Raw genomic sequence first — 72089 nt, 5'->3', positions numbered from 1 at the left:
TTGCCTGTATTTCTAGAAAATTTAAAAGGGCCTTAATATGAATACTTTTAGTAAAAACTGTCAAACAGATAGAATTACTTTGATCGTGGATGTATTGCAATGTTGATGTTCATTTTGATTCTCCCCTGAATTTTTGTTTCAGAAGAAAGAATGAACATTTCCACGGTTTCTTATTCTTCTTGAGACAGACAAATGCACACCAAAGAGCACCAGTGTGTAGCAAAACACCAGATTTATTAAGGTCATTCATGACTACAACCTTGTGTATGCTCAGTGGGGCTTACTTCTCACTTGTAAAACACAATGACCCTTAATGCCCGCTCACCCAGTCCGGTGGTGGGCAGAATTTGCAACCTGGCACATGGCACCACCTTCCCTCAGAGAGACACGCCGTGCCATTGCATCTGGGGGACCCTCCCCCTGGTGTTGGGGAGCCTGCCAATCTCCCATTCAAACCACCCATTCCACAGCATCTGGGTGGGCATGGCCAGGAGGAGCAGACTCCAGTCTGCTCCGAGGGCTTAAAAGGAGGGCCAAACGCTGAGGGGAGTCAGTGAACTCCCCTCAGCTGCGTGGGAAGAGGGCTAGCTCTGTAAACACGCATTTTTTAGGGCCCCCAAGTTCCGATTAACCCTGCTGTGACTCAGCAGCACACACCCCTGGCATGAGAGGCCTGAGGGGATACCCCCCCTCCCCAGTGCTTAAGCCAAGGTTTCCTACATCTGAAAATGTTAATAAAGTTGTGGCCACTTTAATCCCAAAATACATTGTCAAGTGCAATCATTGTTCCCAGACTGGCTCCGGGGTGGGGGGGGCGGATCTGCGCCTGGGCTCGCAAGTAAGCATCTTTATGCCACTGAAATGGAAATACAATTTTAATTTATTTTAATTAGAAATGCAAACAATATTTCAAAGTAGGGTTACCCTATTTCAACTGCAGTCATCAAGTTGGAGCTCCATCAATGAAAATGAAAAATGTATCCATTCTGCTTGATTATTTTTCTCATTCGCTTACTTCCTGTGCGCTAAGCTATCACAAATATTAGTAAAACTTGAAAGCCTTGTTATCAACTCAGTCATCTGCCACAGCAAAGTTTCATCAATTGCCCTTGCATTTTGCCAGATGAATTTTCCGCTGTGGGGGAAAAAAACACGTTTCATACCTGCACTTCCCTGTGTTCCCCCCCTCCACTACACCATTGATCATTATTCTACACAAGCATCATTTTCTCTCTCTCTCTCTCTCTCTTGCTCTCTCTCTTCACACACATACATACAACAAGACATAAAGCTAAAGGGACCCCTGACCATTAGGTCCAGTTGTGGCCGACTCTTGGGTTGTGGCGCTCATCTCACTTTATTGGCCGAGGGAGCCGGCATACAGCTTCCGGGTCATGTGGCCAGCATAACGAAGCCACTTCTGGCGAACCAGAGCAGCACACGGAAACGCTGTTTACCTTCCCACCAGAGCGGTACCTATTTATCTACTTGCACTTTGACGTGCTTTCGAACTGCTAGGTTGGCAGGAGCAGGGACCGAGCAACGGGAGCTCACCCTGTTGTGGGGATTCGAACCGCCGACCTTCTGATCGGCAAGTCCTAGGCTCTGTGGTTTAACCCACAGCGCCACCCACTCCCCACAACAAGACATACTACACTGCAAAATCACTAACACAAAACATCAAGGCACTCATCACTGAGGTCTCCTCACATAGCACCAGCCTGTAGGACTTCTCAAATGATCAGTGTTGACTGAACCTGGGAAGCTGCCCTGTACCAACTTAGATTGTGTCTGTCTAGCCCAGTATACAGTGGTACCTCGGGTTACAGATGCTTCGGGTTACAGACACTTCAGGTTACAGACACTTCAGGTTACAGACTCCGCTAACCTAGAAATAGTACCTCAGGTTAAGAACTTTGCTTCACGATGAGAACAGAAATCGTGCGGTGGCAGCGGGAGGGCCCATTAGCTAAAGTGGTACCTCAGGTTAAGAACAGTTTCAGGTTAAGAACAGACCTCCAGAACAAAATAAGTTCTTAACCTGAGGTACCACTATAGTTTACTCTGACTGGCAGCAGGTTTCAGGCAGAAGCCTTTCACATCACCTGCTAATCCCTTTAACTGGATATTCCAGGGACTGGACCTGGACTCTTCTGCACACAAAGCTGTGTGCCCTGCCACTAAGCTATAGTCCCCCATCTTCCCTTTCCCTTGAATTTTTACAGTTTCCCTAAACTACCTGCAGGAGTCACAGAGCTAACTAGGTACAATGTTGTTGTTTTGTCCAGATATAGAAGCAATAGCTCCTATCTAGTCACATGTTGCTACCCATTTAAGGCCATTTTACCAGGATTGTACCTCTCACCTTCTCCAATTACTGCAGGGAAACTTAATATGCCCATGAAACCTAAAGAATAACCTTAAGAAATTACTGTAGGGGATAGTCTTTCTCTAAATATGTGAGAGATTCTCTCTCTAAATATGTGAATTCTGCATAAGCTGGCTGGGAAATGTTTATGGAATGTTTATGGAAAATGATTAAATCAAAAATTTAAGTTTAACAGCATTAAATAATTCCCCATATCTTCTTCCCCAGTTTGCTTAATAGGAATATACTACTACACTCGGTCCTGCAATCTTCACTCCTGAGAGATCAACAATGCAGTTAACAGGACTTACTCTAGAGTCAACAGTGCCTCAGCTTTATAATCCATGTGGCCCACTGTATATTTAAAGCTATGGTTTGGATTTAGCTTTACTGATTATTATATTTCTTCCTTAAACTCAGGTAGATAATTGCTTGCCATGCAAGGAAAGCTTCCAATGAGTCGTCATTACCATGGATGAAAAATGTAGGTCATTTTGGCCCTCAGTAATGAAAGAAGTCCTGAAAATGGGTTTTTAGAAGTTGATCTCTGAGTACAGAAGCAACCTGGCTGAAATTGAGACCATTTCTCATGTTCTTGCACTCCAGATCCCATTTTGTGAGAGGGCACGATAAAAAGAGGTGAAATGACTTTGATTTTGGCATTTGATTATGTTCCTGAAGACTGAGGTGTCTACCTCCAGTCCACTTAGCCATAAATAAGTACTTGATCATTTGGACTGTGCATGTTCAATAGAAACAGTGCCGGCCACTTCACCCATCATATGTCTTCTAGGTTCTGGAGCCAGATACTCAATTTGGTAACCTTGAGCTCTCTTAAAACAAACTTTACTCATAAGAAGCTGCCTTATACCAGGTCAGACCATTGGTCCATCTAGCTCAGTATTGTCTACACTGATTGGCAGCAGCTCTGCAGGGTTTCAAGGTCTCTCCCAATCCTACCTGAAGAGGCTGGGGGTGAATGGAGGACCTTCTGCATGCAAAGAAGATCCTCTATCACTGAACATAGCTGGCAATAGAATACACAAACAATACACTCTACTGCAATGCACTCTATGTGGGGCTACCTTTGAAGGTGACCTGGAAACTACAGCTAATACAGAATATGGCAGCTAGACTGGTGATTGGGAGTGGCTGCCAAGACCATATAACACTGGTTCTGAAAGACCTACATTGGCTCCTAGTACGTTTCTGAGCACAATTCAAACTGTTGGTGCAGACCTTTAAAGCCCTAAATGGCCTCGGCCCAATATACCTGAAGGAGCGTCTCCACCCCCATCGTTCAGCCCAGACACTGAGGTCCAGCGCCGAGGGGCTTCTGGTGGTTCCCTCAGTGTGAGAAGTGAGGTTGCAGGGAACCAGGCAGAGGGCCTTCTCAGTGGTGGCACTCGCCCTATGGAACACCCTCTCATCAGATGTCAAGGAAATAAACAACTATCTGACTTTTAGAAGATATCTGAAGGCAGCCTTGTTTAGGGAAGTTTTTAATGTTTGATGTTTTATTCTGTTTTAATATTCTGTTGGGAGCCACCCGGAGTGGCTGGGAAAACCCAGCCAGATGGGTGGGGTATAAATATATTATTATTATTATTATTATTATTATTATTATTATTATTATTATTATATTTATTTATTTATTTATTTATTTATTTATTTATTTATTTATTAATTATACATGGCCATTTTCCTGTAGTATTGTTTAAGACTCAGAATGGGTATCAGAATGTGACTTTGGTGGAGGTTCCATGGCTCACTCTCATCAGGTCACATATTTAGCTTTAAAGTTGAACATATAAGGGGCATTCCTAGCCCTACCTGAAGATGGTGGGGATTGAATCTGTGACTTTCTGTGTGCAAAGGAAATGCTGTATCACTCAGCTAAGGCTCCTTCCTTCTCATTTCGAAAACAAATCACACGTCAGATCTCTTCACAGGCTTGAATTAAACACATTGTTCCACAGTAGCTTTTTTCGGTTAACCCGCAGAGGAAACATAATACCATCTAAACAAATGGGAATACATTTAGTGATAAGAGGACCCTTAATCTCATATTCCTTGCCTCAGCGTCCCCTTGGCATCCTTCTCTGTGTTCAGCAGCATGCTTCTCCTTGGCATCAGTGTCAAAATCTGCATTCACCTTCTGCACAACATTAGGAAAACATTCTGGCTTGCTCGGTAGATTATTTGTCAGGGCACAATGCAAGTCCTTAAAAGAAGCAGTGCAGTTAATCTTTAAAATGTTCAGGAAATCAGTTGTCAATAATGGGACACTGGGGTAGCTATCATGGGCATAGCCAGGGGGGCAGGGAGGGTCAGCTATGCCATTGTCTCCCCTCTTCTGCTCTTAAGAATGAAGGACTCAAAGGGCTGAAAGGAAGGGTTAAATCAACTATGATTAAATGGGCTCAGGACATTGGTCATAATATTTTGTTCGCTGACTGGGAAAAGTTGTGGACCACCGGGATGAAATTCACGGCATGTAATGCCTTAAGAGAAAATATAATGAAAATGATTTATAGGTGGTACATAACCCCAGTCAAGCTTGCAAAGATCTACCACTTGCCTGACAATAAATGTTGGAAATGTAAGGAAAAGGAAGGTACATTTTTTCACCTCTGGTGGACGTGCCCGAAGATTAAGGCATTCTGGGAAATGATTTACAATGAACTGAAAAAGGTATTTAAATATACCTTCCCTAAGAAACCAGAGGCCTTTCTCTTGGGTATTGTCGGCCAAGGGGTGCTAAAGAAGGACATAACTTTTTTTATGTATGCTACAACAGCAGCAAGAATACTTATTGCAAAGTACTGGAAGACACAAGATCTACCCACTCTGGAAGAATGGCAGATGAAGGTGATTGACTACATGAGCCTGGCAGAGATGACGAGCAGAATCCGAAACCAGGGAAGAGAAGCGGCGGAAGAAGAATGGAAAAAGTTCAAGGACTATTTAAAGAAATATTATAAAATTAACGACAGTTAGAATGATGTTGGACTAAAGTAAATGGTTACTATTAGTAATGGTTAAGACAAGGAGAATAAGGATGATTAGCTTAAATTTATAGTAAAATAAGGGAAGATTTGCTGAACAATTGATTAGAATTTGGAATACAGAAACGGGAGGCATGAGGAAGTCGAAGAAGAAAGGTTTAAGAAATTAGGACATGAAATGGTACTTGTTTCTTGTTTTGTTTTTGTCTTCTGTTTGTTTATGTATGTTTTGTTTGTATGAATATAAAAATTGTTTAATAAAAATATTATAAAAAAAAATGAAAGGAAGGGTTGTTGTGTCAAGCTTTATTCTGCTCTAGATGATTCTTCTGCCTTGCAGATGTCATAGGAGTGTTGAAAGCTGCCTTGCACTGAGTCCAGCCATTGGTGCATATAGCCCAGTATTGTTGACACTAACTGAGTGCCTGCCCAGAAATTCATGTAGGAGTCTTTCCCAGCCCTACCTGGAGATGCTCAGGATTGGACCCAGGACTTTCTGCATGCAAAGTTTATGTGCTTTGCCGCTGAGCTGTGGCCCATCCCACTTCAGTATTTTGTTTAAGTAGTAAACATTGTGATGAATTTTTACTTTGGAGCACAATATTAATTTTGCCTTCATTTGCTGAAGAGTTCAAAAAATTATCTCAGAGGAGAATGCAGATAGATGAGTTACCCTGTTTGGAGGTTCAATGTAATCACATGTAAAGGAACATTTGAAGGGAAACAGGATGCTCTTAATCCCAACCCTCTCCCCTGTGTCATTTGATGGCAAAGGTCTTAAGTGATGTGGTACATGGGATGCAAGCACCATCCTGGTGGCCAAATCAATCTGCCTTGGACATATGTGGAGGTGCCTCCTGTACTCATGAGGGTTTCCTAGGCAATTGAATTGACTTGATTCTCCAAGGACAGCACTTGGACAACACGTATGGTCTAACTTTTGGTGGCTTATTTGTGCGTGACAGAGTTGTCCATGTGTTTGGGATGGTTATTTCATATTGTTGTACGATTTTAGTGAATAAACACTGAGTCTTTTTTGTTTCATTTTAATGGATTTCTATTGAATATTGTATTCTGCATGTTAATACCCCCGTAATTCACTTCAGGACTCTTTCTGGCACTGTGAAGTGATACATAAATTGAATAAATTCAAATTGAATTGAAACAGAACCCTGAACAATCAGGGTTATAAATTGTTTGAGGAGCCTCCATTTTAGTAGAAGATGCTTCCTGCTTCAGACCTTTGCTCTAAACTGCATACAGATGATGTGCTAGAGGAGGAGGAGTTTGGCAGCACCCATACCTCAACTTCTTGTCATTACATATGAGGGGACTGTACTCCCAAATAAAGCAAAAAACTCACTGGGCTGTCAGAAGCCCTGAAATAGTTCAATAAGTGTTATATACGCTCTAGAGACTCATTGATGAGGAGCATGAGAAAAGCAGTATGGTTTATCTGAAGAATATTTAACCTTAATTGGGACCCTAAATATAACAAAATGCCACTCACACAGCAGAGACATTCCGTGTGTACAACCAATCAACTGTGGTAATGTTGAATGACACATGGTTTATTTTTGCCTCAGTTTTGTAGGGTTTGGCAGTTATGGGATCAGCTGAACATAAGTAACACAAGCCTATGTAGAGGTAGAACAGAGGCAGGTAAGTAGCACAAGACTGTCAACACTCATGTCCCACTCTATTGATGGATCATCTTTGGGTTAACATATAGTAAGAAGTAAGGGTGGTTTAGATAATATCCCACTTTGTACTTAAGGATCCCAGATGCTTTCCCACTGGTACGGATCAGACCTTCACTTCAAATAAAGAACTCCATGAGGTACCATTACACATAAAATAAATAAGATGTGATAGTCTGGGTGAGGGTCCATAACTGCCTTCATATGGTTGCAGGTTCAATCTTCGCTTTCTCCAGTTTTTAAAAGGATCAGAACAGGAAAGACTTTTGACAATTAAATACCGTATTTTCCTGTCTATAAGATGCCCCCATGTATAAGACGCCCCCTATTTTTGGCATTATATTTTAGGGGGGGAACCTAGTCTTAGACACAGAAAAATATGGTACTTTTCTTCCTGAGGCTCCAGGGAGCTGTTGCTGTTGAGAGGAGACAATACTGAACCCAGACAGATAAATAGTCTGACATGGTATGCGGTATGTTCTTAATGTCAAGACAATATATAGGTTGCATCCACGTGGCATTTTATTAAGCTTCCATGACTTTTCCCTAACTGTTAATTTCCACATTACATTTGAGCTTTCACATAATGAAAATACACTTTTGGAACTACAGTGGAACTGTAGTGGAATGTTGTGCATGTTTAGCATTTCCAAATTGATTTTTTCTGGAAGCTAATAACATGGAAATGAACGTTCAACTTGCCCTATATTCCACCATAGTTCCAGAAGGGACAATATTGTGTGAAAGTTCAAATGCGATGTGGAACTTAACACATATGGGAATGCTATGAAAACTTATTAAACTGTCATGTAAATGCAGCCATTGTATGCTGTGCCTTAATCAATGTAGAGGAATATGCAATTAGTTTACAAGCTATTCACTGCTATGAACTTGGAGATTATCCACTTTACCTCAGTGGTGGACCATTGCTTTGTATGTGATGGATTCTCCCTCCATAGACTTTACAGGGAAGCCTACATAGACAATTGCTCCTTGTCTGCAGTGCAGCATAAATAGGGATCTAAACTTGGCTAGATTCATACTGCAGAGAAGTGTCTCCACTGCATGTACACACATGCACATAAAACCACATACATTCTCTGTTGCAGACAGCAAAATAGAACAATGTTGTTGGTATTAATTTGACCTTTGAACATAATCCAATAAGTCAAATTCTTTTGCAGCCAAGCTCTACTGAAGTCAATAGAATTGTGCCCACAGTAAATGTTTTAAATTGTAAAAGTAAGTGGAGATTTGTTTCAATTTTCCTTGTTGGTTATCAGATCAACAGACTAATATGTTTCAAATGGAGATATAACAGGCACTTGTTCTGGAAGCACAGTTCTCTAATACAGTTTCCTGAGGGCAAGCACGGTATACACAGAAAGATACAGAAAATCGCATTATGTAACCATGGCAAAGACTGCCTACTACATCAGTACAAAACTCCTACATACAGAGTAAACCAGCACATAGGATGGATGTGACACTACCACTCTTTGGACAGACAGATATATATAGATAGATATATAAAATCTAATTTTATTTCCAATTCTCTTGGATATTTTTCCATTTCTTTTTTGCACTCATTTGCATTTTTACTACATATTATTGCTTTTTTTCCCCCTGGGGACCTTAACCACTATATTTCCACCCCCCTGTAGCAGATGAACCCTTCATTGCTTCAGAGGTTTTTACAGAGTACATCTTACAATATGGGAGAGGCAAAAAAAAGACCCTCGAAACTTGCAGCAACTAGTACCTGGGAATTTGTAGAGGGTACATCCACCCTGGTTTTCTGTACTATCATTAGGCTCCGTCTAGTAGCAGTGATGTGATATCACATTACTACAACTACAATGTCCTTGTCCTTCCTTTAGGGATGTGATGCATTGCAATATACTGGGTTTTAATAAAAAGTGTGAAAAAGAGGCTGCGATCCTAGCACCACTTTTCTGGGGAAAAGCTCCATTGAATTCAATAGGACTTATTTCTGAGTAGACATGATTAGGATTGTGCTGTTAAAGTTAATTAAAGGGCAGCACATTGTTGCATAGAGAAGAATGTTGTGGCATTGTTAGTGTTAGGTACAGGTGTGCCACGCACCCACAGTTTCCCCAGTCAAAATTCAGTAGATTTCCTTGGCACTCCTGCAGATACATACTACACCAAGCTCAGTACAGCAATCAGCATTGTTGCTGAGCACTAAGTGGGGAATCAAATGTGTTCCCCTTGGTGACAAAAGATTGCTGTTTCAGTGCTGGAAATATGCAGCGCACCTGCAACAAATGTAATATGAAAGATACCCCCCAACCACTGAGTAACAACTGCACAAGCCTTGCACACTAAGCCTCTCATCTGGAAAGGCCCTAATCCCCGAGGGGAAAGAGACTTTAGTTGAACAATCAGAAAACTGGCTTGCTTTGTGGTGTTTACACTGCTGCTTGCTAATGGATAACCATAAAGGAAGCAAAAGGGCTCTTACACAATTGAGTATGCTATCATGGGAGTCTTCTGAGTGTGCCTTTTTTATTTGCTGCAGTCAGGTTAATGAGCTCACCAGCCCACTTGATGTTGAGGACTTTGTAACAAAGCAATCTCTCATTAAATGCTGCTTGGCACCACTCTCTTGAAGCAGAGGGACATTCGGATTATTGAATGCCTTTGTATTCTTCCTTCCTACCAGGCTATGGAGTCCAGCAGTGGCATCAGGCCCACACACTTCCTGGCAGGCATCCAGTTCTCCGCCTTCAAGCTGCATGGGCATTTGCCAATCTAAGCAGCACTGGTAGGCAAACAAGCATGGCACACGACGGCTTTGGCCGGTGGCCAAGTGTGCAGTTGAACAATCACCCTTGTTTCTACTGTACAGGGAGACACATTCCTCGCCTATTCTCTCCCATTCAGCTGATTTACATGTCAAAGTTTTGTTATGATACAAAAGAATGTGCATTTATCTACATTTTCTTTCTCCTTTTACACCTTTATTAGTCCCTCGGCAGTGCAGGTCATGAATTCATCAGTGGCTTTATTTAAATCTATCCTGGCTGACAGTTTCTTCAATGAAATGACCCCATAGTGTTATCAGTTAACTAGCAGGTGGGTCTGCTTATTCAGAATCTCACTGGCAACAATGCATCATGGGTGATGAGCAATCTATGTATGATCCAGCTCTCCCTGACATTACTCATGAGATTTTTTCCCTTGTTCACTGTGATGATGGAACTTGGGGAAAATATTTTCTATTCAGCATTGCACTCTCAGGCATATTGACCAAAAGTTCCCACAAAAGCCATAAGTGTCTATAAATTCTAAACAGCTCCATTCATTGCAAGAGGACTTCAAGAAAACTGATCCATTTAACCTTATGTTTTTTTAAAAAAACACTTTGAAAAGAAATGATATGCATATTCAAGGCATATCCATACTGCATGCATATGCGTGTGTGTGCAGTATCTGTCAAGGATAAGAATGTTGTCAGAAGCAAAGAAGGAAGCCTCATATTTGCTGAATAGACACAGTCTCTGTTCTTTGTTAATAAGCCTATTGTCCACTTAAAAACTGGATATATGTTATACCCTGTTACCTGGATTCCTACCATTCCTTCATCCTTCTTCATACTGCTATATTGTCTAAGGATATAATTTTTTGAAGAGGATCTGTGGCTTCAACCAAAACTAAAAGATTGCCTGCTGTTTTTCAAGAACAACCTAAAGTATTTGATTTGGAGGGAGGGGCCACAGTTCAGTGACAGAGCACATGCTTTGCACGCATAGAAGTGCAAGTTCAGTCCCTAGAATCTCCCTAGAATCTCCAGCTAATGGTGCCCAAGAATTAGGGATGAAGAACATCTCTACAAGACTGCTGCTGCACTAATGCACATGGACTATTGACTTGGGTTAAGTGTAAGACAGTTTGGTACATTCATATGGTTTATATCAAGGATGTGGATCCTGTGGCCTCCACAGCTGGACTCCAATTCCCACCAGCCCCATCCAGCATGGTCAATGGTGAGGGATCATGGGAATTGGAGTCCTGAAACATCTTGAGGGTCACAGGTTTCCTATGAGAGGAAGGACAGGATATAAATTTAATAAAATGAAACAAAAAGGTAGGCCCTATATTGAAGAACCATATTCTGAAAATTCACATGTCTGATGTCCTCATTACATCCCTGCTGTGATATTCCATGCCAGAGGAGGCCACCCACAATCTGAACTGAGTTCACTGGAATTCACTTGACGAAGTGATGATCAAGATGTCAGTGCGAGACATGATAAAATGATCTGGGATCCTGCAGATTTTAATGTGTTTTTGTGATGTTGAACTTCCTAAATCTTGACATTTCTGAAGAAATGGAGGAACATCCTCTGTCTTCATATCTCTGTTGAGAGACTGTGACATTTCACACACATGGTATCTTGTTTTATTTATACATTTTAATTTGTAGCCAGTCATAGTACTGGACTTGACAAGTATGAAGCAGGTAACAAATTTTTTAAAAAAAGTTTTTAAAAAAATGTTAAGATGAACAACTAAAAGCTAAAAACTACATTTTCTCCATCGTACCTAGTGCATGGAAAACAGAATGCTGGAGAAAATGGACCCAAGGTCTGCAGAAGCAGGACTCTAGCCATTGTTGAAACCAGGAGTCTCTTTAAAAGGGAAGCAGCAGTTCTTACTCAAATATTTGTATGCATTCTAACATTCATGCCAGGCAAGATATTTGAAAGGCATGCTCTTCTTTTCACCCAATTTCCAAATATTGCAGTTTGGGTTACATTTCCCACCAATGTATGTCCCAATCATTTTCATGGGAACTGTTCTTACAATTTGAACTATACATTTAGCATATGATGAACTATTATTGCATCCTAGTTGTAAACATTTTACATATAACCTGCAACACACTTCTTTTACAGGCTACCGGCAACTTCTTACCTTACATCGCTCTGGAATTCTTAAAAAACAAAAACCCATGTAGTTTTGAAATCAGTGGTTAAAATCAGTGCAGTCTTGAACATGCTCCTTGGTATCAGAATCCATTCCACAAATTTGGTTAAAATCAGTGCAATTTCAAAAGGTCCAGTCCACCATCTTGATTCAAAATGGCATCCAACTATAATAAAACATGGATGAAAATCTGGTCCTTGATCTCAGAAACCATCATACAAAATTTGGTTACAATATCTGAAGTCCAAATGCATAGCAAACAACTTTCCAAAATATGTAGTAGCTAAGGTGTTGATGGGACGCAGGTGGCGCTGTGGGTTAAACCACAGAGCCTAAGACTTGCCGATCAGAAGATCAGCAGTTCGAATCCCTGCGACAGGGTGAGCTCCCGTTGCTCGGTCCCAGCTCCTGCCAACCTAGCAGTTCAAAAGCACATCAAAGTGCAAGTAGATAAATAGGTACCGCTCCGGTGGGAAGGTAAATGGCGTTTCCGTGTGCTGCTCTGGTTCGCCAGAAGTGTCTTAGTCATGCTGGCCACATGACCTGGAAGCTGTACGCCGGCTCCCTCGGCCAATAAAGCGAGATGAGCGCCGCAACCCCAGAGTCGGTCACGACTGGACCTAATGGTCAGGGGTCCCTTTACCTTTACAGTGTTGTTATTATCATCTAGTCCAATTTATTATTCACCATCATAGGAACTCTATAATAAAGCCAACATAAGCCCATTCTTATCCCTAAGAAAGGCATATTAAAGGCCACTGTTTTTATAAACTAGCGAGGCTTTATCCTGTTTGTGAATGCTTAAAAGAACATCCCATTGATTTTAATGGGACCTACTCCCAGATAAGTGTGTATAGCATTACATTCAATAGGATAATGAGCATCACCACATCCAGAATAGATCAGGTCCCTACATATGAACTGAGTGAACCAATTACATGGCTAGAGATGATGCAAAATTCAAGTTCACAAGCCTAATGCATCCTCACATGACTCTGGACCACATGATGCCACTATTAAAAGACTAGTGAACATCTTTTCAGTCATCCCCTCCCTTTACATAACAAAGAATCTGTTTGGGTTTTCTTTAAGATGCAATAGGCTAACTAGAAATGAAATTAATAGCTTTTTACTTGTTCAATGTGACCCCCCAAAAAACTAAAAATGGCAGGGTTGTGCTCCAATAATAAGAGCAACAAATACAGTTGGCTTCTTTCATCTATTACAACCTTATTTCACCTGTCTTCTTGTATGAATCATGAGAACAGTAAGCAGTAAGCTAGATATGTGTGTGGCAAAGCCTTGCAGAATGTCTTCAGCCTTCATCAACCTGGTGCCTTCTAGGTTGGTTTGTACAGCTCTCTTCAGTCCCAGCCAGCACAGCCCATGTAAATTTTCAATTCATGGTATAAATTCACTAACAATAGTCATTTTCCTCCCTATACAAGATACCTATTTCCTGTGTATTGATAATACACAGAATGCACTCTTTTTAAGTTCCACAGTATTGTTGCTAAAAATTCCCCCAACAAACCTAATTCGCCGAGTTAAGAATCCAGCAGCCTCCTGAACAAGATGTTGGTTGCTAAGCCTACAGAATACATTTTATTCTGTATGTGAATCTGGTTTGTTTCAGCTACACAGAAAGAAGGGGAGTCTGGGACACTTTCTTTGTCCAATTTCGCACTAACGCATGGCATCATTTGCTCCATTGATAGCCTATTAGTAAAAAATTGTCCTTAAAGTTTAAACTCAAATGACACAAATGCGCTTATTAAACTTGGGGCTATATCTATATAGGGCTGACTCAATGAGCAATGCAGCAAACCATTTATGGCAACCCCCACTCTTTTGAGCTCCTCCCTCTCCTATTGAAATCTTAATGCATTTTCCATTTTAGATGGATGGCAAGCGAAAAGGTGATAATGTAACTATAAATTACGTTATATTTGATATACGCACAATGCTCAGAATTGAAGCACTTGGTTTGTAGGATTAAAGCACACACACAGAGCCTCTCTTAGGTGTTTGTAATCGGAAGATTTTTTTTTTTAAAAAAAAAACACCTATCAGACTATTTATAGAAAAAGGCAAAAGCAGCTGAGCTGTCTGATGTCACATCTGCTGCTGAAATGGACGGCGTTCTCCAAAGCTGCACTACTCTGCTTAAGCCACAGCTTGGAATGCAGCCTTCAGCAACGCAAAGGTGTAAATCGGGGGCATTTTTCAGCTCCACTAATCAATATTGCATTGATGATTCGCACATGACCTTTAACCCGACAAGAATACCAATAGTGCGCCGCTGCATCGCTCAGCCTGCAAGGAGCGCCTCGCATAAGCTACCAATTTTACAATCGATCAGAAGTCATCTTTGTGAATAAAGCTCAAGATCGCAAGAAAGAGCAGGCAATTTTGGAAAGGTCAGGGCTTGGGTGTTTTTTTGCTTGACCTCCGCTTTTGGGCTGGCACCACAGTTCTTTATAACCATTAAAAAATAGTAAGATTTTTTTTAAAAGATTCCCTACCACCACAACCACCACATATTTTTAGTAAGCCTTTGGGCATTTTCACTGTCCCTAAAAGAATATGGTTGCATGGCAACCTCCACGGTTGCCATGGAGACTCCATGTGTAAGCAGCTGCTGCAATCAGAATTAACTCCAGGCTTGCAGGTTTGTCATTCCAATACATGAGAAGGGGGGAGACAAATAGGACAGCACTCTGCCGTAAAGGGGAACTCACCTAGATAATGTCACTCACAAACATATGTTCCACAATTATTCTTTCCACTGTTTTATTGCAGCAATTAGAGCTAAACTAAGATTGCAAAATTATATGGTTTTAATTTGCCTCTATTGACTATGTTTCACTTCCACTCAAAAGAAACCTAACCCCATTTTGGAGCCAAACGTTGAGTGAGGGTGGGGGAAGGGTTTGCAAGCATAGCATTGCCCACTTATATGGTGTAAAACGAATGCGGCCAGCAGGAAATACGATGTGGCCAAAAGAGAAATTAATTTACTGTGGAAAAGTAGCCACAGCTTCTGTTCGCTCACTTCTTTGCTTTTATTGAATTTCACCACAATATCTCCCAATGCTGACTAGCGCTCTGAAAGAGCAAAACACTTCTGTCCAAATATGTTTTTTAAAATTCCATCTCCAGCTCAGCCCCAATCATGCGCCGGGATTGATGCTGTGTTGCAGTATCTGTATGATTGCTGTGTGCTCAAATACGCCTAAAATAAACAGGCACAAATGGAATTGACTTCAGGATGAGGTGACTTGTGTCGCCCAGATTCCACATCCCCTTAAACATTTGTTGGTGCACATTAACACAGGGTATGCAACTTGTTCTGCGCTGTGGGAGTTATATCACAAGCCAAAGGGCCGTAAGTAATTTACATTTTCAACTTGTATATCATTAACATAATTTACATATCATTTCCCTAAACAGTTGGTAGATATGTTGCATATAGTAGTTCCTGTTGTATTTTTTTTAATAATGCCTTGCTCTCAATTTTGAGAATCCCTGATTTATTGTCTTCAAAAGTTCTTGATGGATAGATATTCACACAGTTCAAAGGCAAGGAATTCTCTTTCTCATTCTCTCTCTCTGTCTCCCTGCAATCTCTGTTCTCAAGTTTTTAAATATATCTCTGTAATCACGTGGACTGCAATCTTTGTTTTAAATAAAACTAGACTTTTTCAATAGTTAAAAGGAAGCCTGCAGACTACACAAAAAGAGTTAAAATCCTTATTTGTATATTAGCATCAATTAACTCTATAAGTCTATGATTCTATATTTGTGACATTTGTCCTGATTTTCCCCATTTCTTGAAACAGAATGCAGTATTTCATATACAAGCTGCACATTTTTAATGCCCTCCTGTTGTAATTGTTCCATCAGAAAACCACTCTTAGTAGCTAGACATTTGACTCGAAACTAGGATCAAGCCCCTCCTTTGCCTTAGGCCCATTGTATGGCTCTGAATAAGCTCTTTCTCAAACTTATTTTTCTGCCTCTAAAATGTCAGCACCAATGTTCTGTTTCTCAGGGATCTTTGCGCAAACGCACAAGATATAAATGATAAACCCAGTGATACAATAAAGAGTTCTCTTTAAATTACAAGTAACAGTCACACATTAATGGTGCAATCCTGCATATGTTAACATAGATGCTAGCCTTATTTTGTACTCACAAGTAAGAATGTAGATAGGGTTGCAGGGTAAGGCTAGCTAGTAAACACACACTTATTATGGGGAAAAGCTCAACTGAACACAATGGGTAAACCACTGAGTAAACTTGCATAGAATTGTGCTTCACCTCTGATTGATTTCAGTTGGGTTTTACACATGTGTAAGCAGGTGGAAGACCACAGCCCTTGTTTGTGCAGAGTTTAAAACAGTCAGCCATATCTCAAAGCTGTATTTAAGGGAGAAAATGCTTCACTATTCTGAACAAAGAAAAACAAAAACAGATTGAGTAAACATAAATTCATTCAGTTGGGATGATGCATTGCCTGTGTCCATATTTACATACCTTATAAAACAGTCCATTATTTTTAAATATCCAGAGCTCACTGACTCATATTCAGAGATTACTGACTCATATCAGCTTCTAATATAAAGGCAGTGTATTAATGCAGATTAGCATAATTAGAATGCACACACACAATAACCAATTTTCATAAATTCTGTCTATCCAGGTTCTTATTAAAACGTACATTAAAAATCAGCCCGTTTAGATGTATTTTTAATTAAAAGATACATATGCAGCATGATGGTCTTTAACAAAATGAAAAACTTTATTATCTATGTACAAATATAGCTGGAAATTGTGTTTACATACATCCTTCCTTGTCAAAATGGCTGAACATATTTCTGCTGAAGGATTTTGCAGGAGGAGGGTTGTGGGGGAAGGGATGGCCTTCATGGGAAAAATCTACTGTGTGCCGTTTAGAAAATATCTTATTTCTGTGGACACGTTACAGTCTATAAACCCCTGAAAATAGGGGTTAATAATGAGAGCACAGATAGACCTTTATCTATAGTAATGCTGGCAGGTGCTGCTATAATAAACAAATCCACATAGCATGTCGTGACCTATTTTCTAACCAGGCCAAGGAAAATGACATCAAGGAACTGAATTCTTTGCCTCCCCCTCCCCACCTTCCTGCAGTAGTTTCCTGCCATGAAATCCTGAAATCAGCAAAGATGATCACAGAAAAGCATATGCCTATTGTCTATGTCGTTGGCAAAAATACACACACACAAACACAGCATAACTGATCCTTCAGTACTAAATCGGAAAGTTAAAACTGTAGCTCTTTTCTGCTCCAGCTAAATTGCAGTGGATTAGCGGGAACAAACAAAACAAAAAAAGCAACACCAATCCAACCATGCCATAGAGCAGTGCAAAGAACTGGCGATGGCTATTTAAAATATAACATGTGGTAGCTGCATTGTGCTGTCTTTAGCCTCCTGGTGGCTGGTACTGGGCCTTCCTATATTCCTAACTGCAGGTTTAAGCTGTGCTCAGATAACCCCAGCACTGGGAGACTAAGCTGCAAAAGGGTTGCCAGATAAAACAGGTCTGATTGCTGCCTCCTTTTCCTGTTCACAATTTTTTTAAAAAGTCTTAAGGTGACTTAGCCTGCTCTTGATTTTCTTGCGGTTTTGTTGTTGTTGTTGTTACTGGTTGAAAGCCCAGCTTTTGTTCTCCTGAGAAATACTACTTATTTCGGTGGGATTCAATTGCTCACACCTGCAAAGGTCTTAAGCAATTGGGCTCTGCACTGAATAGATAAAAGAGTCTCTGATACCAGAAGTCAAACTGCTCCCAAATCACCCCTTGTGTTACTAAATAGCAAATGGGCATTGCGGACTCTTACCCCAAACTAGAATTGCCTGGACTGTAGATCATGGTGATAGTAGAGTATCTTAGGTATATGCAAATCCTTTCAGCTTAAGCTAAAAATGATAGCGGGAAGGCACTGTAGCAGTTCTAGTGATATCTAAAACTTCTCCATAGGCATAACATTAAACTTGAATATTTGATCAGATGAGCATAGTATTCCTAGAGGCAAAAATACAATTGAATCTCTCTTTTTTTCTTGCTTGTTTTGTTGCTAATAGTGTTGGAACAAAATTAAACATTTTTTTCCTTTAGATCTCATTAGAGCCAATACACCCAAAATGTTTTTGTTTTGTTTTTAATGTGGAAATTATGCTGAATTTGCACATAGCAGCATTTTTTAAGGTTTCTGAGGAAAATGGGATGGAAATTAAATCAAACTTTTTGAGAATTAGGACATTTCAGAACTGAAATTTGATATTTGCCACCGTTCCACCTTCAGCCCCTTTTAATTATTTGTCCTTTTACAATACATGGAAATACAATTTAGAAAGACTGTGTCCCATTATTAAACCAAGATTATCTTTTTTTAAAAGAAATTTGACTGCACTTATTCTGTATAGAGGCAAATTCCAGATCCTTCATAAGTAAGATTAATATTTTCATGTGCCTTTTCAATAGCTCATCAGTTTGCCAAAAAGAGAACAGATTAATTGTTTTTGAAAGATAATAAAGCCATTTGTGCATTTTTATCTGCTCACATGCTGTAAGATTTACACTTTTTATTCTTCCTGCTCCTTAGTTAACAGTTGTTAATACAAGGCACTTTCATTGATGGTATTTTGAATAAACTGGGGACCAGTTTCCCCCCATCATTCTCTAATAACTGACAAATATCCCATTTAGGTGATACAATACTTTTCTTTTCAGTTTTTAGGTTTTCATTGATGTTTTTGATACTGGTGGGTCCCCCCCTTATATTCTTATTATAGCTTGTGTAATTTTATCCTGATTTCAAGCAGTCTTTGGCATTTTATATAAATAAGGGATATAACTTTTGATAGTAAATAAGTAAATAAATTGTATGGAATTAGGAGGCTGAAATGAGAGAAAGGATACTTACCACCACAATCATCAATATTTATGGATTGTTGTACAAAATGTAATATTAGCCAGCTATTTTAACTTCTCAAATAGATTTTGAACTGTTTTTAGACAGCAAAATGTATGTATTGATGCTCTAATGAGAAAATTTCCTGTGGAATACATTTACCAAAATTATGACATATGCAGCATTTTTAGTGCTCACAATGTGTATCTCAAAGAATCAGCAATAGAAATACATTCAAAAATAGTTTTCCATGTCTTATATTTTCTGTTCTCTGATTGATGGCATAAGAAGCCAAGTCTTGGTAAAAGATACCAGCCAGAAGGCTTTTCAAAGTGCTTAGGCAAATGTGCTCTCCTCCTTCCTTCAACCCTATCATCATCAAATATGTATTTTGGACAATAACTTGGTTTTATGAGCTCGTTGGTTAAAATTCCAGTGGATTTCCAATACAGTGTGACATGGATGTTCATAGCAGCTACCCTGATAAAATGTTTTGCTTCTTCACTTTCCCTGGACATAAAAGAACATGGCCAGAAAAACAACTTTTTATTTATATAAAGCAACAGTACAGAAAATGGATCCAATGAACCACTTTGTCAGGCAACTGCATACAGGCTTAGCACAAGAGATCATGCCCCCATTCCTACTACAACCTAATAGTTGTATAATTTAGGTTAACTGCTTGGCAGATGTTACTAAGGTAGCTAATGGATGTTGCCTATGTGAGCTGTTAGGATTCTCCAATTGGTGCACAGGCAATCAGACTATGTCACCATTGTATCTAGCCGCCAACGCATAGAGGTGGTACTGCACCCTCCTGCATCCTATACATCTCTTTGTGGAAGAATGGAGATGTAAATGCTGGAATTAATGCCTTTCGTAGCCAAGGTGGTGTAAGCTGGTTTCCTATACTTAACTCAGAGTAGGGTGGGGGTTTTTTAAAATAAGTTTTATTTTGGTTTGAAATACAAATGTTTAGTTTGCAATCATATAAGGCAATGAATATTTAAAAGTCCTGTTTATATGATATCAAATATCTGCTCTCAGTAGAGAATGCTTACAATGCCATAGCTTGGGCGAAATGGAAGGGAAATTGCTTGATTAGCAGAAATATGCCCCAAAGACATCCAAATTCAAAGACTGGAGCCCGTAAATTCTGTTGTTGTCTGCTAATATCTCTATCATACTGATCAGCATCAAAACAGACACTCAAACTTTTGCTTCTGTAGCTGAAATTTCATATGGAGAAAGGAAACAGCTTGGTAGCAAATGTGAATTGATATTAATCTCTTTTTTAAAATAAATAACTTCAGAGATCGAAAAGATATTTTTCTTCTTTTCTAAAATTTGGTGCTGATTTGCTGTGCAGCCCCAAAATCTGAAAATACATTCTATTCAGCCAAACCATAAGGCAAATTTCTTTCCATTTTTACATTCAGACTTTCTGAACATAGAAACACACACAAAAACCTCATTCATTGCCACAGGACTCTGCACATATACACACATTTGACAACAAATATGTGGAACCTTTCACCAATGGTAAACAAAATTGAAACTGGAAAAGTGCAAGTATGTGCCTTCTAACTACTTGAAGATGGCCAAGAAATCTCACCTTGTCAACTACCATACCATCTACAGGCAAATAATATTATATCCATGTTGAATATTTGTTATTCCTTTGCCAGAATATTAATCAGGGATTGGCAGCAAATTTACAGAATTAAAATAAAGGCTTTTTAAAGTAAGTAATTGTCACTGATATGTATGGCTATTGTATACGGCCAATATATATTCTGTCATCTAGTAGCTTATTTTCATATTCAATTAGCAAATACTTTCACAGCAATAAAAGTGGGAGGAAGAATCACTGCTAAACTGATAGCACCAGGTTTTAATGATGTAATATTTGTCACTTCACAAATTATATTACAAGTCATTTTCTGCAGTATTTTATGAACTGACCTGGTGTTTCAGTGGTGGGGAAAACAATCTAGAACATAGGACAAGTCTTTAAGGAAGTTCTAAAAATGCAGTATTTGAATGTTGCTGAATAGTATATTCAGAACAATATAAAAATTATTTCTATTTTAATACAAGAAGCAGAAACAGTTTTTTAATATTTTCCACAGTTAGCAGAAGGGGAAAAATTAAATCACAGATATAAACAGCAAGATTTATTTCTTCAGTTATAGCTTTAAGAATATCATTATGTATGTTGTGATTTTGTATGAGAATGAGGAAAAATATTTTTCTTGGCACAAATATTAATTTTCCTCTTGAATAAGATATAAAGTGATCTGCGAAAGCAAAAACAAAAAACAACCACCAGCAAGACAGAAATATACAAATCAGATACAGCAACAAATTATGTTGAATATAATTTCTAGGGCATAGATGTCCTTTAATATTACAAGGAATATTTCAGTGCTAGAAAAGAATTAGAAGAATTAATCATTTTGCTTTTATCAACCAAAGCAGGAGAAAATGCAATGTCTTTCTTCCAAGCATGCAGAATATTTTGCTGGGGAGATACTATCCTTACAATGAAGGTTATTTTACAGTCATTATTGTTGTTGTAATACATTAAAAGAACTCCTTCCAATGGGAAAGGAACACTAGGGTGTTTGATCATTTCTCCTTTCCCTACCTTTTATCTAGTTTGCCTCCTTGATAGATGTTTGTTTCTTTGTTTAAAGGGAGTTTTATTTCTGTTTTCTGCTCTATTTTTTTCCAGTCATGTTATAAATGTGCTACAGCAGTGGTGGATTCGCATACACAAACAGGTTTGCAACCTCTTCTGCAAGTGTAAAAGGTGGTGTTGTGCGTGTGTGTAGATGCACAACCCCCCATATATTTCTTCCTTAAGGGGAAAAGCTGTACTTCAGTGGTTGTGAACATGCTTTGCATGCTGAAAATCTGAAGTTCAGTTCCCAGTATATCCAGATAGGGCTGAGGAAAAATCACTCTCTGAAACCCAGGCGTGCTGCTACCAGTCCGTGTAGACAATGCTGAGCTAGACAAACCAGTAATCTGACTCAATATAAAACAGCTTCCTGTGTTTCACTACCCATGGATAAATGACAGTAGCCTGCTTCAGACATTACCAATAGTGGACAGTAAACCTTTGAGTGGGGCAGTGCAGATGAACACACTAGGCTGAACCCTTTTATCACAATTTCAATAACCTTCCAACCCAGGGGTTTTAAGACCTTGGTTTTCCAGAGATACGAGTCTCTCTCTCTCCCCCTCCCACCTCCCTATCAGAGAGTCTCCTTACAAAAGTTGGAAGGTGATTGAAATTGCAGCTGTACACAGAAACAACTATTCATGTCAAATTTAAGCTTTTGCTTTTCTGTTTCTTCATCATGCCCCCAAATAAAGATAATCATTTCTTTATCTGCATATCCAAATGTAAAATCATGCTGAGTGCTAGAAGACATAGATGTTGGCTGTTCAAGGTTTTGTTTGAGAAATGTGGGTATTCAAATACCTTTTGAGCTATTTAATATGTTGCTTCTGCCATAATCAGTTCATAAAATTAAGTATCGAATATGAAATATGGGACAATCAAAGCTTTTTTCCATTCAAACTAAATAAAACTTTTTTTTTTTTTGCAAAATTAGTTCCTCCCTTTCTTGAAGAAAACATGATATTTTTAACAGGTCATATAAAAGAGTTATAATAGATCTCTTGTCCCTTGTATATTGAATGTTGTTGTTTAGAGTGCATATTTATGGAAGTGGTCCACTAAATTTACTGTTATGGCAAGACCAGCAATCTAGAGCTAGCAGACATAGGGCACGTGCAATGCTTACTATATGAAGATATCCACCCCACTACTATCCCCCAAAACTGTCACAACTGATTGGCACAATTATACTCACTCCCAGCAAGCTTGCAATTGCCCAGTCCTGTTGTGAAAGTTCCTTGATGTAAGGTCTCAAGATGCAGGAGGGAAAGCAGTGTCCATGGACAAATGCATAGATAGAGCTGGGGATAGTATCAGCCTATCATGGTTTGTGGACTGTGGCTGTGTGTGTTGATGCACAGAGCAAAAGTGTTGAGATCAAATCTTTGTCCTGAGGTTCAGAAACCATGTGCCACTGAATATCAGAAACTGGGAGCAACAGTGAGACAGGCCCATTGCATTTGTGTCCTGCTGGTGGGCTTTCCAGAAGCATTTGGCCAGACATGCTAGAAAACAGGATAGACGACTTGATGGGTCCTTAGTATGATCCACCAGGTTTTGTTCTCAAGGCTTTATTATCATTTCTGCAGGTGTCAAATCTAGCCATTCTGTATTTGAAAATGAAATTTCATTTAAATATGTGCATAGATTTAGGCATCCACTGTATAACACTGCCGCTGCAGTAGGCAAACCAACCCTATTATATGTAGGGAAAATGAGTCTGGCCAAATCTTAAATTTGAAGATAGGTGTTGGTTTTTCCCCTTGATCAGTATGTTAGACTTTTTTTTCCTTTGCATGTTTTCAAGGTAGATAAACCAAGGGATACTGTGATTTATTAGTCCCCCAATTTCTGGGACAACCAGTGAGCAGATCAGGAGGAGCAGCTATAAGGACAGTTAGTAGAACTGGGAGACCAAGTTTAAATTTCACCTCTCCAATGCCTCATTGCGTGGCTTTGAGCAATTCACTCACTCAGAGCCATTTTACACAATCAGCAGCATCAAGTAGTAAGGATTTTCCTGGAATGCACTATCTTAGGTTAAGGGAGGGGGGAGTTGCATGTTTGAATGTTCCCATTGTTGGTGTAGTATCTGCACCACTGAACACCAGCATGTCTGGGAGAATGGTTTGCCTTGTCAAGCTTTCTCCTTGGCATGCTATATGTGATTCAGTTGATTGTCTCAACTGGCTTTCATCCTCAGTCTTCCATCTGTAAAGTATGGTGATGCATTAAGGGCAAACACAACAAACACCCAACAACTCTGAGCATTTTTCAAATTAAAAATTCTAAAAATGGGAATCAATGAACACATTTCACTGCTGCAGTCACAGAGGTGATCAGTCTCAGATCGTACAATGTTTCCAAGGCCATTTACTTCCTCCATTGTCTGTAGTACCTTAAACTTTATGTGAGGGAACCTGGGGAACCTGTAGTCTTCCAGATGTTGCTGGATTACAACTCCCTGACCAAACATAGGAGTTGGAGTCCAACAACATCTGGAGAGCCATAAATTCCCCATCCCTGATTTATACCCTCCATTTCTCAGGGTATCATATATACAGCTAACACTGACCAGACCCAGACCTTCTTAGTTTCAGCAGCATAGCAGTATCAGATGCCTTCAGACCACACACTGAAATCCTATTGGAAAAACTGGGTGTGAGTCCCTCAATTCAAGATGGGCATCACCTGGCCTTCATGAGGCTCAGTGCAGAAGTAGATGTAGGAGAGGCTCAGGGTGTCACAATGGATGCTGCCTGCTACTATGAGGTAGAATGGAAGGCAACAGGCGGGGGCACTGAATGTCAGAGTTGCCCAGGATGCCACTGAAAATTGAGACCCCAAGGTCCACCACTGCTCAGTAGATGGCCCACAGCAACCCCCCACTCAGCTCAAGCCAGTCACTTGCTGGCTCAAAATTAGGACCAATCACAGCAAATGTGAAGCCTTCAAAAAGGCTGTGGGAGACAGGAGATGAGAATTTGAAGGAGGGGATCCATCCTCATGTTCTTTTAATCTGTGAAGAGGACATCTCCCAGGTAGCCATATAAGATCCCATGGTGAGGGTGGGTCTGAAGGATACCACTCTGTATTGAGTCTAATTCTCATTTTCTTTTGAGCTCCAGGCTAAAAGGCAGAAAGTGACAGGGCTGCTTCTTTACTTCAGCTCAGCTCAGCAGTCCCAGCAAGCTGCAGCCTCCTGACTACATACTGCTCTCTGCTGCCAACATTTGCAGGAAGCAGCAGAGTGTTGCATATTTTTAAGATGTTTATTTTTATCTCTTTATTCAAAGTATTTATAACCTGCCTTTCAATAACAAAGCTTTCCAAGTCAGGGAGCACTTGAAAAGAAAACACTTTTTAAAATAATCAGAACCAATCTTTTTTTAAGTAAAGAAAAGAAAATGTGCAAGCAAAAACCCCATCAAACTGGAAGACATTCACCATAGAAAGTCCTCCTTAAACAGACAAGTTTTTTTTAAAAAAAGAGCCAAGATTGTGAATAGCTCAAAACCTGCCTGGTGCCTTCCCAGGTGTTTTGGACTACAGTTCCCATCAGGCCCAGTCAGCATGGGCAATGGTCAGGGGTGCCCATTTGAAGTTAAATGATATCTGGAGGGCACAAAGTTGGGGAAAGCAGCTCCAAACTTCAGCAGGTAATTAATTTCACAGCTAGGAGGACACCACAGAAAAAGCCAGGTGATGGTAGCCTCATCAACATATTTTTTTATCCTGGAGTTTAAAGAGCAGGGATGGTGTTATGGGAGAAGGCACTCTCCCCAATTTGCACAGGCCTCAGCCCATGTCATAATAAAGTGTGCAGGGACACACACCCCCTTCTTGTCCCCTTCCTCTTCTAGCTTTTCTTAACCTGCAGCAGACCCACTTCCCATCTAGGAAATACTAAAGATGAGTAATCAGAGTAAAATGAGTCAGCACAGCCACCAGGCACTGCTGCTACTTGAAAAGCTCTACAGCAACCCAAGCCAGCCCAATGCTTAGTTGGATGGTTCATTAGACAGCAGTTGGGGGAAGGAGCAGGTACCTTGCTGTAGCCAATTATAAGGCTAAATATATGCCAACCTCTCTGTAGCCCTTTTTGAGTAAAACAGTTTCACACTCTTGTCATTGTTGCCCTTTCAAATTACACAAATGAAATCCTTTGTAGCCTTAATGGCCACGATGCTCTCTCGCTGATTCATGTAAATGTCACTTGCGATACGGTCTGGTCAAATTAAGTCAGGAAGAAAGACGCTGTTGGGACGTTGGCCAAACCCATCCAAATGTGTGCGGTAGGAGCCCATCTTGCCTCTGTGTGGTGGTGCTGGTGGCAAGAGATATTTGCCGAGCCATAGCAGGGGAAAAATGGGAGGAGGGAGAAATGAAAGGTGCATCATGGTTAGAGATACAACCTACATGTAAAACCTGCTGGTTCTTCACTTCCCTGCACACCCATGCTCAGATCTGATTCTTTTAATGTGAGATTATACCCACATTCAATGGGAAGTCTTACCAGTCTTAGATTTCACATGAATTGCAAGCTGGATTTTATTTTTATTTTTTATGAGCATTAAAGGGCTCAACATTTTTCCCCGTTAGAAAGAAGAGGAATATTACAGAAGGCTGCTTATATTTCATGTAGTCAGTTTCTCAGGGAGAACCACACCAACTTGTAATTGGATGGGGTGGGGAGCAGACCAAGATAGAAAGGATGTACAGAACATAATTTCCCATAGTGTAAAAATGCCCTGAAGAGTGAACCTGAACTACAGAAGCAGTTGTGAAAAAGAACGCTAGCAGTGCAAGCCTGTACATGTTTCCTCAGAAGTAAGACCCATTGATATATATGAGGCTTACTCACAGGTGAAAATTGTTGCATGGGATCTACCTGGCAAGAATGAGTTAAGCAACAGCAGTATCTAGCACACTGAAGAATGCAGAAGAGGGAAGTCTGTCTCCTTCAAACGTTACAGTATCACCTGGGAGTGGGAGAAGTCTAGGGGAGAAAGCCATATTACTGTTGCTTCTAATTGCTTCATGATATGCATTGCAACTGAACTGCATATGAAACTTATAAAGAACTTTTACTTTCAGAATAGTATTAAGTCATCTCTTCGGAGAAAATAAATACCGCTAAAAAAACCCCCAAAACTCAACTTTAAGATGGATGTACTTAACAGAGACCTCCAGTGATATTTTTATGTTGTGCTTATGAATTAATTGCAGAATGGAAAGCAAGGATAGACCACTACCTGAGTCCTACCCTATTCAGGGGTGGGGTGGGGGGAATCTCCATTTTATATCTTGGTGTCCTACTCATACTCTTTAGCTCATTTTAAAGACCCAAATGACTGTGTGACTGTTCACACTCATGCGAAATTATAATTATTAATGTCCCCCCTAGTTTTATTCTCCTAAAGGTCCTTATCAGTCAGCTGCAGTGGTATTACAGAAATCAGAGGAAACTTCAGTTATTAATTATAGTAGCATGTAGTGTTCATATATAGGGCATTTTTCCATATATCATTCTGACTAGGTTTTAATTTTGTGCAGTAATTCTAGAAGCCATGTGGGAAAACAATGTAAGGATAAATAGAGAACACTGTTGAATCCATCAAACAAGTCTCAAATAAGGAGAATAACTGTGGCTGAAGATTCTGTTCTCTCTCTCTCTCTATATATATATATATGCTTCTTTTCTTACTTAAAGAACATGAAATAAGAACTAATTTTTATTTATTTTGTTTACAAAGTGAAATAAGAAGTGTGTGTGTATGTAATATTTGTACCATATGTGCAGGCAAGCATGCTAGACACCACATTAGGTAGTTTTCTCCCCTGGAGAGGCAGAAAAGCCACACACATATTCTTTCTTACCAACAGATCTGTATATCTCAAAAGAAGGGGCCACATGAATGGAAAAGCTCTTTATAGAATAAAAAGCATGGGGTGTTATTAAGGAGGACTGTAAGCCCTATTCTATTCAGAGTAATTATAGGATCAGATCAGGTTAATGTGAGGACCTAGGTCAATAAAAGTACTGTAGGTTCACTCTTTTTAATCCCTTTCAATCCTATAGTCTGGGATTTCTGACTGTTCTGTTTAACCCACTGATGTAGGTTATAGACTGTAGAAAAGATGCACAGGGAATTCTTAAGAAATGTTGATGCTTATATTAACAGACCCTACATTTCTGGACATGAAAGAACTTTCCCCTGTCAGACTTTCTATATCTGGGTCATCTGCTTTTTGTTTGGGTTTGTTTGGTTAAATATTCAGTTCCTTGAATGCATTTGCTGAAGGTCAGGTTTAGAAAGTCTATATAATGGCATCTTCAAAAGCAATAAAAATATTACTATTTATTTGTTTTTAAATGCCATCTCTCTAAGAAGCTGCAGTTATTTTACAACCCAACCACAATTTTCTCAACCACTAATATTATATGTTCCAGGAGCAAGGATGCTGCAGCTTTAAATAACAGCCCATCACACATTTAGACTACAATTCTTCAACCACTTAATCCCCTTTCAAACTGAGGCATTTGTCTGTGCCTTGTTTCAGCGAGTCTACGTGCATGTAAGAGGGTATAGGATTGTAGTTCATTGCTCTCATCTGTAGTACCACATGGTTTCTAATGCACACATGAGGTTTTTTCTGAATGTGATCAGAGAGCACAAAGGAACATTCATCTGAATCCGCTTCATCAACTGAAATGAAAGTGAAAGGAGTTTCAAGATGAGGAAGCTCTTTTATCCACACATCAGTGCATAAGGACGTATGGCTATAATCTGATGGCATCACTTACTTGCTGGTTTTATTTAGAGTATTTATAAATCCTACTTCCCCAATGGGCAACCTAGAAACTGCAGTTTGTATGAAATAAAGTTTTGAGGGTTATATAGATGGGAGGGATTCTTATCTCTTTCTCTTCTACATACACAGAGAGATAGAGAACTTTAAACCGCACCACCATTTCACACCAATGTAGCTACCAGTGGTATTATGTTTGTGCAAGCAGAACCAATCAATTCATTTGCATGTTGCTTGTCAGATGCAATGTAACTGTGAAAGGATATTATCAAACATTAGGGTCATAGGACTGTAATACAATCATGTGGATTTCCCCCCTCCTTATTTTGAGTGAAATGCGCTTAATATGGTCATTAAGTCATTAAGAATGTTAGGATTACCTTGCTAGATCAGACAAAGGCCTATCTAACATTTTTCCCCAGCAGAAATCCAGCCTCTGAAATTTCACAGGCAAGCAAAGCAGAAGGAACTGCCATTGGTTATCCACAACATTTGATATTCAGAAGTGCACTTCTGGACAGAGAGGTTCCCCTTAACTTACCATAGTAAATATCTACCTCTCAACTTAAATGTGGATTTCAAATGGGCACAGTACTGTAAATGGTTAGTCCTGAGTTCTAGCCTTGAAATACCTTCACAAAATCTCCTCATCTTAGGGAAGTTAGGAATACACATACATTGCTACATTTTCATGAGCTTGACAGGCTGATTCACAGGGCTAGTTCAATGTAGTGACGAAACCAGCCTCATGCTTAACCCCAACCCTGAAATGAATCTTTCCTTATTGCTAAACTAAACTAGTTTCAACTGCATTGGCTCTTCCCTGGGTCTAAATAACTGTTCAGTCCAAATAAACTACAGTTCTATGAAAAGACAAATTATCTGCTGCGGAAAATTCTCAGCATTGTCAAATCTAGAGTTCTTGGGTGTCCTTGGAGAAAACCGTGTCAGGTAGCAGCTCCCATCGTCATTGACCATTGACCATACTGGTTAGAGCAGATGGGATCTGGAGTCCAGCAACCTCCCAGAGGCCCATAGCTTCATCATCCCCAACCTAGAATTGGGAAGCTTCCAATGGATAAAGTTCATTTGCACTTCAGCCTTAAACCATTTCACTTTAGAGTATACAAAGCAATTCATCCATTTTATTCTAATAATCCATACAAATAACCTTGAACAAATAAACTCTGTTCTCCACGTATTGCAAGGGAGGCAGGGAGGCAGTAGCTGAGCAGCAATGTCTTGCCTAAGGCATGGGCAGGCAGAAGGTAGACCCAGATCTACTGGGAGATCCGATGATCTGCAGAGCTTGTCAAGGATTTCCAGCTGCCAATTGTTGAAAAACAGCAAGAACGATAAGATATTTTCTTTATAAATTAGGCTTCCCTAATAAAGAAAGCTTGGGAGAAAACCAAAAGTAGCTTTATTCATAGAATGAGATGCATTCTGGCACAAGAACCATATGGGCTGACTGTGCACTCGGAGACACCCTGTTTCTTAATTCTAATTGTTGAAAAGCAGACAATGTTGCTGCAAGATGTGCATCAGAGGGGAGGTCATCCCATAATCTGGGAGCCACCTCAGAGAAGGCTCCCCTCACATCTGGCATGGTAGCTGCATGTAAGAGAAAACCAAGTTATGCATTATGCTATTTATGCCACCATAATTCTGTTATCTGAATCATGGCCATAACGTTTCAAAAGTAAAAGTAAAGCTGAATACATTTTTTCTATTAATTACATTTTTATTTTTACTCTCAGCCTAAGTTTGACCTTATTTCTACCGAGTTCTTCAGGGGTCCTGAGTTCAACTTCTTTAGCAGAAGGCTTGGTCACAACATGCTACATGCAACTTTGTCTCTTGTATTTGGTCTCTTATCATGTTTCATTAGTTCTTCTATTATTAAATCTCTATTATGACACATGGGGAAGGGGAGATAGAAACAGTTTACTTGGGAAAATTACTTATTTCCTTTTGGGTTAAGGAACTAAGGGGGGGGTGAATTAGGAAGTGAAAAAGCACCAAAAATGTTAGTACTTGAATTATGTGAACCCTGGTAAATGCCAGCGTGCAATATGGCAAAAATGAATCAATCAGTTCAGCTTAGTTCAGCTTCTGCAACTGGCCATCTGGCGCAAAAGCAACCAAATGGATCCCTGCATATTCATCTTCATTTTCACAAATACTCAGGAGAATGTCATTCTTGGGCAAAATAAAATTAAATCACCATAATTTTTAAGACATCTTTTCCTTTCATTCTCTCTGGAGACGTGTGTATTTATGCAAAATATTTCTTGCTGTATGCTTTGGTGGGTGATTTCTCTTTTGGTTGTTTGCTTCATCATTTGGAGACAAAGAGCTACTTTTACCTAAGAAATAATGGAATAATAATAATAATAATAATAATAATAATAATAATAATGTATTGCAGGAACCATCTACCAGTAAGATGAGTGGTTTTCATACTAAGAATCAAAAAAGCAACTATATTCCTGGATGCCTAATTTCTCTGAAGCAACCTTCTCCAACCTGGTGTCCCTCACCCAGATGTTTTGAACTACAACTCCCATCATCTTCAATGTGGCCAATGCTCAGAGATGATGAGAGTAGTAGACCAACAACATCTGCAGGACCAAAGGATGGGGAGGGTTGAAGAAGTGAAAGTGTGCCTCTTCATGCTTCTCATTGACCAAAGCTGGTGCTGAAAAAAGTGTTGACCAACTGCAACTGGAGATTTTGGTTGGCTTGCTGCGACTTTTCAAGGTTTGATACATTACAACAGGGGTAGCCAAGCTGGTGCCTCCCAGCAGCTCCAAACAGCATGGCCAATACTCAGGAATGTGTTAGGAGTTGTAGTTCAACAAGGCATGGAGAGTTACATGTGCCCCATCCTAATCTAAGTAAAAGTAACGTGTTAACCATTTGACTTCTGAATTTAAATCAGATGCACAAATCATCAGTTTCTTCTTTTTCTACAAATGCATGCCAGGTTAAATAGATGTCAAGGCCAAGACATGATAGCATGTTGGAGAATAGGTGTGTTACTAAATTTGTCTGATACCAGCCTTTGTGTCACTACATATGATGACCTCTGCACATCTGCAAGTATACTAGAAGAATCATAGAGTCAGCATGGCTGCCATAAAACACCTGTCAAAATACTAAAAACCTTAATGAAATACAGCTTCCACACAACTTCCCTGCATCAATCTTCTAGCATAGCATTGAGGTACCAAAATAATCACTGTCTGATTGACTCTCTTCTGCCAATTTCCATTTGGCGACAGTTCACATAAAAGACAGCCACTGAAAGGTCATTATTCTCTGTGGTTCCTGATCTGCCCAGGGAAGCCATTTTTGAGAGGAGGTTTGGCACTTAATGGTCTGGCAATTTTCTCTGTACTCCCACAAAGCCCTTTTTAGTGTTTTGCAGTGTCCAGTTTGTGAGGTGAGCCACTGCTCTGGCTTGCTATGTAGAGCAGGTGTACCATGTAACTATAAAATAAAAAATGGCATCCATGTGGAGCTTTGTTTATGTGTATTAGCCTAGCAAAACAGACTGGGATTACATACACACTAGACATTTAAAGAACTTTTGAAGCACATTTTTCCCACAGAGAACACTGGGAACTGTAGTTTACCCCTCACAGAGTTGTGATTCCCTGCAACCCTTAACAAACCCAGAGTTCTTTACAGGGGGAAATGTGTTTTGAATATGATCTAAAGGTATAGCATGTACACAGCCTGAGCTAGATTCTCCTCAGGATTTGCGGCTCTCACAGTATTTGAATATTGCTAGATGTGAACAGATCAAGTGATAGCAACCAAAACAATTGAGCAGAAGATTGATTGTGTCTCACTGTATTTAATGTCCAGGCTTGCCGGCCTAGCCATCACCTTGACAGAATAATGTGTGTAGTTTATATCATTGGTGTGCTCATGTCCTAGAACTGTCCCACCTCATTCAGTAAAGTATATACAAATGCTCTGTCTCATTTGACTAAACATATGAGCAAATGTTAAACAAGACACATCAAAAAGGTAGCAAATAATAGTGCATCTTCACCCTGCTACTCACCCTGTGCAAAGACACATGTTTCCTTTCAAACGGTGAAGTTAAAGCCTGTTAATCCACTTCTATTTCTCCTAGGATTTGAACAAACAACTTCCATTATAATGCATGATGCCCTCTATTTATCTTCTGTTCCTTATTTTTTAACCTTAAAATATCTCCTGCTACGGGTCTCCAAAAGGTTCATAATTTATTGTGGTGTGGATTCGTTCTGCTTACAATTCAGAAATACTGTTTTAGGGGGTTTTTTGTCAGGTGAAGTCCCAGGTTGTTTATGGCACATAAACACGGAGCACTTCCCCCCCCCCACACACACACACAGTTCAACTGACAGCACCAGTTGAAGTTCATCCTCTTGCTACAGGACTTCTGAGTGTTTTAACTGTGTGGGCCTGTATGGTAATATTTTTGTTGGTATTATTTATTAGAGTTCTTAGCCATCTTTCACCAGGGTGGCTTACAACAGATTAAGAATGCAATATTAAAAACAGTTGAAACAGCTTAAGTTGTATCTAAAGCAGAGCTAAGTCATAGTCCTGTCAGCGCAAGGATTTCTGCTTACACAACAGGACTTTCCTCTCCATTTATCCCCACATGCCCACCTAAATTTGTTCCAGAGGTTCCCACAACACTCTCTGGAGCAGATTTGGGGAGAGTATAGGGTGTGCAGGTGGAGTGGGGGGCAGTCCTGTTGTGCCAGTAGAATGGGATACATTTGTTGCACATTGACCATTACAGTCAAGAGAACAGAGTGGATCCCAACATGCATATCTCAGGGTAAACTATGGTGATAAAGGACTGGTTTTCTAGAACTGAGCTGTAAATTTTGCTTCATACTTTTGTTGGTTTGGTATAATTTTAAATGTTGTGATGAACTTTGTGACCATTTATAGTGAAGTGCATCATATCAATCTTAAATTATTATTATTATTATTATTATTATTATTATTATTATTATTATTTTACAAAATTGTTAAATATGTAATTTGCTTTCAAATGAATTCAGAAGCATAGTTTTTAGCTTCAAAACAGCTCTGATAAGTAAAGTAGACCTAGAGGCAGAGGCTTACCCAAAGCTACTCAGTGAGTTTCAAAGCTGAGTATCGATTTGTACCTTGCTTCTCTAAACCCTAGACTAGCTTGCTGGCTAATACACCACATCGGATTTCCACATTGGCACATTCCTCATGGTTTTTAGGTGTCATTCAAATACACACACACACACAATTTTAAATTGTGGTTTGTTTTTGCCAAATTCTGACAGGTTATGATAATCATGGCATCTAACAGTGAAATCCTAACCATGTCTACTTAAAAATAAGTCCCACTGAGTTCCCAGGTAATAATCCTAACCTCACTTAACTGTGAGTGTACATCAATGAATTCAATAGGACTTCCTTCTGAGTATAGGGAGTTAGGAGTGCGGCTTAAGTTGGTAGCCTCAAATTGAAAAGAAAGTTAAGAGGAAGGTTCCTTACTTATCTAAAGCACAATTCTAACCACAAATCCCACAGGTTTTTGCTTGGTCACTATGAGAACAGGATCATGAACTAGATGGGCCATTGGCCTGATTCAGCAGGCTCTTCTGTTCTAAGCAAAGATAATTAGGATGAGATGAGTTTCCATGTGTTTTTTCATTGTCCTATATTGAAAGAGTTTTGGCAGAAGGTAACTGAAACTATCAACAGAACTGTACGGAACAAGCTTACAGTTACAGAGCAAAATATCCTCTTGAATTATATACCCAGCACATGGAACCTTACAAAAGGACAATATGAGTGGTCTCTCTGTGCCCTTACCACAGCAAAAAGACTGATACTGATGAACTGGAAAAATAAAAATGCGGCTCCCTTCTACGATTGGATTGAAGACTTATACAAACGTGCAACATATGAACAATTTGCATATAAACGCAGACTTGCTATGGACAAATTCAATGTAATTTGTAATCCATTCTTACAAATACTGTAGTATGCTAAGATCTGGTGAAGTACAATAACAACTTTGTAAAGAAAAAGAAAAAAGGATTAGAGGAGTTTCAGCTTGTCTTTGTCTTGATGTGTCACAGGTTGTGGAGGCATGAATTTGTGCCATTTGGCACTAGCATGACACCACTATGTACAGCAGTGATGCCATTTTGATGCGGTAGTAGCCATGGTAGACATTTATTTCCTGGTGCAAGAAGTATTCAAATTAAGCTATAAACTAAGCCAGTGATCATCACTGAGGCCAAATTGGCTGTAACCCAATGAACGGTGGCTTAAACGAGCTTTGGGAGATAATCATCTCATCTTCTCTTTAGCTGGAAATGTTTAACGTCAAATATTGAATCAAACGACATGAAGAACAAAACTTGTGAAATGGGTTGTTCTCACGAGGAGCATGGCATAAGGTTTAATACTGATGCTATATAATTTATTATATATTCTATACCATTTAGAACTGTAATTACTCTGCAAGGTATACTTTGAACTTTACTCGACAAGCCTGAAACAACTCATTAAAGAAAAGAACTTGCAGCTATAATTTTTATTTTATGAATGGTCTAGCATTCTACACAGAACCTACACCAATAATATTCTTCACTTTAAAGCCCAGTAAACTTGCAAAGAGCTTATTCCTATGAGACTGCATGCCAACTAATAATGGTTCAAGATCAATAGACTTCCAAGTCAATACAACATGGGGCCATAGCTCAGTGGGAGGGTGCGTGCCTTGCATGCAGGAGAGCCCCGGTTCAATCCTTGGCTCCTCCAGTTAAAAGAGAGCAGGGCTGGGAAAGGCACGTGCGTGAGATTTTTAATTTAGCAAAAAGGTAACTAAATGGGGGACATGACAGAGGTATATTAATGTTTGCATGGTGTGGTGGAGTTTTCTCCCAGACTCTTCATATTAGTACAGAGTCATCTAGTGAATCTGCCCATTGTAATAGTCAGAACAGTCAAAAGGAAGAATTTATTCACAGAACGCATAGTCAAACAAAATATAGTAATGGCCACCAGCTTGGGTGGCTTTAGAGATGTTTAGAGAAATTTGTGGAGGATAAAGCTGTCAATGGCTACTAGCCACCATGGCTTTGTACCTCAGCACTGGAGGTGGTATGCCTCTGGGTACCAATTGCTGAGGAGCACAAGAAGAGAGAATGCTGTTGTGCTCATGTCCTCCCCATAGGCATTTGTTTGGACCACTATGGATGCTGAACTAGATGGACTTTGCTCTGCTCTAGCAGTGGTCTTATGTTCTTATGAGGTCTTAGATAGTTGCTGACATAGGGTTGTGTCCAGGTAAGTTTCATTCACAGTAGACTGACTGAAATTAATGGACTGAAGTTAGCCATGGCTACTAATTTCAATGGGTGTACTCTGAGTAGAAGTAGCACTGGATGAAACCCAGATAAGACAATGATCTGACTTGATATGTGACAGATCCATCAGGTTGCAGCAGCTGAAGAGTTTATTATTATTATTTATTAAATTTGTATACCACCCTATATCCACAGGTTTCAGGGCAGTTCACAAGTTAAGAAGCAGGGTCCCTCTATCAGGTCTGCTGAGAGACCAGCTCCATCAGGTTCCTCCCTCCCTCCCTCTCTCAGGAGTCACCTGGCAGAATCCAGTTCACCCACCTAGAAGGAAAGATTGGACATGAAGCTGCTCCATCATCTCAGCTGAAAAACCAGCTCCGTTTGGTTCCTTCGCTCCCTGAATTGTTTCATTTCATCTGATCCTTATAAAGTAGTTGGTACCCATTGGGATTGGTAGGGCAGAAGGCAGGCAGACCAACAACCAATGGAGTTGGAGCCAATGAAATACAGAGCCAATTTGTTCTAATTTTGTACCCATTCTCCTCCATTTTGTTCTTTGCCTCAAGTAGTGAAATGTCTTGAGCAGGCCCTAAAGATGGGGTTAGGGAAATCCAAGTGTCTTCATCTCTTCTCCCCACTCCAGTGCTTTGAGATTCTGCCCCAGGCCAGAGAAATAGAGGAAATGGATAGAGGTGTGCTTGCTTGCTTGCTTGCTTGCTTGCTTGCTTGCTTGAGTGCATCCAGAACTTTAATGATCAACACAGAGAGATGGCCCAAGTACATATCCAACATCTGACAGAAAAACATTTGTAGTCCAAGGGACAGAGTATTGTCATTGGAGTAGACTCACTGTTCCTCTGGGCTGATTCACTCATCATTCAATAACTCCTCACACTCTTCTTCTTCTTTGGCGATCACTCGTAGCCGAGTAAGATTGTCTTCCATAAACACGGTTTTAACAATGAGTCCGTAAGTGACTGTGGAGGCCAATTCTGAATCCACACATCGTTCCACAGTGGGGACATTCGTTTCCGGGTGGGAGTTGATCATGGTGTGGATTTGCCAAGTGTGCCTTCCTCCTAGCACGTTTCTCCCTTGCATCCTGAGTTTGAGTGTCTTCAGAGCCCATGACACCTTAGATAAAGGCTGTTCTCCAACTGGAGCGCTCACAGGCCAGTGTTTCCCAGTTGTCAGTGTTTATACTACATTTTTTAAGATTTGCCTTTAAACCTCTTTTGTTGACCACCAGCATTATGCTTTCCATTTTTAAGTCCGCACAACATGACTAGTCCAATGAAGTTGATGTTGAAGAATCATTGAACACTGGTGATCTTTGCTTTTTCCAGTACACTGATATTAGTTCATCTGTCTTCCCAAGTGATGTGTAAAAATTTTCGGAGACACCGTTGATGGAATCTTTCAAGGAGTTGGAGATGGCATTTATAAGTGGTCCATGTTTCACAAGGACCTCACACACAATGAGTGTGTTAATTACTTTATTACTTTATTCTTGAGGTGAGGCAAGCAATACCCCAAACTCTGTTTATGGCATTTGATGTGCTGTGGTGTACACTATGAATAGTGTATTTATTTACACTAAAAGGCAGGATATAAAGTGCTCTAATAAAATCAATAAATGTGATTTGTTAGTCTTTAGGGTGCCACAAAATTCTTTTGTTGCTTTTTTCCCACAGACTCACACACCAACCCCTCAGGTCATTGTTTCAGGTTGTGGTCATCTATGAATGAGCATTCATGTTTTTATCTCTGCTGCTGTTTGGTTTTATACCACATATACATTTTATTGTTGCATTGATTTTGGGGGTTGTATTTTAACTTTCAATGTCAGCCATCCAGAGAACACTGGTTATGGAATGGCATGGAAATAAAATAAAATGAAATGGCCCTCATTGGTGCTTTGGGGCAAGGTACATTATCTCAGCTTCAGCTTCCCATGTGTAAAAATAAAATTATTTTTAAACTATAGAACTATTCAAAGTCTTAATAATGTTTAAGAATATGGACATCAATGGTTGGCCTCTGAAGCAGCACTTTAATGTAATAATACTTAACAGTAATAATACTTATGAGTAACAACTTCAGTGCTTGCACTCTGAAACAGTCTCGCTATGCAGAATAATAGTAATGGCTGGTGGAATGCAGTCTAATTCCTCCTCACAAAGACAGTATATTCACCTTCTTTCAAATTCTATAAGCCTGAAATAGTTAAAATGTTTGTTGGGGAGCTGGGGAATTGCAGGAACCAGTGTAGTGGGGCAGGAATATGTTACACTGCTAAACTTATTGTTATTGTTTGTTAAATTTGTATACCACCATTCATCAGCAGATCTCAGAGCAGTTCAAAATATAAGAACTTCTAAACCACCATGACTGAAGTGACCCTGTTTCAAATCTGTCATACATAACAGGCCTCCCCCAATCCATTTCAGGGTCTGATTCAGCACCTCGGATTGGGCCCAGTTTGTCCCAGGGTTAGCCCAGGCCCCAAAGTAAATTGAGGACCTTGCCCAGTCCTGTTTAATTAGGGTTTTAAATCCTAATTAAACATGTGGTTAGCAGTGGGAAGAAGGGGCAGAAGGAGACACAAGAACACATTCTCACCTGTGTCTCCTCCCCCACCTTCCGACCACATGTTTAATCAGGGTTTTAACCCCTAATTTAACATGTGATCATTGGAAAGGAGTGGGGGGGGGAGAGAGAGAAAGACTGGTGAGAGTCTCTGCTTGCATCTCCCTGCACCCCCCTGTTTAATTGGGATGTTGCTGTTTAGTCGTTTAGTCGTATCTGATTCTTCATGACCCCATAGACCAGAGCACGCCAAGCACTCCTGTCTTCCACTGCCTCTCGCAGCTTGGTCAAACTCATGTTTGTAGCTTTGAGAAGACTGTCCAACCACCTCGTCCTCTGTCGTCCCCTTCTCCTTGTGCCCTCCATCTTTCCCAACATCAGGGTCTTTTCCAGGGAGTCTTCTCTTCTCATGAGGTGGCCAAAGTACTGGAGCCTCAGCTTCATGATCTGTCCTTCCAGAGAGCACTTAGGGCTGATTTCCTTAAGAATGGATAGGTTTGATCTTCTTGCAGTCCATGGGACTCTCAAGAGTCTCCTCCAGCACCATAATTCAAAAGCATCAATTTTTCGGTGATCAGTCTTCTTTATGGTCCAGCTCTCACTTCCATACATCACTACTGGAAAAGCTATAGCTTTAACTACAAGGACCTTTGTCGGCAAGGTGATGTCTCTGCCTTTTAAGATGCTGTCTAGGTTTGTCATTGCTTTTCTCCCAAGAAGCAGGCGTCTTTTAATTTCGTTACTGCTGTCACCATCTGCAGTGATCAGGGAACCCAAGAAAGTAAAATCTCTCACTGCCTCCATTTCTTCCCCTTCTATTTCCCAGGAGGTGATGGGCCCAGTGGCCATGATCTTCGGGGTTTTGTTGTTGTCGTTGTTTTTAAAAGATTTTTCCATTATCAAAAAATCAAAGAAAAACACAAAAAAGAAAACGAAACAAATTTTTTTAAAAAACACATAAAATTCAAAGTCCTTATTTTCAATAACATATTTTCCTGACTTCCCCACACCTCCCCCTCTTGTATTCCAGTTCAAATTGTTTTTATTTTGTTTTGTTATTTGTATGAGAATTGAGGAAATCGTGGAAGGGAATTTAGGTCGACTTTAGAAAAAGGCTTTAAGAATAAGAACAGATGTATAATTATTGATGTTTATAAGTTATAAGTTTATAAGTTAAAAGTTTAAAAGTTAAAATTGGTTTTTCTAAAACGAATGAAATATAAAAAGGTTAAAAATTGGGGACAAGAACTTGTTGAACCATGATCTTCGTTTTTTTGATGTTGAGCTTCAGACCATATTTTGCGCTCTCCTCTTTCACCCTCATTAAAAGGTTCTTTAATTCCTCCTCACTTTTTGCCATCAAGGTTGTGTCATCTGCATATCTGAGGCTGTTGATATTTCTTCTGACAATCTTAATTCCGGCTTGGGATTCATCCAGCCCAGCCTTTCGCATGATGAATTCTGCGAGACAATATACAGCCTTGTCATACTCCTTTCCCAATTTTGAACCAATCAGTTGTTCCATATCCAGTTCTAACTGTAGCTTCTGGTCCCACATAGAGATTTCTCAGGAGACAGATGAGGTGCTTTCTAAAGCCCATTTGACTTCGCTCTCCAGGATGTCTGGCTCAAGGTCAGCAACCACACTGCCTGGGGTGTATGAGACATCCATATCTTTCTGGTATAATTCCTCTGTGTATTCTTGCCACATCTTCTTGATGTCTTCTGCTTCTCTTAGATCCTTACCACTTTTGTCCTTTATTATGATAATCTTTGTGAGAAATGTTCCTTTCATATCTCCAATTTCCTTGAACAGATCTCTGGTTCTTCCCATTCTGTTGTTTTCCTCTATTTCTTTGCATTGCTCATTTAAGAAGGCCTTCTTGTCTCTCCTTGCTATTTTTCGGAAATCTGCATTCAGTTTCCTGTATCTTTCACTATCTCCCTTGCATTTTGCTTGCCTTCTCTCTCCCGCTATTTGTAAGGCCTCATTGGACAGCCACTTTGCTTTCTTGCATTTCCTTTTCATTGGGATGGTTTTTGTTGCTGCCTCCTGTATAATGTTACGAGCCTCCATTCATAGTTCTTCAGGCATGCTGTCCACCAAATCTAAATCCTTAAACCTGTTCCTCACTTCCACTGTGTATTTATAAGTGATTTGATTTAGATTGTATCTTACTGGCCCAGTGGTTTTTCCTACTTTCTTCAGTTTAAGCTTGAATTTTGCTATAAGAAGCTGATGATCTCATCATTCTATCATTTTTGAGATTGCATCCCAGTACAGCTTTCGCCACTCTTTTGTTGATTATGAGGGCCACTCCATTTCTTTTACGGGATTCTTGCCCACAGTAATAGATATGATGGTCATCCGAACTGAATTCCCCCATTCCCATACATTTTAGTTCACTGATGCCCAGGATGTCAATATTTATTCTTGCCATCTCATTTTTGACCAGCTTACCAAGGTTCATGGTTCTTACATTCCAGGTTCCTATGCAATATTTTTCTTTACAGCATTGGACTTTCCTTTCATTTCCAGACATATCCACAACTGAGTGACCTTTCGGCTTTGGCTCAGCCGCTTCATCAGCTCTGAATGTACTTGTACTTGTCCTCCGCTCTTCCTCAGTAGCATGTTGGACACCTTCCGACCTGAGGGGCTCATCTTCCCGCGTCATAACTTTTATATGCCTGTTGTCTTTGTCCATTGAGTTTTCTTGGCAGGGATACTGGAGTGGCTTGCCAGTTCCTACTCCAGGTGGATCACGTTTAGTCAAAACTCTCCACTATGACCTGTCCATCTTGGGTGGCCCTGCACGGCATAGCTCATAGCTTCTCTGGGTTATTCAAGCCCCTTCGCCACGGCAAGGCAGTGATCCATGAAGGAGTTAATTGGGATAGAAAACTCTAATTAAGCATGTGGTTGCCCAATACCTCCATCCACCATTTTGACAGTCCCAAATTGCACTGGGTATCCCTAATTTAGGGCAATCTGGGACTGCCTCAATCCACAACAGGAAAATCCCAAAACCACCCAAATCAGCTTGATTTGGTTCAGGATATATCAAAATGATGCCCATGAGGCTTCTTTGTAGTTCAAGCCTAGCCCCTGAACAAATTGCTGAATGCAGCTTTTACTTTGGACTCTTTGATTCAGAAGAGAAGAGCCCTGTGGGTGTACAAAAATGACTGCTGAATTTTGGATGGAAATACACATGTTATCTCTTTCCTTTCAATCTCTCACACACATACATACAGAGAATAAAATAATAGGGTCAATGAATCAAATAAGGGGGAAGAGAATGAGAATGCCAGGATGCCGCATAATTAAATTAAATTAAATTATACTCACTTATTTCAGTACAGATCTTTGGCACCTTTATGGATGGCACTGTGGAAGGGATGGGGTTTTTCACAATACGCAGACTTGATTTCACAGGTTCCAAAATGATTCTAAATGGAACTGGGACTCATGTATCTGATTTCCCTTACTATGTTACGCAAAACCAGAGTTGGTAAGAATTTATATGGAGGCTCAACAATTGAAAATTGTCACCATATTGGTCCTTCCCCTCCCTCCCCCCCCCCAAAAAAGAAGCCCTTACTATTTTTGCTGTTTTAACACCAGGCACATAGCTTGGGGCCTTCTTCCCCTGACTGTGGTCTCCTGCTGTTTTCTTGGCTTTTTGTCTGAACTGGCCCCAGGGGCCTCTCTCGCTCTCTCCTCTCCCCACAACCTCAGCTGTGGGGCTGTGAACTCCTTGCACCGGTTCTCTACGCTGAGGCAGAATGTGTGCAGGACATACTTCCTCTATTGAATGTGCCAGTAACACTCAGATAAATGGGATTTGACATAGAGGGGGGGCACCATCCAACTCTTTATAAACGGGCTATTCCCCCCACACACACACAACTATAGAGATCTTGTTTAAAAATGTAAATAAACTAGCAGTTTGCCATTGAGTTTTCATTCACAACACTCTGTTTACAGCAGACATCCTGGATGCTTCCACGTGTCTTTATGAATGCCACACTACTGTATTTTTATTTTAAATAACATCATCAGCTCAGCAGCCATTAAGAGATTGTGATATTTCTACAGCTGCTGCTAGCTTTTGGCTCAGATATTTGGGGAAGTTTCAGTCCCTGCCTTGCCCAAACTATCTGTTGTAAAAGCAGTAGCAGGAGGATCTCATATGACAGAAAATAAATATGTAATGTGGCAAAAGGAGAAACTCCTGTCTCCATTCCCCCACTTTTCCCTTCACGGTATGTTCTCGGTTGAAGGGGGGGACACCAAAAGATGCAGGTCAAAAGCGGAAATAAACATTAGCTAGGACATCAGATGTTCTGGCTGCCCACCCCCTGCATGACTGACAAGCTGTCCAGTCCTGATGTCACCATGGGGTCTGTATTATTCCTCGAAAACATTCCTGTTTTGTTTTATCCCTTTTGTTCCAGTTGTGTTGTATGCTAGAGGGCAGCCAGAAGTATCCACGTCTGCTGTGTGCCCCTGTGTGTGTTCCTGTTGACCAACATATATAAGCCTTCCTCATTCTTCCCTATCACTTGTCATGCCTCAAGCTTTTCCTCCCTCCATATATTGCTCCTTCCCATTACTGCTCTAGACCACATGAGCCTCAGCCCTTACAAATGACAATTTTACCTCACAGGTCAGCATCAATCTGTGGCAAATGCCTTCTTATTTCATAATTTAATTGTTTCCTAAAATGTATATACCACTTGGTGGTTAAAAAACAACAACACCCTCAAAGCAGTTTTCTTACCCCTCATAAAGATACTGTTTTTCAACCCACACTATTTTTAAAAATTGTTGTGAGGCCTGAATGCTATTCTTGGCTCCTTGGAGGAAAGGCAGGATACAAACAACATGATTTCTATGAAATCTTAATTTCACCACTGGAATAAATTAAAGAGAATTAAGTGAATCTATGCAAATATGCCTGGCTGGCATAATTTATTGATGAGAGTTTTTGTGCTTTCTAGTCACAAAAGTCAAAGAGAGTGCAGAGCAGAACCAATGGTGGGCATGATCAATTTCCTATGGACCTAGATAAGAGATGGTGTTCAGTTAACAAGCCCCTGCATTTAAACGAGGCTCATTAGGCCAGGTGGAGTCAACGTGGTGCCCTCCAAATGTTGTGGACTACAACATGCATCATTCCTGACCATTGGCCATGCTAGCTGGGGTTGATGGGATTCACAGTTCAAGCATCTAGAGGGCATCACATTATCTAGTTCCCATATTTGGAATATCAGGATCCCCTTAACTTTTTTTTTAAAAAAAGGCTGTTTTCATGTGTTTGTGTATGTCCTTCAGCACTGAATAATACAGCTTTCCCTCAACCATCTCCCATTTGCTGACAAGCTTGTGGTGCATTTGAATTATTATTATTATTATTATTATTATTATTATTATTATTATTATTCAGCTTTTGTACTCACCATTCAGGGTTACAGCAATATAAAAACACAAGATTATAACCAGTTCAGTGGTACCTCAGCTTAAGTACTTAATTTGTTCCGGAGGTCTGTTCTTAACCTGAAACTGTTCTTAACCTGAAGTACCACTTTAGCTAATGGGGCCTCCGGCTGCTTCCGTGCTGCTGGAGCACGATTTCTGTTCTTATCCTGAAGCAAAGTTCTTAACCTGAAGCACTATTTCTGGGTTAGCAGAGTCTGTAACCTGAAGCGTATGTAACCTGAAGTGTATGTAACCCGAGGTACCACTCTTTTTCAATCAGAAGAATCACATGGATCCTACAAACCATAGATGTCAAAGACCATCATAAAGAGGTGGACCTTAAACCTAAGAAGGAAGTTATACAATGAAGGTACCAGATGCACCTCTGAGGGGAGGAAATTTCATAGCTTAGAGGCTGCCACAGGGAATGCCCTCTCTGAAATTTGACATTGGGAATGGCTACAGGCAGCTTTCAATCAGTCAATAGTGGTGTTAGATAGGATTGCCAGGTTCCAGTACAGAGGCCCTGCCTAACATTTTGAGAGCCCTAAGTTAGTGACCACTGATCAGCCAGAGCTGGCTTCTTCACATTTGAGTGGCCTTTGGAATAGACCCACATGCACACACCTGGGAGGCTTATCTGAATACCCGCACTGACAAGAGCACTGGACCCACATGGCTAGACTTGCCAGAACCACCATTTTAATTCCCTTACACAATAAGCGCATACGGTACCTCATAGTGAGGGACTTAAAAATGAAATTGGCAAGTACAGTCACATTGGCTTGGCACTCCTGTCAGCACTGGACAAAAATGAAAAATGAAAGGGTGATATAAACCAGACCTGTATCTGTGGTGATGGGTCTTGGCATTTTCATGAGGGTGCTGCATGCTGGTGCCAGCCGTGGATGGAGCCATGATACCTTCTTTCCAAGACTTCTTTTGCTCTATTCTATAGTTCCATTAGGGGACGCGGGTGGTGCTGTGGGTTAAACCACAGAGCCTAGGGCTTGCCGATCAGAAGGTCGGCGGTTCAAATCCCCACCACGGGGTGAGCTCCCGTTGCTCGGTCCCTGCTCCTGCCAACCTAGCAGTTCAAAAGCACGTCAAAGTGCAAGTAGATAAATAGGTACCGCTCCAGCGGGAAGGTAAACGGCGTTTCCGTGCGCTGCTCTGGTTCACCAGAAACAGCTTAGTCATGCTGGCCACATAACCCGGAAGCTGTACGCCGGCTCCCTCGGCCAATAAAGTGAGATGAGTGCCACAACCCCAGAGTCGGTCACGACTGGACCTAATGGTCAGGGGTCCCTTTACCTTTACTATAGTTCCTTACTCACACACCAACAGAGATGTGGAAAGAGTGGTTGAAGGACCTCTGAGGGTCATACAGTGGTACCTTGGTTCTCAAACTTAATCCGTTCCGGACGTCCTTTCCAAAACCAAAGCATTCCAAAACCAAGGAGTGCTTTCCCACAGAAAGTAATGAAAAACAGATTAATCCGTTCCAGACTTTAAAAAACAACCCCTAAAAGAGCAATTTAACATGAATTTTACTATCTAATCAGACCATTGATCCATAAAATGAAAACAATAATCAATGTACTGTACTATAAAATAAATAAGACAGTATTGTAGATGATAAAAATTAAAATTATTTCTTTTTCTTACCTGCACTGAAGATAGTCATTGTTTGGATGGGGGGCTTTTATCCATTTCGGCAGTCACACAATCAATCAATCAGTAGCTGAACTGGGTTCCACACAGTCACAAAAACAAATTAACTTTAAAAAAAAGCCACAAAAATGCAAAATAAATAGCAAAAACAAATGCGCCAAACTTAATCCATTCCAGAAGTCCGTTTGACTTCTGAAATGTTCAAAAACCAAGGCACGGCTTCTGATTGGTGCAGGCGCCCCAGAAACAATAGCCGACAACCGCACTGAAAAACGTTCGAAAACCAGAACACTTACTTCCCGGTTTTTGGTGTTTGTGAACCAAGGCGTTTGAGAACCAAGGTACCTCTGTACTACAATTTAAGAGCCAAGCTTTGCGGCTGCTGTTATTCCAGCTCCCAAGTAACATTGTCTCCCCCTTTCTTTCCCACCTTCCTTAACAACTGCTTCTATCTGGAAACAATGTGACTTTCTTGTTATCCAAGCAAGCTCTTGTGGTAAGATTTTGTTTTACCACAAGAGGGGCAACTTTAATTTGATAGGTTTAAAAATAAAAAAGCCTATACAACATAAATAATCCCAGTGTTTTAATATGGAAAACTGGGGACAGTTGTATGCCAAAAAAAGCATAATAACGCAAAGTTGCAGGCTCAATCCCTGAATGGGACAGCTGCATATTCCTGCATTGCAGGGGGTTGGACTAGATGATTGCCAGGGTCCCTTCCAAATACACAATCCTATGAATGTTTTATATCAAAATAAGCTTCGGAAATTGATCATTGAAATGTCAAGCTTCTCTGACAGCTTTTGGATGTTTGTTGTTTGAAGGGGGCGCTAGTCTAGCCACTGGAACGGTCATCTAAACAACAACAACAACAACAACAACAATAATAATAATAATATATTCTTTATACCCCGCCCATCTGGCTGGGTTTCCCCAGCCACTCTGGGCGGCTTCCAACAAAACACTAAAATACAATAACCTACTAAATATTAAAAGCTTCCCTAAACAGGGCTGCCTTCAGATGTCTTCTAAAAGTTTGGTAGTTATTTTTCTCTTTGACATCTGGTGGGAGGGTGTTCCACAGGGTGGGTGCCGGTACCAAGAAGGCCCTCTGCCTGGTTCCCTGTAACTTGACTTCTCGCAGCGAGGGAACTGCTCTTAACCAATGAATTAAATGCAGCACATTTCCCCCATTGATCCAAACGGGCTTTGCTTAGGACTGTGCTACTAGTCGATCACTTGCTTAAATTTACATACAAACAAAAACAATAGTTTCAAAAGGGGGGGGAAGGGCATTCTGTGCTTTTATGTGACAAATACAGGTGTCACAGCAGGCGCCCTCTTAAGAGAAGAATCCTCACCTATGTGGGAAAGAAAGAATGCCTTTTCTTGGATGACACCTGCCCCACAGTTTTCATACTAGTAGGGAGAAGTACCACTGCTCAGTCATAGAGCACTTTGCATGCAGGAGGTCCTGGTTTTAATCCTTTGCATCTCCATTTCAAAAGGATAGTGGGCAAGACCTCTCCTAGAATCAATTGAAATACTCTGATGGATTAAAAGGTCCCCCCCCCCCAAAATAATCAGGCAATAGATTGTCCAAAACACTGGGTGCGGTTTGATTTTAAATATAAGTTATATTTATAATGGGAAGCTGCCAGTCAGAGCAGATGAAATTGGACCAGCTGAACAAATAGCCTGACTTGATTTAAAGCAGCTTACCAGGTTAAATAGATTAAACAAAAACAAAAACAGCATTTTAGGAAATCTGTTGCCTTTGCGATTGGAGGCATCTTTTTTTAACCCGTCAAAGTATTTTAACTAATTCAGGTGTTCTAACTCCCACTAACCTGGGAGTAAGCCTTATTTAGCTCTATGAGATTGATGTATAGCTGGATAGCTCAGTCAGTAGAGCATGAGACCCTTAACCCCAGGGTGGTGGGTTTGAGCCCCATGTTGGGTAAAAGATTCCTGCATTGCAGGGGTTAGACTGGATGACCCTATAGTTTTATGATTCTATGACTTCTGAGTAGACATGTATGGGATGCACAGCAGTCTAACCAATTAATCCACTGATAGCACAACTCTATACACATCTACTCTGAAGTCAGTCCCATTGAGAACAAATAATGTGTTTTCTAGGATGATACCTTTACACAACTTTTATACTACCTTAGCTGAGTGGTAGAGCACATATTTTTTATGCAGGCTTGATCCCTGCCATCTCCATGCAATCTATTAAAGTCATTCACAAACAGCATAATGAGTACAAATGAGGAACTCTGTGAGACACTTCTAAGCAGATATGTGTAGGATTCTACTGTAAACGGCATATTCCTACTGTCCACCAGAAACTAAGTTTCTCCACCATTTCATGCCTTATATAAAAAAACAAAACACATTCAGATGGTTAACATCTAAATTCAACATTTTCAACACTTGGTACAATCATGACTTTGTGCGCATCTTTATTCCAATGCTACTTGATTAATGACACTTTCTATGAATCAGAAATGGGTAATTTATGTCACTAGAGAATTGTGTAAGGATATTGTAATATACGAGGAGCCTTTCTCCCTTTCTGCTACAAGCACTCCCATACATCCCTATGGAACAAGTGTAGCCATTCCTCCCAGCATCAAGAGTCTACACTTTAAAGTTGATGAGGCCAGTGATAGAATACCGTACTCACAGCATGAGAAAATGTGGTAGAATTTGACCTTATAAAATGGCATATTAATACAAGTAAGGAGGGGGCAATCTTACTAATTTAGGAGAACATGTGAATGTTATTCAAATATAACACTTTGCAAAACCTAACCTTGACATTTTCCTTTTCTCTGTCAGCAAACCAGGGGAAAGTTGCCCATTATCTAAGATAATATTAGCTCTAAATGGTATGTCAAAGAGAATCTCATTCTGGTACCATGCATTAAATTCACACCAGGCTACCCCCCATTTAAATATACTGCAATCTGTTCCCTGTACTACAACATATGAGAATGAACGGGAAATTGTGTATACCATTATAGTAGAATTTACTGATATGGTAACTTGCCTTTACAAAAAAAGGAGGGAAAAGAAGAAAAGAAGAAAATCTAAGTTAAATAAACATATATTCAAATCACCCAACCGAAGCCATATGCTGAAGTAGAATTTGACATTTATCAACATTAAATGAGAAGGTTAAATGTTGTGATTAACTGTCACAGTTATTCTGTGGTACACATGAGAAGGAAGTCAGTGGGAGTTTGGGAAGACAAGGAATGCTGGATCAAAGCTTCCAAATGCAGAAGATTAACAGGGAAAATATGAAGATTTACTGAATTAATGCACACCCTGTGTACCAAACCAACAAAGAGTTTCAAAACAATAGGGCTCTTTTTAAAAACAAGTACCTATGAAAGCAACTGATCTTCTAAAAGAATGGCATTACAGATGCCACAATCCTGGGTGTAATAGGCTTGGGTTGTATTTTGGAGGGTCTTATTAATTCCTTTGGAGAATGACTTGTAAAAGAATTATTCATCCTCCCTGTGCATAAATTCTAAAAAATAAAAACAATTCACAGTACATATCGAAATTATTTTCAAAGTCTATACAGAGAGGAGAGAATACAAAACTTTTCCCCTCCCCAGACTACATTTGAAAGCTTGTCAGCACTCAGCATTAAGGCCTTTAATCCCAGGCTCTAAATAATTTAGATAACACTTGATTACTCCTTTACTGAAATGTCAACTTCTGCAAAATCTGAGGAACACAATCCTGAGAGGACAAAAAAGAGGAGACAGACAATGTTACTACTGTAAGCGGGGAGGTGAATATCTCATAAATGGTGCAAGTCTTGGGGTTCCCAGTGTGAATGAGGGGAAATCCTTAGGTGGTGTCATAAAAGATCTTCCTTGTCTTCATCAGTAAAGCCCTGAGTGTGGGCCCCTGCAGTCCAAAAAAAAAAACCCCTGAATATGCATACCAAAAAGAATCCCATCTAGATAATTGTGCAGATACTTTCTTTCAAGTTTATCTGAGTGCTTTTACCTGTTTAGTGATACCAACCTGATTCACACATTTTTTTTCTTTTTAGAAATTATTTACTAAAAAATATCCTCCACCGTTTTGTAAATCGAAAAGACTCCTTTTAAGAAAGCAAGTTCTCCCACCCCAGAATAAATCATTTGAAAAGCATAAGTTACCCCACCCTAAGATACACAAGGGATTCAATTTGTACAGTCTCTTCACAGGTACAAATTGCTTTCTTCCACTCAGGTACATATAAGGCTCTGCCCTTTAACAACAACTGCAAAGCCTGGGCAGTTTAGTCTGGCAGAGAAAACTATCTATCTCCCTTTTTTCAAAAAGAAAAGAAGAAGAAGAAGCTATCTTGCTTCCAATCAAATTAAATATGCTGTGGAATTCTGTGCATGCTTACTTGGATGTAAGCCCCACTGACTTCACTGGAGCTTAGTCCCAAGTGTGCACATGATTGCTCCTTTACAACTCAGTCCTATCTCTGTTTGCTCAGAGGCAAGTCCCACTTTGTTGGATGGTGCTTACTCCCAAATAAGTGTGCATAGGACTGCAGCCTTAGTCATGCCCTTGGAGGTAAATTCAGTGGGACTAACCTCTCATGAATTGCATTTAGGATGGAGAAACAGTAGTACCAAATTTATTGTTTTAAAGGGGGGGGACCTCTCATGGGTTTGATATATAGGCATCGACAAGTTATTATACTCATACATTGCAAATTATATAGAAACTTGCTTTCTGGGCAATTCAGTAAATCCTTCACCTTAAAATAAATTTGAACTTTTAAAAAATACCCAAACAAAGAAACAGTCATTTATACCTTAAAGCATGAATCATAATCACATATCAGAGAATCATAACACTGTAGTGTTGGGAAGGTCTTTTGCCATCTCTGCTCGTAGAGAAATAATTTCCCCACCCTTTTAATGTACAAAATAGTCCCTTCTGGTTAGTAGCAAGCATTCTACACTGGACAGTACTAGGCAACACAAACTCCTGCCAGAGTCAATGCACTATACTATGAAAGAAATCCTCAGACAACTTCAGGAATGACATCTAATCCATCAGCTCTAAAGCACATGGCCCAGTTGCACACACACACACACACACACCCAAACCCCTTTCCACTTTTAACTCCCTCACCAAAGTAGATGCTCAGGAAGCAGCTTTCCCTTCCAGGATCAATCTCAGCTCCCAGCTAGGCCTGGGCCATTTGACCTAAAGGCATCCTTACTTGCAACAAAGTCTCCATCATCTTCAGAGCCAAGGGAAGAGAGAGAAAGAATGAGAAGGCCAGAAACAGGGGGAGAAAAGTCCAGTTCTCTTGTGGTCTGAGTTGGAAGCTTTGTTATGATAAAAGGAAAGGGGGGTGGAAAACTTTGGTCCAAAGTGCCAATGGGAGATCTTGCTTTCAGGAGGGCCTGTTGAGGGTGTGTGTGTGTGTGTGTGTGTGTGTGTGTGTGTGAGAGAGAGAGAGAGAGAGAGAGAGAGAGAGAGAGAGAGAGAGAGTCTTTCTTCAACTCTGCTCCTCTTGTTTCCAAAAGGGGCCTCTGGTCAGTGCTGATTAACGGGGGGGGGGGGCTGGATTGTGTGTGTGTGTGTTGTTGTTGTGAAGTGTAGAATAATAGGAGATGGCCGGTGACCCAGCAAAGCCTTAAAACCTCATGCTACTTTATTGTGGCAAGCTGAGAAAGAGGGCTTTAGGACGGAGACCCCAAGCACTGACCCGCACGCATCCTGCGGATTGCCTATTCATTCCCTCAGCCTTCCAGTCGCCCATTGTTTGCCAAACAACAACGGAGATTTCACACAGAATGTAAAGCCCCTTTTCACATCCCGGTCAGAAAGGGAATTTTTGCAGCAGCCCTGGACTTTTCTTTTTCTTTTTGTCCGCCTCTCCCCCCCTCCCCCTTTCCGCGATGGCTGTTAGCCTGGATTTTCTAGAAACAGATTCAGAATGGGTGATTCCCGCGCCTCCTACCCTCCTACCCCGCGTTTACATCCCTCAGGCTTTTTGAATTCAGCTCAAGCAAAGCAGGATGTTGTTGTGCCTTTCCAGGTCAAAATGGTGCGCTGCCGCTGCTGCAGCCACAAAAGGGCCTCTCTAATGCTTCGTTGGGAGGGAGGCAAAGCCGAGGCCTTCGCCACTGTTTCTTCTTGACCACCTCATTTCCATCGACAGCACTAGCAACTTGGAACAAGAGTTTACTTTGCCTAGCTGGTGCGCGCGCGCGTGTTTTGAAGAACACAGGAGAAAGAGACCACTAGAGACCAATATTTTAATCGTAAACTTTACTCACTCATTCGGGGTTTTTTTTAATCTGGCAAGGCAAAACCTGACTTCTCATTTCTTGTCCACTAAAAAAAAGGAAGAAAAGCAAAGAGTTATTCTGCGGCAGGCAGTTAAAGCAACAACGACCACCTGCTCCGCTCTCTTATTTACTCCGCAGTAAGTCCCGTTGATTTCAATCAGATTTACTCCCAATTCATAGGGCAGCCTTCCGAAACTCTCCCTTGGTTGACCCAGAAGGTTCAAACCACGTGCCTAGATTCGGACCTGCTTTTATGGAAGCTGATAGGTTTCCTGTTAGAAGTAAGCCCCATTCAGTTCAATGGGACTCGCTGCCTAGATTGCAACCTAAGTGGCGCTTCGTCTCCAGCTCGGTAGCCAGAGGCGAGCGCCGTATTATTGTACTGAGCACAGAAACACGCGTCCATTCAGACTGAGCACCCGTTTGTGAGCGACTCCAGGCTGGGTTTTAAATCCTCGAGTTCAGATCTTTCTTCCCTTCCTTTCCTCTCCTGTTCTTTTCTTTTTGAAAGTGGTTGAAAAAGGCAGGGCGCGCCGTTTATTTGTGTGAGATTTCGTAACAGCTGTATTTCTCCTTTTTCAGTTTATCCCACCCCCACCCCCATTGCCATAACGTTTACATCCGTTTGGCATGGATCTGGGACCAAGACGGGAGGCTGAAGGTAGGCGGAGAGAAAAGCGATCGCGAGGGAGAAGCCGACAAGGTCGAGTCAGGGAGAGGAGAAGAGAGTGAGAGAGGAAAAGCCAGTTTGGTGACGTCTGAGAGCGACAACAAACACTGGCCGTGCAATGCTAGACGTGTCATCTCAGATGTGAGACCTTTTGAGTCCAAGGCGTGTTAAGCGTGTAGAGGATCGCAAAAGGGTGGGGAGATCAGGGAAATCGCACCAAAGGCCAGCACATTTCAGTCCAATGGATTTCAAGGGGAGGCGGACACGAGCTTCACTCTCGCATCAAATCGAACTGATCTCCAAAGCGCTTCGACTTCGGCCCACGAGCGTTGCCCAAGTATTGATCAAATTACTCGAAATAATATCATTGCCGCTGTTGCTACTTCCAATCCTCGAGATGGGGTCATTAATGATCTTCCAAACTTCCCAGACACAGGAAAAGCGAAGTGAAGGAAATTAAGCAATGTGAACGTTTCTTTCTGCCCACCCCGTCGCCTGAGAAGCTCCTTGGGCGTTGAGTGTTTTTCAGCCGCTCAGTAAGGTCTATCAGCCTTGTTCCCATTTTACAGGCGAAAACCCGAGGCTTTCCTAAAGCCGCCAAGGGAGAACTGAAAAGCACATCCTCCCTCCCAACTTGCGAACTGTAGTTTGCTCCTTGGAGATCTACAATTCCCAGCACCCTTAAGAAACTACAGTTCCTCCCAATCTTTGGGTGGGTGTCCTTTAAAGTGTGCGGTGGGGGTTGGGGTGTCTCAGGGTGCCTTGGGGACCCGAGTGCGGGAAGAGACTGGGGTGCTTATGGTTTCTGTCCGCCGAATGGGCTGGGGAGACAAAGGGATGGAGCTGGTGGTCCACACACGTTGGTTGCCTTTCTTTGCACTTTTAGCCTAGCCTAGGATTGGATGGCTTGGAGATCCACCGCAAAGCTAAGGAAGGGAAGAGGGAGGGCCAAGGCGTCCACTCACTCTCCCGCACGTAGTTCTCCCTCTCCCCTATTGATATGCTAATATCCCTTGTGACGACATCACAAAGAACACCTTGGACTCCGAGCGCTCTTCTCCCGCCCCCTAGCGCGGCCCTGTCCGGAGAAATGCCTCGCTGGTTGTAGCAGGCATTGAGCTATAGGCGCTGCCTCGGAATAAGGGGACGGGAAACTATAAGCAATGGAGCTGGCCTGGAATTCAAAGTGGGGCAGCTCACAGACAGCGGCAAATTCTGAAGTGCAGGCGCTCTTTGTGTGCCCACAGTAAAGACCCCATAGGCGCGCCCTAGACAAACCGATACCAACTTTGACCAGTGTAGACAGTGTGGTATCAAGACCAAGCCAGGTTTTAATCTCACTTCCACTTGGTTTAACACAGCCTAATGAGGAGCTCTGGAGGACTCAAAAGCTTGGTCATAATAAAAAAGGACTTCTTTCATTTTTGGGGTGTTTCAAATTAAAAGGGGCAGTTTAACCTTTAACCCGCAGCTACGCCAACGTAACCAGCCTCTTCCTCCGCTTAGCTTCTTGGGGCGCGGGGAATTGCCCGGGGAGATGGCATCATCATCACAAGAGATGACATCATCACTACAAGAGACGAAGCAATCGCTCCAGAAGATTACGTCACAGCCCCTGCTGTAAAATGAAATGTTCCACTACACCACTGCTGCAGATCCAGAAACCGTAGAATTCATGGGAGGCTTCGCTACTGATTCCACGAGGAGATTATTGACAGCCAAAATGGAGTTCTAATCTCCAGGCAGAATTTTTCAACAATATTCCAACTATTTCCTTACCAACACACCACCCAACTTGGTCTCTGACACTGCACACTTCTGTCCCCCACACCATAAAAACCCCATTCGATCTGGATGTACCATTCTGAGTGAATATTCTTCTCATTTGTTTGAAGGAGAAAAAAATGCAAGCCGCTAATATTAATTCCATTTTATTTTAATTTATTTGGCCTAGCATCTCCGGAAAGGGCTGCGAATTGCTATCAGAACAGAACCATTTCCTACACGCCAAGTGTTTTTAATAGTAGATGCGATCGCTTCCACTTTCCTCGTATCTTTCCGTTAGGCCTTAGGTAGTCCGGGCAGCTGGATGCTCGCTATTAACCAGTTTCTACCACGTGGCGAAGAACTCGAAGAAACTGTAATCTCCCCTTGGAGATCCACGGGCACCTGGCGACCCGTCCCTTCTTAACCCATCGCCTTCAGTTGCCTTCCGGCATGTCTTGACCCAGTGAATTTCCACCAAGCCATAAGCATAAGCGCAATTCGAGATCCGTCTGGCCGCGTCTCCCTTCCTTCCACGTATTTCATGTCGTTTATTTAAAAACACCCAAAGGTAACATGAGGTCTGAGAGAGAAAGACAGAGAGAAATCATGACTAAAACTAGAAAATGCATGTGCGGGAGGGTGAGAGAAGGGGTGGGGGAAAGAGAGAGGTGGAGGATTAGATTCCTTCATTTCGTTTTGGTAATCCTAAATACAGCTATCTCTGGCTCTTTAATCTCCCCTAGAGTCGGATTAGGACCCATTTGAGCTAGGACAGTTGGAATCTGCTGACGGGAGGGGTGGCGGCAAAGAAAGCACCAAGGGGGAAACTTTATATAACCAAGGCTTAGAGACACCCCTCCCAAGGTGTGTGGGGAGAGAGACATCTCCCTGGTGACCTATCCTACGCAATGGACCAGCCTGGGAGGAAAGGCATGCACTGCCCTTCCTTAGGGTCATGCGCGTTATTAACAGAGAGAAGGTTTGCTTTGGAAACATTGACAGCCCCAGAGCTCTTTGCTGCTGCCAGTCTTCTTTCCTTGTCTCCCCCCGCCCCAAGGCCAGCCCGCTTCAGGAAGCTCCTCGATGCCCAAGGAACTACACCGGAGTCTTTTTAGCATTTCATTTCCCTGCCTGTTGACAGAAGACTCTCCCGCCCCGGAGTTCCTCGCCTCCACATTAGCAAGGCAGGCGGTCAATCGGCATTGTGGGGGGGGGGGGAATAATCCGCAAAGGGAAGAGCTTCCAGTTCCGGAAGGCCGGCGGGCGGGAGGAGGGGGGCTGTGCCTAGGCGCGCTGCGCAAGGCGCCCTTACCTCTGCCTTGAGTGCACGTGTCTTTTCTGCGTGTGTGTGTGTGTTACTATGGCTCAATACTGTACATCAATCTTGCCTTTTTAATAATAACAACAAAAACAATCCCCTTATATTTGACTAAAACGTACTCGTTCAGTAAATGTCTGTGGTTCTCAATAAATAAGAGATTAATGTTTTTTAAAGGGGAAAACATCCACCTCATTATGTACATATGCGTGTTTTCCTTTAAAAGGTACAGAGCGCAATTTTTTAAAACAACAGCAACCTCCTTAAGCGATTGAAATATAAAGACTGCGTGGGGCTCTGCATGAACGTGCAAGACATAAATCCCAAAAGCTGAGCTCCGCTGTTTGATTGCAATGCTACGTTTGTGGGTGACTAGATTAAATAAATATATTTATAATCCTGGATATTTGTTCGGAATCTAATATCTTGTTGACAAACACGCACCCCTTCTATTTAAGATTAAAGTCCTCTATCTTTTTTTCCTTTTTCCCCTTTGGAAAATGCCTGTAATCCTTTCGGAGAGATTTTGTTGCTTTCCGGACTGTACGGGAAAGTAATTGTGCGGATTGTAGGGTTGTGTGACCTTTGCGGGATGCGGGGAGCATGCGGGGTAGGGTGTGGGAGGTCTGAGGTGGAGAGGGGGGCGCTCAGCAGTTTACACGCATCTCTTGCCTGCGCGCGCGCGCATAACGATCAATTTTCCGACCACTCCAACTTGACGTGATCTTTTTCAGAGGGGGAGGCAGACACCCATGATTTCATTATGCCAGAGAGAGATGGGAAGGGAGGGAGGGAGAAGGAGAGGGTGGTGGCGGTGGTGGAAAGCGACCCGCATGGAGGACAGGCCGCGGCCATGTAACACATCTTGGAGGCAGCGGCCAGAGCTGCTCTTTTGTGCTTGCAGCAGCCCCCGTGGGGTTGCTAAAGAGGTGCCTGCGAAGTGGGAACCGAGGCCTGATGCCGCTGATTAGGATGCAGGAAGCGACCTGCCCTCTATTGGAAGCGGAGAGGAATGAGGGACGCCGGGTGCGCGCCAGAGGAAGGAGGGGGCGAGGGAGGGGGCGAGCAGCGAGGCGGCGCTGCAGCAGCAGCAGCGCAGCCAACAAGCCGGGGAGGCTAGCAGGCTCCGCTTCCCGGCTGGATGTCAAGCGGACAGCGACGTGCATCTTCCCGGCCAAGGGTGCCGGACAGGCCCTTTTTCTGCAGACCTTCCCTCCGGGCGTACGGACGCGCCTCGTCCTCTAGTGCCTGGGACTACCAACGGCTCCCTCTCTCTCCCTCTCCCACCTAGACTGACTGACTGACTGCCGTAAGTACCGCTGCAAGAGGCGTCGCTGGCACAACCTGGGCAGTCGCGGGGCTTTGGGGGTTGCCTCGCCGGCCAGGAGGCAAATTCAACGGGAAGACGGCGGGGGGGCGGCAGCGGTGGCTGCAGGAAAGGCCCGAGAGTCGCGGCCGCGGGTTGTGGGGCGGGGCGGCGGCAGAGTGAGCCCCCTCACGTGCCGTCTGGGGCCGAGCAGCAGATGGGCAAGTCGAGGTCTGCCTGGGGAGATTATAACCCGACAGGGTGGGGGTGGGGGACGTCGGTGGAGGCGGGCGGAAAACCACCGGCTGCTGCCCGATCGGTGGGCGCTCAGAGGCGCTTGCTGAGCCGAGTGGTGCGCGGCTGCTTGGAGAGACCTGCCGGCTTGGGTGCGCAGAGGGAGCGGTTCAGCTTTCGGTTGGGACGCCACCATTCAAAATCGTAACAGTAATAATGCGTGTTTTTGTTTGCTTGTTTGCTTGCTTGCTTTTGCACGGGGCTGGCCTGCCTTCAGGACTCCCTCCCACCACCGCTTTCTCTTTCTCTCTGCCGCTTTGGTGAGAGGTTCCCCTAAAACCCAGGCAGATCAATGGCCGCCTCGGTCGGTGCCCCCTCCCCGCTCGCCCACCCTGGTGTGGGCGCGCGCGTCCCCGGGATCTCTCTCTCCGTGGGGACAATTTCCAAGGTGGCGGTGCTGGCGGAAGGGCAGCGTGAAAGCCTTCCGACGGGCCTTCCTTTGTGTGGTGCTGAAGCTGCGCGCCGCGGCTTTGTGCTGTGATGCCCGGGGAAAATGGCGAGGGGCCATTGTGCTGAGGCCGGGATTTTCTGGGAGGGAAGGAAGGAGGGAGGAGAGTGACAGAAGAGGCATCCCTCTCCTAAACCCCACTGGTCCTTTGAAAGGAGCCCCTCGCTCGCTGGAGAGCGGCAAATCTCGCTCTCTGGTTCTCTTCCTCCCCCTGTCAGTGCGGAAGACGCCCATGCATGCCTCGGAGCCGGCCCTGCTTCTTCCACGAAGGTGACCCATGCGCAAAAGTCAGCCGGCCCGCCTTGGAGACGAGCGGGGCTGCGAGGCAGCCATCTGTCCTGTTCATGGGGAAAGAGTCTCGGGTTGAGTCTCGCCCCATATCACCCAAGCGGAAGATCACGGTTTCCTAGGGCAGAATGGGAGCTAACTTAGAGAAAGCATCGTCCTATAGTAGGAGGGCGCGGGGGGGGGGCAGAATAAGATGCTTTTCCTTTTTCAGACGTTGCGCTCCGCCTGGTGTGGGGGAATTTTGATCGCAACAGTTCACCGCTGTGTGCCGTTTTTCATTTTCAATAGGAGGCTGAACGCTTAGAGCCAATAAATGGCACACAGTCCGTGCATAAGGAAACGGGTTTCTTGTTGATGCTGCTGCTGCTGCTGCTTTCAGTTAATTGTTACGGACTCGAAATATATTGCAAAAAAGGAGATATTCTGCTGTGCGGAAATAATGACCATCCGGAAGATTGTCCTTCCGGTTTCGTAAAGTTGTAGAAATCCTAGCAGAAATAAGTGATTTATTAAGATCGAAATCTGTGTGCATATGTTTTTTTGCTTAAAATGCTTTGGGTTGTTTAATTTCTTGTAGCAATTTTTAAAATATTTTTTTAAAAGGCTCCATTTCTCCAGAATCGATAATTCTTTTCAGTTCTGTTACTGCCTTTTTTTTACTTATTCTATTTATATTCGTATCGAAGTCGTGTATAATTGTTAGACATTGGTACACTAGTGTTTCGTATAGCCAAGAAGCAGAAAAGTGGTTTCCGTTGACCAACCAATGAATCTCTGTGCGTCTCTGTCTCTGCACTCCCTGCATCCTGCTGAAATCCGTACTGTAATCTACAGCTTTACTAAAACAACAGGAACGCTCATGATAACTTTTAAAAAAGTATTCACTTTCTGTTGGCTAAGACAGTATTTATTATATAAAACCTTTCCTTTTAATGTCAATGTTATTGTTAAGAAAACAAGAATTTATCAGGGAGAAATGTAGCATTAAACAAAAATTCGCCTTATGACAGCCTGCTAAAACAAAACAAAAAATAAATAAATCGAAACTGTGGAAAGCAAAGCGACGTGCATGCGTTAAAATGGACCCCTTTCTGTCGCTCCTCATAGAGATCAAAACCATGGACAGCGAACGGATATTAAAGTAGGATTATCTCGATGGAATAATAATATCAATATTATCGTCCTGGAGGCCATCATTCCAAGCAGGCATTTGGTGCAACTGCCATTCTTGAACGTCTGTGCTGCGTGTCTTCGCCCCCCCCATCCCATCTCATACAGTTGTATAATGTGTCAAACCGTGAAGAAGCACCTCTGCCATGCCCCACTGCAGACTAAGCCGTCAAAGACCATTCTTAAGCAGTTACAAAACCACACACATTTTTTTGTCACCAGCCAAAGAAAGCGCTTGTGTGTGTGTGTGTTTCTGTATCCTTTCGAATTCTAAGACAAAAGAAAAGATGCAGTTCAGTTCTTCCATTAGCTGAGTGACACTGGTATAAATTAAATTGATTTTATCAGCGGCCAACTTCCCCGATTGGAAAAATTAAATCCCACACTGACAGACAAAGATAACACAGGAACGATCTATAGAGCGCAAGACGAAAGGCAGCCTCGCTCCCCTCCCCCCGCCTTCTGTATTGGCGATCTGCTCTTCTCATGACACAAGGGACACGAAGGTCGAGTTTTGCCTAGTTGTCGGACTGAAGTGATTGAAACCATTGTTTGATTCGGAGAGACTGAGCTGATGAGTCATCGACTTTAGAGGAAAGCAAAGCAACAGTCGTGGCTTGAAGGCAAAAAGCGTTACTCTTCGGTTCAAATCAGGCTTTTAAAGCCTTCTCAAGCCTTTTAAAGCCTTCTCAGGCCTTCTAAAACCCGCACAAAGAGACGACACCAAACCCCGAAGTTTCCATCCAAGTCTTTCTCTCTCTCTGGCTATTTGTCACACGAGCTAAGGGTGCAAGGCCTTCAAGAGAGGCAAAAGAGACAGGCTGCCATTTCCATCTCTCAGCAGCAGAGCGACTTCTTATCTTGACTGTGTCAGCACCGCAGCCACAAAGGACACTGCTGTTCTTTCCTGGATTCCTGAAAGCAAATAGATGGTTTCGCCTCCCACCCCCGCTTTTTTTTGGGGGGGAGTTGATTTGCGAAAGGAGGGCTGCAGCTCTGACCTCCTCTGGAATAAGCAGTTGAAGGAACTTGGCCCCAAACTTTGGAGGATTTACTTGGGTGTTGACAATCCACCAGGCCGCCCGCATTGACTCTGGCGCAGTGTCACGCAAGTCTACGGAGCGAGAGGTTTGTGGATCGCGCCTCCGAGGCGCTCGCCCTCAGCATCGGTCCTTCCTCTGTGGGCGGTTACAGACAGACAACCCTGTACCACCTTAACTACTGCGTGCGTGTCAGCTCTTGGGAAGTCAGCCGGCTGCCTGACAACCAAATGACCTTAGGGGTGAGGTCTCTGATTTTATTATTACACCTCGTACTTCTGTATCATCCTCGCTAAGAAGTGTTGGGAATTGTGAGACACACCATGGATGCTAAAACAATATGTGGCTAAATGCTGATGTTTGGGTGCTCTGGGTTCTCACTTTGCCAAAGAATGAAAGCAAAACAAAAACAAAAAAAACCCCGACTTGTCTGCTGAGATGCGTGTGCCTGCATGTATGGATTCACCCAATTCCAAGTTTGTTCCACCAGCTTGCTGGTACACAGAGGAGAAGAACGTCCTATAATCCTTCCGCAGTAATCTAGAGAATCTACAGCAGTTGCATTAATTACTGGGCAAAACTCTTCTTCTCTTCCCCCTCCCCCCGCCGCTCCCCCCCCCCTCTCCTCGTTGCGATGAGGAAGGACTCTGGATTTTATATAATGCAGGCTTAGCTGCGATCAACCCTCCCTGCCCCTCCCCCCGCCTCCTCTCTCCTGCGCCTGGAGTATTTAAAGCAAATCTGTTCTCATTTCATGGAAGGGGTGGGGGCAAGAGAGGCTGGGAGCTCGAGACAGCCTTCTGTTGCTGGTAAATGAGGACACTCTGTGGCAACCGGAGCAGGGCTGCGGGTGAGGGGGTGGGCAGGATCTGTGCTCTGTGGAAAGCAGGGTGTCCTCTTGTCCTCCGGGCCGGATGGAGGCCGCGAGGGGAGGTCCAGCCTCTCCTTTGGGCAGAGATTGGGCGCCGGATGGGGCTGTCACAGCGAAGCGAGGTCGAAGCTGAGGCGGCGTCAGAGAGGCTTTCAGCCCGGGGAAAAGGTGGACCGTGAAGAAGGGCGAAGCGGGAGATGCTCTTCGCGGGGACTTAAGTCGGGCTTTTGGTCCCAGCAGACCCCCAGGCAGCCGGGGGCGGGGGCTGGAGCTCCGGCTGGGGCTCGAACTCGCTGCTGGCTGAGCGCAGGGGCTGCTTTCAAGGACACGGGGAGATGATCAGGACTTTGGGAGCCAACATCTGCCTGCCTGGTGACGTCAGCAGCCCCGTGTAATCCTCTTGTACGGGAGGCAGATGCCTTATTTGTTTGGCTGGAGAGCCATTAATCCCTAATTCTGGAGCAGCGAGCGAGGGGCGCGCACACGCACACCGGACCGCTCCGAACCAAGTTCCCCCCGGAAAAAAATAAACAGAAAGAAAAGAAAGGAGGTCGCTGGCTGCCTTTCCGCGACACTCGGAGAGATCAGGCACGCTGAAGGTTTGAAGGCGATCGATGGATTTTCCTCTGTTTCTTGAGTAAGGGGGGGCGTTGTGTGTAACTGGGGGGAAGGGTAACCTTTTTTCGTGTGCCTGCGCGCGCGCGCCTTAATACATTGCTTTGTTGCGATCCCCACATGGTGGATTGATGCCTCCCTCGGTTTTGATTTTGTTTGGGTTTTTGTTTGTTTGTTTTGTTTTGTTTTGCACGGGGAGAAAGTAAAGGGTTAACGCCGCTTGGGTCCGAGGCAGAGCTCCGGCAACGTCCTTTGTAGCTGGCTGTCATTGGGGCCGATCCCGCGGTCCTAGTAGCAGTGGGAACTGTGCTGCTTGCGTTCCGAATGGATCCGGATTGTATCCGGATTGCTCCTGCTGCTTGGCTAGGAGGGAACTCCAGCCTCTCTCCTCCTCAGACGGGGCAGACCCTCCCTTCCTCCTCTTGCGTTGCCCTCCTGCTTATTTAAATCCCCCATAACCTCCCCCCTACCTCAGCTGCCTTTGTCATTTTCGGCCGTCGGACAGCCGTAAAGTTCAGGCGTCGGTTCCTCCCCCCCCTTAACCTCTTCGCCTTCGCTTCTCTTTCCTAGGACACCGGGGGGGTATGACGCAGAAGGCCTCCGGGGCGCGACCTGCCCTCCGCCCGCTTGCTCCGGAATCCGATGCCACCAGCCACGGAAGACTTGGGAGAAGAGAGCCACGTCCTTTAACCACCCATTTCCACTGGGATCTGAGTAGAGCGTCGCAGCAGTTGAGCGAAAGGCATTCAGGCGAAACTTCAGAGGCGCCAGTGGGCAGAGGTCGATCTGTCCAGGTTTCGGGCTGGTTTCTTTGATCACTGATGGCCTGTTCCCGCGTCCTTGCAGAAGTCCTCCAGAGTTCAGAGCCACTGCGGATTTGACGCCCGTTGAAACGCTGCCAAGTCCTAACCGTAGCCGTGTTTCTGTTGTTGAGTTGTCTCGCTCTTCCTCCTCCTCTTCCTCCTCCTCTTTCCTCTTCCACTTCCTACGACACAGTCCCTGTAGCCAAACCAGATGGGCTGTCCCAACTCTCCCGGGAATGGGCAGGTGCTCTCGAGTTAATGTTTTCCGCTTTACAAAGCAAGTCGACACGCATCCTGCCTCTCTCATTGGCGCACATCGCGCTACACGACTAATATATGTTTATATAGGGTAGATATCCAGAACCCTCCTTTAACAGAGAAAGGATGGAGATGCTTAAATGTCCCTGGTGCGCAGGAATGGCTCGTGTGATTGGAGAGGGGAGGGCAGGCGAAATCCTCTCCTCTTCAGGAGCAATCAGCGCAAAGCCGTGTCATTCTGTGGTCTTAAGAAATTAAAGAGGGGGAAAACGAGCTCGCTACATTAGAGCAGCTTAACTAGGTGGCGTCGGAGGCAATCTTTAAGCAGACTCTTGCCTGGTGGAACTGGCAGATGGGCTAAGGAAGCGGCCTCGAATTTAAAGCCAGGCCCGGAGCATAAAGCGGGGTGCGGGGGGTGGGGGGAGGTGCGCTGAAGATGAGGGCGGGGGTTGCTTTGCCTTCTTTCATCTTAAAGGTCGCTTGCCATTTTGTTTGCAGAGAGAACGTGACAAATCCGAGGCTTTGCCTCTCCGTGTTCACAGCGGACCTTGATTTAATGTCATACAATTAAGGCACGCGGTGAATGCCAAGAGCGGAGCTTCAAGACACCGTGGAAGAGCTGGTTTGACTCCCCCACAGACAGGGTTAGAAAAGCCCCGAGCCAATGCAAATTCTTCTACTCCCATCTATGGCGCTAGTCCTATTTGTGTGGTGTGGGGCGCCCTATTTCCTCTAGACCCCTTGCCTTGTCATTAAAGGTGCAGCGGGATGTCTCTTTCCCATCACAGGTAGGTTCACAGTTGTTGTTTTTCCAGAGCTTCTTGCCTAAATCATGTAAAGGCGACGGATAAAAAATAAATTCATTTGATAATATGATGGCATCGCTATGTTTGTTGATTATACACTCATCTCGTGTAATCTGCGTCAAGTTAGAGAAGTTCCTGCGGGGAGACACTTCGGTTTCTCAGTATTGTTCTCCACGAGATGGCGGTGAGCTGAAGATGGCATAAAGCTGGAGAATCCCTATGTTTCTGTCTGCGGGGTGAAAGCTAAGATATCGTGGTTGCCTCCCCCCCCCCCGCGAAAGTGGTGTAATATACAGTATCTGCAGAGCATTTCGGTAAAGAGAGCGATGCTAGAGTGGGTGGGTGATGTGGCCCTTGAGCATCCATTTTTATGGCTGCCTTTGTTTAGCCTGGGCCTAAAACCGCGGGTGAACAAAGGGAGGCAAACCATCACTGTCTGCATACTGGAAACGGGCAGAACCTGACCGCTGTCCACGGTGCTGAAGTCAATTTTGCCGGTAACGCTGACTGTAGCTGACTGTATTTATTAACGAAACAGTGGCAGGAATGCTCTCCGTAGATTTAGGTACACTCGACAGTAGCACTCGGTTTCACGATCTAGTATTCAATACCACAAAACAGTAGGCTGAAATTCACATCCTAATGAACTTAATGATATATCCATCATGGATATATATGTGGGGGGGGGAGTGACTTTCAAGATTTCTTAAGATTATTCGAATATCTAGAATGTTTTCAAAAATTATTAAATAAATGTAGTTTCCTTATACAAAGGAAGGGGTGAAAGTCTTGTGCCGCTACCAATATATTCAAAGAAGGATACCACCTCTTTCCTGAAAATGAGTGGTATGTACATAGCAGGCTAGTTATGGACAGACATTTAATCTAAGTGTGGCTGTTAACTCTCAAATACGCCTAATTATGAGTTAATAGGAGAAAAAAATTACGTCCATGAAACCACTTGATAAGCGGGTCCTATGCTACCAGGGTAAGGGAGGATTTCGGACCAGGTGTACTCAGATTTTCACCACCACTTGGCAGGACAATATAAATGGTAGCATACCGCGTTGATAAGAGTAAATTGCCGGTTGGTAAATAGTCCCCTTCAATTCACGTCTATTTCCTCTTTTTTGGACTGGAATCGGTACTGTAGCTTTTGGTGCAAAGCCTCGGTTTTCGAATTACTGCCCCAGAGTGGGGCCTGAGCGAGGCTGCAGCAACAGCGAAACAGCTATCAGGTAATGGAAGGCCAGGTGCCTCTAGGACACGCTGTTCTTTAATCTGGATTAAAATACGGGAAAGCGGATTACCCGCTTGGTATCTGAACCGGAACACTAGAAAATCCCGATTCTGCAAGCACAGCTGGAGGCTGGTTGGTACAGGAAAAGAGAAAAATCTCACAGAAAGAAAAGGCGAGTGGGGCCTATCTTGCGAAAACAGCCATTTTAGTCAGGCATCCTTTTCGCTCTCGCTGCATCTATCTGCTGCCAATCTGCTAATCCCCCACGCACTTCCTCAGGAGTAAATCCTAAACACACCCATGGCAGTTCTGCCCCAGATGTTTGCCCGTGAAAGAATTGCGATGGGCTTCTGCTGCAAAATCCAAAACCATCTCCTTTCAAAATAGGCCTATGGATTCAGTAGGATTTAACTCCCAATGATCCGTGATCCATTTACTTCGGAGCAGTCCCTCCACTTCTCTAAAACAACGCTGGAGTAAAGAAGCTGCAGATCACACAGAGGAAATTTGCCTTTTGCATTAGAAGTAGTAGTAATTATTTTAAATAAAGAAGTCTGGTTTTCAGTAAGTTTGTTTGAAGTTAGTTAGTTTGGAGTAACAAATCTAAATTAACAATCCATCTGAGGGGCAGATCTCCGCTTAGACATTGCATTTTTATCACACACACTCAGAGAGAGAGAGAGAGAATTCTCCATCGCGTCTTCAGTCACCTCCCTTAATGTTGTAAACACTCAGCTAGTCGAAAAACGAACCCCGCCTTATTTCCTTCCCATTGCATCGGAGATTTCCTTGCATTTCAGATTCGTTGAGCAATGCATTTTGGAAATGTATAATCGTCTCTTCCCCCACCCCACCTTTCCATATCCTAAACAACAGTGCTCGAATTGTGATGCACACAACTGACGAGTATTTGACAAGGTTAAAATGATAGAAGGAGCCATAACATTTTTTAGTAAAGAGTGGAAAGGAAAGAGAAGTCATACAGAGATTATTTAAAAGGGTGCTCCTCCCTACAATGACCAAGGCATTGAGCAGACTTCAGATAGTCACCACCCCCCGAATTGTGATTTTCAGTCGCAAGCTGATTTCTACCACTTGTGAGTGGCAAAGTGATGTTAGTTTGAACTCACCTCTTTCTTTTATTTAGTACTGCACTATACCATACCGAAACATCTCTTCACTGTCCAACAAGGAACTTTTGGTCAATGCCACCCCTTATCAGTTTGCCTAATTTTTGTCAGGGGAAGGGGAAGCCCGAGTTTTCCCAATGAACCGCTGGTTAGAAAAGAAGGATGTTGACATCATCTGAGCTAGTGACCTTAAACCCATTTAAAACCATTTTTTTTTAAATCCGGGACTGCTGTCAGATTAAGGACCCTTTATTTTGACATTGTTATGTTTAACATTCAGCACCTTCCTCGCAGCTTCCAACGTAGGAGTCAACTGCTGCTCTCTCATCCATCCATCCTCTCCCCTCTCTGGGTATAACCCCCCAATCCACCTCAATCAAGATGTCCCAGTGGGAGGCGAGTAGGGAGATTTACCTTAGGGGCCCCTGTGCAATCGGAAGCACTCTGATTGTGCCTTTCTTAATAAGGAGGAAAGCCTCTCGGAACTGCTTGAGAGAGACAGTCTTGCCCTTGAGCTGCTAAAACGAAGCCATACTGCCCTACGGGAGTAGCAGTTTTCTTTCGCTTTGCACTCCAGCTTAACTAATTTTGGTTGACAGCGTGCAAAGGACTTAACTAGGCGATGGCGCACTCTGCTGCCTGGAAGAGGCAAGGACGTCGCTGAATAAACGTGGCATCTGGCAACTTGGAAGAGAACTAACTGCCAGGCGCAAAGAGGGAAAACTAAACATTCACAGTCCTGCCCTGTTAGAAGCTGAAAGGCCGATAGAGACGCAGGGGCTGGCAGCTGTCCTGGTGCTGATTAAAAGTCTGGGGTAGTGACGTCATGAGATGTTGCCGCATTCTAGAATGCTGGAGTTGTTTTGGTGCAAAGAGCGCGGGGATGGGACAGGGAGAGCTGCGCGCACCTCACTTGGAATGACGACACTTAACAAACGAAGGGTCACGTGAAACGCTGTTTCCTTAACAAGTTAAGTGGAGCGGAGGAGGAAGGTACTCTAAGTCATCGGCTGCATTTTTGAATTTGTTTACACACTTCAGTTCACCATCATTTCTCCCTGGGGATTTTTTTTTTAATGGGCAAAAAATGGGGTTAGTGGTTGGGGGAGAGCCACAGCCATGGATAAATGGATTTCTACTACCACAGAACAAACTGAAGGGGCTTTTTTTAATGACTGAAAGAATGGTAGGAGACTGTCCTTCTTATTACTTTGTACTGCATATATAATTTATATATTGCTACAGAGTAGAATACAGTAACTGTCGCGGGTCTAATGCTGTAAACAAATTAGATGAAAAGAAATCTCATTTATGTCAATGTAGCTTATTCCCAGACAAAGTGTTTAAGATCAGAGTCAATGTTCTACTTCTTTTAGTTACTTCATTAGCAATCACTAAAAGGCACTATTTTATGGCACACTATTATATATTTGGTGTTATCCTTTTGATCTGTTGCTGGATACCTCCGAAGAGAAAAATATTACTAGGGCTACAACTACCAGAATACTTCATCATCAGATTCTGCATTCATTGCCATTGCTATAGTCTGCTATTTTGGAAAGTTATTTATTCTACTGCATACAACATGGGTTCTTCATTTCAAGCACAGCTTTTTTCTTGACTGCCTTTAGAAATGCCCTCTCTCTTAATACAGTAGCAATAAATGTATGTTAATGCAACATCTCATTTATCTCCATTGTAGACAATGTGTATCTTGTGTATTTCCAGATTATTGGACCTGATTAGAACCACACATCACCCCTCATCCAATCCAAGGACTATCAAAGTGTGTGAATGAGCAAAGTCCAATAACTTTCTGCATTCTTTCTGTGAGGGAACTTGGGTTGTTATTTTCTGCCTGACTTTTATGAGCTCTCAAACATCCAATGCAAAGCCTTTCAAAACATTCCATTTCCAGACTCTTCTCTTGAAGACTTTTCCCCTCAAGGGCATATTGCTTGCATCACATTTCAGCTTCTCTGTGTTGGGGAAGTACTCTTAAGAAATTTGAAATCCTCAGGAGTGAACAACTGAGACCCAAGCATGTCCAGCTCTTCAGCAGCATATTATTATTATATCTATATGACGCCTATTTTATATGCTGTAAGACATGCCATTTAAAAAATAAATAACAAATCCATCAACTACGAATCAGCACAGACTTGAGACTAGCTTACAAGTTGCAAAGAAGTAAAACTTTGCATTAGATAGATTCAGTGAGTAGGCACTAAAAGCCACGAGAGAGGGACCCATGAGTTCTGCTTACTGCTGGAAACAGAGCAATTGCTAGATTGTATATATATTCAAACAATTGTGGGAGTAGCCAGGATTGCTTCTTTATCTCAGTAGCACAGCAACAAAGAAGCACCTAGGAGAGGCTAATCTAATTAGTTTTGCCCAACTCCTCCTACACTCCATCTGTAACAACCTTCAAACGGTGGGACATTTGCAACACACACCCTCCATTTTCTTTCTCTCTACATCCCTGGAGAACTTGAAAGCTTGCTTATAACCCTGTAATATTTTGATTGGTCCTAATAAAGAGTTTGATGTTTTTCCAAATAGACCAACACAACTCTCCATCACTTTATGCCAGGAACCATCCATATTTTCATTTTCACTTTTGCTTCTTCCCTTTGAATGGCAGATTTCACTCTGTGTTCTATCCCAAATTGCTTTCAAAAGGCCACTTTGAAGAAAAGTGAGTCTCAAGCCCATCTGGTCTCATACAATTGCAACCTATACTGGGGAGCTTTAACTGTCGAACCACAGGGTGTGTTGTGCCCAAACTATGGTGGTTAGTTATGCTGCTGTTCTAGACTGATTTAGCAATAAATGTGTTGTTCTACCAGGCAACTGTTTTGTCATGGCCTCTTTGCTGAATTAACCTTGATGCCATCTGATCCTTACTTACTCAGAAATAAGCCTCTGAAACTGGAGGCAATGGATACTAGGAATATCAATAAATAGTGTGTATATAGGTAGGTAAAGGTAAAGGGACCCCTGACCATTAGGTCCAGTTGTGCCCGACTCTGGGGTTGCAGCCCTCATCTTGCTTTATTGGCCGAGGGAGCCGGAGTACAGCTTCCGGGTCATATAGGTAGACCTAATGTTTAATTGCATTTATTTATTTAAATTTGTACTCTGCCTTTCCACAACTAAGCTTTCACAGACATCCACCTGGTGCCTGTAGAACGGACAGAGCCAAACAGGGGAAATGAAGGGATGCATGGTCAAGACCATTTCTTCACCTAAATTTCTTTGCCTCCCACCACTGCTGAGAAAGGCAGCAGTATCTCTCAGAAGGTACTGCAGCCTACAGTTGCAAGGGGAGTTGGTCAAGGTGGAGCCTGATGTTACCACATTCACTCACCATTCTGATCTCTCCTGACACACTTTTAGAGTCGCTCAAAATGGACCAGTCCAAGGTTCACCTCATCGCCATACATCTGTGGGGTGATTTGTCTTATTAGTCCAAAACTGTTAAATTAATCCCATAACTAGGATCACACTGATCTCAAGTGTACATGTGTGATTGCAAAATGCACATATGATGCCTGCAATGGGAGAGAGTTTGGAACAAAGGATGAAGAATAGTTAAACAGCTCCTTTGCCTCCTGTTTCTCTGTTTCTGCCTCTCCAAGATGGCTATTCCATAGAAGGTTTCTTTGGTTGGTTGTCGTTAAGACATTAAGCTTGCAGAATCCAATCTGTGTTTGGACCCAGCAACTCTCTGCACTATTGGCTCCTTGATTCACAGTTATCAATTTCTAAAGTTCTCCTGTCCGTGTCTATCAAGTAGAACACAAATCGCCTACCATACCATCCTGGAAGATAGGCTTGGTCTGCAACCTTACCTGTCATTAATCAGCATTTATTCTGGTGGACAAGCACTAAGTAGGACATTATGTGGCTCATAACAGTATACAATGATGATGACAGCAACAGCAACAACAAACCAGCCAGAAGATATGTAAAACTGAAATGAGACTGAAGTCTGTAAAGCATTCAGGCACTAGATTTTCACAGAACTTTTGACCCAGGTGGAAATAATATAAGGTCCACTTGTATCATTCAGAAGCAATATCCAAGGTCCAAGCAGAATTGGCCTCTCACACTCTTTTTACTCAATTTTCTAAAGCCTACAATTAACCTGTCCTTCCTTCCTTCTTTTTCTTTCTGGTACACAGTCTTAATGTGTTCTTGTTCAGTGGTGGCTCTGCTCATTGGGTTTGGCTCGGAAAACCAATGGTAGGTGGAGCCAGAGCCAGTGATAGGCAGAGGCAATTCATTCTAGTTTTGCCCTCAGCCTCCTCCTCTTCCTTGCTGAGTAGTATAAGGGCAAGGCTGACACTAAGGAGGAGGATGCTGAGAGGCAGTGCCCCCCTCTGGACAGATTGTAAGCAAGGCAGACAGGTGGCAGTCTGGCTAGGGGCAGACTGAGGCTGATGGGCCAAAGCTCCATTTTGCCCAATAAAACAGTCTCCACTGTGCTCTATGTGTAAAAGTGGCAGTGCTTTTTTTCTTTTAAAAGTGTTTAGGGTTATTCTCATTTTGACTCAAGAAAATCAGCATTTTATAGTTCAAATCAGGGAAAATAAATACAGTAAATGGACAAAAGTACAAAGATTCACAAAATGTTTAGGGGTATGTGTACCCCTGAGTTCCCCCAGAAAGAAAGCACTGAAAAGTGGCATAATAAAACCAAACTCAAACTTATGCTGATTTTATGTGCTTATTGCTTATGAACACAGTACACAGAGGACTCACTGAAAGGACAATTGCCTACCTTATTAAAACAATTCAAAACACTCCTACAAATAAATAAAGACACCCATGTATGAGTAGATAGCCACTGAATTGTTGAACAATTAAGGATTGGTTTTAAAACCCAACACTAAACTGATGAAACAAACTAGATCAATTTAAATAAATGTTATGTATTACAATCTCACATTTGCCAAGTGAAGAATGCTATGTTGTTTAAAAATGCTTCAAGGCTTCTACATCTTCTACCCCATAAAGAAAATTAGTAATTGCTGCCACTCTTGCCCCCTTCTTTCACAGACCTCTTCACCCATAACCTTCCACTGTCTGCTGTGGGTCAAAATTATTGTTCCTTTTTTAACAGCAGGAGGAGGAGACTGAGTGAGTGGTCCTAGTGGAAGAATGAAGGGGAATAGTAGGGTGGTTGCATCTTCTCTTGGTATCTCTGAACATTTAAAACTGTATCTAGGAACCATCTAAGCATAAGGAACTGGGGATGTTATGCCATTTTGAATAATTTAAAGATTCTGAAGGAAAGGGACAGTTTTTCTTAAGGCTGTGATAGATTATAATCCTAATTTTAAGATTTTTTTAATTCTTTCATCATATTTATGAATTTGGAACATTGTTATATTAATGTATTAGGATTATGAAGTCTTAAAATTAAAACAGGTAATATAAATATTTTTAATGCTATATTGATGGCTATAGCAATCCTAACCCCCAACCTACACTGCTGGGGAAAGGGAGTTAAGATTTGATAGAGGTTTCCCTCTACTGGTGGTGGTGCTGTGCCTACTAAAAAATCACAATGGAGCACATGCTACCTTTGACAGTGTTCCTGGAGCTGATGCAACAAAATATGTGCAGAAACGTCCTCCTCCATTCTAGTCTGCAGAAGTCAGCAGGGCTGGAGAAGTGGCTGAGAACCAAAGAATTCTGTGCCCCCATCTGACCCCAGTTAGGATTGCCCCATTAGAATGCAATCCTATGCACACTGACCTGGAGGAGTAAGTAAGCTGCATTCAGCACAGAGGGGTTTATTTCCAAGTAAACTTGCAATTGGATGGACTTCACTCTTGCTTATTTAGAAGATAAGCATAGCCATGCCTATTATTCATATTGTTAGAATCACGGGCAGAGTGGACTTACCTTGAAGGACAAGCTAGATGCCTGAAAGTTCTGTATAAAAACTAAAGAATGAGCATTAGGTGCAGAGAGAAAAGAGCCAGCACATCACTCCATACACATGCTGGCTGATAAGCCTAGCTTGACCTGGATTTTCTTTTGTAGCATGTCTCATCATGCTACAAAGAAAAATTGGCCACTTGATGT

At 42.4% G+C, this 72089-nt stretch overlaps 1 long non-coding RNA gene across 1 annotated transcript; it reads right to left on the bottom strand.

The window, feature by feature from the left end:
- Positions 1-27458: 27458 nt before the first annotated feature.
- Positions 27459-51362, bottom strand: LOC128417411 (uncharacterized). Its single transcript, XR_008331458.1, has 3 exons — positions 50795-51362; positions 32577-32644; positions 27459-30867 (listed from the first exon to the last, which is right to left on the bottom strand). It is a non-coding gene; the product is annotated as an uncharacterized LOC128417411 (long non-coding RNA).
- Between the last annotated feature and the right edge of the window lie 20727 nt (positions 51363-72089).

This window comes from Podarcis raffonei, chromosome 7 (genome assembly GCF_027172205.1).
Source record: "Podarcis raffonei isolate rPodRaf1 chromosome 7, rPodRaf1.pri, whole genome shotgun sequence".
Classification (NCBI taxonomy): domain Eukaryota; kingdom Metazoa; phylum Chordata; class Lepidosauria; order Squamata; family Lacertidae; genus Podarcis; species Podarcis raffonei.
This window is presented reverse-complemented; position numbering and strand designations above follow the sequence as displayed.